The 68,488-nt window shown below is 53.9% G+C and overlaps 6 protein-coding genes and 2 gene segments (V, D, J or C); 2 read left to right on the top strand and 6 right to left on the bottom strand.

Annotated features, from left to right (window-relative positions):
• LOC128140731 (feather keratin Cos2-3-like) overlaps positions 1 to 3,875 on the bottom strand; it is a 22,821-nt gene extending 18,946 nt beyond the window's left edge. Inside the window, exon 1 of the mRNA XM_052784934.1 lies at positions 3,825 to 3,875. Coding sequence (XP_052640894.1) covers positions 3,825 to 3,872 — 48 coding nt within the window. The 5' untranslated portion in view covers positions 3,873 to 3,875. The remainder of the gene's footprint in view (positions 1 to 3,824) is intronic.
• Positions 3,876 to 16,066: 12,191 nt separating this feature from the next.
• On the top strand, positions 16,067 to 18,396 carry LOC128140718 (T cell receptor alpha variable 1-1-like). The segment is given in 2 exon segments: positions 16,067 to 16,180; positions 17,132 to 18,396. Coding segments are annotated over 2 exon segments (543 nt in total).
• A 78-nt stretch (positions 18,397 to 18,474) lies between these two features.
• On the bottom strand, positions 18,475 to 19,557 carry LOC128140734 (feather keratin Cos2-3). The gene has a single exon (XM_052784938.1). It carries the CDS (start codon positions 19,555 to 19,557, stop codon positions 19,252 to 19,254), a length of 306 nt encoding a protein of 101 aa, XP_052640898.1. The 3' UTR covers positions 18,475 to 19,251.
• A 9,515-nt stretch (positions 19,558 to 29,072) lies between these two features.
• Positions 29,073 to 30,405, bottom strand: LOC128140728 (feather keratin Cos1-1/Cos1-3/Cos2-1-like). The gene is made up of 2 exons (XM_052784931.1): positions 30,208 to 30,405; positions 29,073 to 29,826 (listed from the first exon to the last, which is right to left on the bottom strand). Exons 1-2 carry the CDS (start codon positions 30,274 to 30,276, stop codon positions 29,500 to 29,502), a joined length of 396 nt encoding a protein of 131 aa, XP_052640891.1. The 5' UTR covers positions 30,277 to 30,405; the 3' UTR covers positions 29,073 to 29,499.
• Positions 30,406 to 37,424: 7,019 nt separating this feature from the next.
• Positions 37,425 to 42,640, bottom strand: LOC128140730 (feather keratin Cos2-3-like). The gene is made up of 2 exons (XM_052784933.1): positions 42,485 to 42,640; positions 37,425 to 37,931 (listed from the first exon to the last, which is right to left on the bottom strand). The coding sequence occupies exons 1-2, from the start codon at positions 42,530 to 42,532 to the stop codon at positions 37,629 to 37,631; spliced, it is 351 nt and encodes a 116-aa protein (XP_052640893.1). The 5' UTR covers positions 42,533 to 42,640; the 3' UTR covers positions 37,425 to 37,628.
• Positions 42,641 to 44,749: 2,109 nt separating this feature from the next.
• Positions 44,750 to 46,358, top strand: LOC128141229 (T cell receptor alpha variable 12-1-like). The segment is given in 2 exon segments: positions 44,750 to 45,095; positions 45,892 to 46,358. Coding segments are annotated over 2 exon segments (531 nt in total).
• A 2,379-nt stretch (positions 46,359 to 48,737) lies between these two features.
• Positions 48,738 to 51,080, bottom strand: LOC128140716 (olfactory receptor 6F1-like). The gene is given in 2 exon segments (XM_052784927.1): positions 48,738 to 49,679; positions 50,991 to 51,080. Coding segments are annotated over 2 exon segments (1,032 nt in total).
• Positions 51,081 to 58,640: 7,560 nt separating this feature from the next.
• LOC128140732 (feather keratin Cos2-3-like) lies at positions 58,641 to 63,787 on the bottom strand. The gene is made up of 2 exons (XM_052784935.1): positions 63,740 to 63,787; positions 58,641 to 59,155 (listed from the first exon to the last, which is right to left on the bottom strand). Exons 1-2 carry the CDS (start codon positions 63,785 to 63,787, stop codon positions 58,853 to 58,855), a joined length of 351 nt encoding a protein of 116 aa, XP_052640895.1. The 3' UTR covers positions 58,641 to 58,852.
• Between the last annotated feature and the right edge of the window lie 4,701 nt (positions 63,788 to 68,488).

The raw sequence follows: 68,488 nt of genomic DNA, 5'->3' as shown, positions 1-68,488 counted from the left end.
CTTTATGGACAGGGAGAAGGGCTGAGAGATCCTGCTCACCATGTGCTGTCCATCCCTGAGTGGACCTGTTTCCAATGCAGTGTTGATGGTGTCTGGGGTGGGACACACACCCACCTCATGTCCATGCCAATGCCAAATGTACTCATCAACCTGGTGCTGTGTCAGGCAGGGGCTGAGACGTTGGACTGAACAGGTACTGAATAAAAGGAACATGGAGCCAATGAGTTCTGGTGCTCTGCTGCACCTCATACTCACCAAGAAAGAAGAGCTCATTGAGGATGTGAAAAGCAAAAGCAGCCTTGGCTGCAATGACCATGAGCTGTGGTGTTCAGGATCCTGAGGGCAGCGAGGAGGGTGAATAGCAAGCTCACAACCCTGGACTTCAGGAGAGCAGACTTTGGCTTCTTCAAAGATCTGCTCAGAAGAGTCCCCTGGGATAAGGCCCTAGAGGGAACAGGGGCCCAAGAAAGCTGGTTAATATTCAAGGATCACCTCCTCCAAGCTGAAGAGCAGCCCATCCCAGTGAGGACAAATTCCAGAAGGCATGCCAGGAGGCCTACGTGAATGAACAAGGAGCTCCTGATCAAACTCAAACACAAAAAGGAAGCATACAGAAGGTGGAAGCAAGGACAAGTAACCTGAGAGGAATACAGAGACAATGTCCAATGAGGTTAGGAAAGATAAAGCCCAGCTGGAAATAAGTCTAGTGAGGGATGTCAAAGGCAGTTAAGAAGGGCTTCTATAAGGACACAGGTAACAAAAGGAAGAATACAGAAAATGTAGGACCACTGCTGAGTGAGATTGGGGCCCTGGTGGCACAGGATACAGAAAAAACTGAGATGCTGAAGGCCTTCTTTGCCTCAGTCCTTACTAGCAAGACTGGCCTTCAGAAATCGCAACTGCAGACCAGGGGGAAAGTCAGAAGCAAGGGAGATCTACCTTTGGTGGAAGGAGATCAGGTCAGGGAATCCTTAAATAAACTGCACATACATAAGTCCATGGGCCCTGGTGGAATGCACCCACAAGTGCTGAGGGAACTGGCTCATGTCATTGCCAGGTCACTCATGATTATCTTCAGTTGATCATGGTGATTGAGAGGGGTACCTGAGGACTGGAGGAAAGCAGATGTCACTCCTGTCTTCAAGAAGGGCAAGAAGGAGAACCCAGGGAACTACAGGCCTTTCAGCATCACCTTGATCCCTGGGAAGGAGATGGAGCATCTAATCATAGAAAGCCTGCCTAATCCAGGCATGTTAAGGATAAGAAAGTCATCAGGAGTAGTCAGTATGGCTTCACCAAGGGGAAGTCATGCCTGATCAACTTGATAAGCTTCTGTGATGAAGTGACTGGACTGGGAGATGAGGGGACAGCAGTAGAGCTTGTCTACCTGGACAAGCCTTTGACACTGTAGCCCATAAGATCCTCATAGAGAAGCTGTTCATGTAAGGGCTAGATGAGCAGACAGTGAGGTAGATTGAAAACCGTCTGAATGGCCTGGCCCAGAGGGTGGTGACCAGTAGTGCAAAACCTAGTTGGAGGCCAATGACTAGTGGTGTACTCCATGGATCAATACTGGGTCCTGTTGAACATCTTCCTTAATGATCTGGATGATGGGACAGAGTGTACCCTCAGCAAGTTTGCAGATGATAGCAAACCGTGAGGAGTGGCTGATAGGCCAGAGGGTCACGCCGCCATCTAGGGGGACTTCGCCAAGATGGAGAAATGGGCTGATAGGAACCTCGTGCAGCTCAAGAAGGGGAAGTGCAAATTCCTGCCCCTGGGGAAGAACAATTTCATGCACTAGGGCAGCTTGGGATCACCCAGATAGAAAGCAGCTTTGCAGAAAAAAACCTGGGGGTTCTGGTAGACACCAACTTGGCCATGAGCCAGCAATGTGCCCTTGTGTCAAAGAAGTCCAGTGGTACCCTCAGCTGCATTAGACAAAAGTATTGCCAACAGGTCAAGAGAGGGGATTGCTACCCCTTATTCAGCACTGGTGGGCCACAACTGGAGTGGCATATTCTCCCATACTTCCTTTATGACCAAATTGGTGACAAATGGGTTCAGAAGGAGGATGATAAGGTGAGTGGAAAATTGGCTGGACTACTGGGGTGAAAGAGTTGTGATCCGTGGAGCAAAGCCCATCTGACAGACACTTACTACTGGAGTCTCTCAGGGATCAGCAGTAGGAACAACACTGTTTACTGTTTTCACGAATGCCACAACTAGTGGGAATGAGGACACTCTCTGCAAGTTTGGGGATGACAGCCAACCACAGGGAACAGGCGGTACACTGATCTCTGTTAGCCAGATTGTTCCCAGCAGGTCCGGGAACTACCTGTTCAAAGGCAACAGAGAAGATGGACTAGACTGTGGAAGTACTCCGCCACAGGAGTAGAGGCAATGAACAGCTGCTGGAACATGAGTTCTAGTTAAGCATGCGCTTCCCTGGGAGCCGCTGCAATCCTCATCTAATAGTAGCTGGATCTAATGCGACCTGTTCCAAGAGGGAGTTGATGTAGATGCCCTCTGGAGGTCCTGGATTCTGACTCAGTGATTCCCCCTCTCCCCTGCCCTGCCCTGAACCCTGCACTCCCATGGGCACAGGTGTCCTCACAGCCCCTTGGCCACAGCACAACTTTTAGGCATTGTGCCGGGAGTGCAGAGAGGCAGCTGAAGGGAGGGAGGCTCTCAGCCTCCTCCCTGCCATCCGCAGGAAATCAGTGGCTGCTGTCGGCAGCCCCTGAGCTCGGAGACAGCTCTGGGAAGCTGGTCCATCTCCTGGGTCAGGGCCCTGCTGCCGTGCCAGGCTGCCGCTGGCGCTGCGCAGGCTGCTTCTTGCTGGGGAGGTGTCCTTGCTGGAGGAGCGGGAGAGGGCATTTCCCAGGAGACGAAGCGGTGCCCGTGCAGAGCCCCTGCGCCCTCTCAGCCCGGGCGGCGCCGGCGCAGGGCTCAGCCCCGGGGCGGAGCTGGCGGAGGCGGCGGAGAGGAGGCGCCGCGGCCGGAGCAGAGAGCCGGGGCTGGCGGGGGGCAGCGAGGCGCGGGCGGCGGAGCGGCGGGATGCGGCGGTGCCGGGGCGCGGGGCTGGCGGCGCTGGCCGCGGTGCTCCTGGGTGCGCGGGGCTGGCGGGGGTGGACGGGGGCGGGGGCTGTGCCCGGGCTGTTCCGCGGGGAGCCCAGCGCCGAGCCTTCCCTCTCCTTCTTCAGCGTGTCTTTCCCCCTCCCTGCCTCTCTGCCATCCCTCGTCCCCCTTCCAAACCCTCCGAGTCCTCGCTTCCTATCCTCCCTATTTTGCCATCAGCTCTGGTGGCACAAGCCTGCTTGCATGTACGCCTGCCTTTCCATGCACCTACTCTTTCCCCTGTGCATTCGGCAGTTCTTACTGCCCTGACTATAGCCCTCCGCCCTTCACTCTAACAACCCATCTCCCCGTCTGCTCCTCCTCTCTTCATCCAGCCATCCACGCACCCAGCTTTTGACCCATCTCTCCACGCATCTAGCATCCTTAAGCCCTCTTCCCACCCTGAGACCCCTCTCACATCTCTCCGTTTCCTTCATGTCTGTAGGCACGAGGTTGCTTTCCTGCACCACACCGTTATTGCATACATCCTCTCATCCCCCTGTGCATTCAGCATTTATTCTTCTTCTGAATTCAACCCTTCATCCTTCGCTGCAACACACCCAACTCTCCTGTCTCCTCTCCCTCTCGCCGTCCATCCATCCATCCATCCATCCATCCCTCCATCCATGCACCTGACTTTCATTGTAACTCGGCATGCATCAATTTCACATTCCCTCCCAGACTTCTCCCCTTGCTCCACACACCTGCCCCAGGACCACTCTCCATCCCTGTTGATGGGCACACGTCGCCATCCGTTCCAGTCCAGTTTTGTCTCACTGCCACTGCTCCTGACTGTTTCTCTGGGAAAAGAGCCACCAGAGTTGAGCGATCTTTGGTCTTTCCTTCTCCTTTCTCGGCAGTGGCTGTGGTCAGAGCCCAGGTGCAGCAGGAGGCGTCGGCAGAGACCACCGAGGGCACCGGCATCAGCATCAACTGCTCACACCCCAACATACAGACCGGCGACTACATCCTCTGGTACCGCCAGCTCCCGGGCCGAGGCCCCGCATTCCTCGTGAGCACTCTTAAGGGCTCCAAAGAGCTGCCGGACCCACCGGGGCGGCTGTCGGTGGCGGCAGACCGCCGGTCCAGCGCCCTGTGGCTCGCCCGGCCCCGGCGCGGGGACGCGGCGGTGTATTACTGCGCCCTGAGAGACACGGGGAGAGGAGCCGGGGCTGCGGCCGGGCACGAACCGCCGCGGGCGGGGCCGGGCCTGTGGGGCGGGGGCGGGGGGACAGCCCCGGGCGGGCCCGCCAGGGGGCGCTGCCGCTCCGCCCGCCGGCGCCGCCTCGCCCCGCCCGGCCCCGCCCGGCCCCGCCCAGCCCCGCCCGGCCTCGGGCCCCGGGGCGGTTCCCCCGCCCGCCCCGCCCGGCACCGGCACCGGCACCCCCGCCCTCCCACCGGGACGCAGACAGACATCCCCCGCGACAGCGGGGAGGAATCGCGACCGGAGCGGTGGCGGTGGCCGGCGGTGCCCGGGAAGGAGCGATTGCAGCCGCCGGCCCAGCTGGCTCCCGGCGAGGAGCAGCGCCTTTCTGCTGTGCCCAGGGAGGCGGGCAGCAGAGATCCTCCTGCCCACGGGCAGCCCTCGGTCCTGCCGCAGGGACCGGCCACTGCTGACACGGGACATACAGGGCCTCTTCTCGGGCGTCTGACTTTCCCCGCTGGGATAGCCAAGGGAGCCCTGAGCAGGTGTTCCCCTCTGCTCTGTAACCACAGGGACTCCCCTGCGAAGCTGCTAATGCAAAACTTGACTTAGAAAAGAACGCCCAGAAGGGGTTCCACGTTTTGTTTCTTTTTCCTCTGCCCAACAGAAAACTGCTGGAGGCTGCATTTCTCGGGTGTGCATTTCTGGGATCTAGTTTGTCCCTCTGTGCACATGCCTCTTGTTATGCTAATCCTGTTTTGGAAAGCAAAGAGCTGGTCCTGGAGAGGAGAAGCTGTGGGGAAAGCTGAGAAAAGCAGCCATGATGGCAGGCCAACATATTCCGATTAATGGAGTGATGTCACCTCAGTAGGCCATGACAGTTGGCAGCGAGGCCTTCTGATGTGACAAAGAAAGTTCAAGCTTAGTGGAAGAGAGGGGAATATGTCCAACGCAGAGATGTGCCAGGGGGAATGAGAAGGAGGCAAAGAGTTTGAGGCACCTGGAGAAAAGTGTCTCTGTGAGGTACTGGAAGGTGGATGAGAAGTCCCATTCCCACCTGGATGGGAAAGAAAGCTGTGGTTTGGATCCTACCTGGAGGTTGAGTTCAGGTCTGTCCTCATCCACAGCTATACTCAAACTTCTCTGGGGGTGGATTCAGGATCTTGCAGGAAATGCAGGACATCTTGGGAGGGCAAACAAGAAATATGCTGGAATACAGGGCCACAAACTAACTCCTTCCAGAATGGCATTTCAAGTGAGCTGAGTGCTTTTTCACACCCACCTTACATCTGAAACCGCTTGCTCCTTTGTCCAATCTTTCCCTTTTCCTTCATGTTTGTAACTTCTCAGGCATCCTGAAAAGTGCATCCCGTGGCTTAACATTGCTGCAGGTGTTGCAGGGAGACACTTCAAAGACTGATCTCAACATGGGATTTTCCCCCAGAGCCTTCACTCAAGAGGCCCGATTTTCTCTGGGGACAGGAGCCTTTCAGCACCCTGAGGACGTCGCACACCTGAGGAACTTCACCAGAGGATACTGTCAGGGCATGTGGAAGGTGAGAGCTGCTGGTTCACTAAGGCTGTCAGCTCAAGCCCCTTTTTCCTTTCAAAGGGAAGAACAAGTAAAAGGGAAAGTGATAAACAAAGCACACAATGACAGCGATCCCTCAGTAAGTAATAAGGGAGACCAGAGCTCTTCAGCCGCTAATTGATGGGTCATTAGGAAACTGCAGGCGTGGCTCTGCAGTGGGTCATCCTGAGTTTATAACGATTATGGATGTTTGAGGGGGGTCCTGCAGGATTAGGCTACGCTTATTAAGGAATGCTTAGGAGAAGGGTCAGATGTGGGGGGAAAGAGAGTGCTGGAGAGGTGTAAGAAGAGGCAGAAGGGAGGAGGAAGGATAAAAGGAGGTACCTGCACCTAAGCAGGGGCTTGTCAGTGCACTTGCTGGGATGGGCCCTGTGCCTGCTCAGTAAAGCCAGAAACTGGAGGGACCGCATTGCACGTGTATGTCTGAGAGGTGAAAGGCCCAGTGACTGGAGGGACCTCAGTGTGTTTCTCCTTTTAATTTGTGAATTGAACCTGATGTGCATGGGTGTGTATTGGCATTTGGTAGGGTATTTCAAGCTGGCCTGGGCAGTGAGTTGGAGGAAAATCTGTATCTAAAGTGTGAGCCAGAGGTAGGTAAGGGAGCCCAAGGCCAGCACATGGATGATAGGCTGATATTAGCAAGACATGTTAATGTTTGCGGGATCCAGGAATGTGGGGGTGATTGTGAGAGGAGTGGGTGCTTGCATGCATCTGTTTGCTAGTGAACATCAGGCTGCCCTATCTAGAGAGAAGAAGGAGACCCAGGTGCTGGATGAGAGGGCCCAGGCTCCAGGCAGGGCTACTAGATGGGCTGAAGGCCCATGCTGATATTTGAGGGATGCAGGACTGTGGGCGTGCTTGTGACTGCAGAGGGCGAGGGGGGGTGTGTTTTCAGTAGGGAACTGTGTGTCACAGGCATACTGGGGACAGTCAAGCGAGAGTCCACTTAGATGATGAATACACTGGAACATCTCCTATATGGAGAAAGGCTGAGCGAGCTGGGGGTGTTCAGCAGAGAGAAGTCTCAGGGGAGATGTCATCAATGTGCACAAATACCTGAAGGGAGGCTGTGAAGATGGAGCCAGGCTCTTCTCCAGGGTGTCCAGTGACGGGACAAGAGGCATTTGGCACAAGCTGAAAGGAGGCTCTGTCTGAACACCAGGAAACCCTTTTTCACTGTGAGGGTGAGGGAGCACTGACACAGGATGCGCAGAGAGGTTATGGAGTCTCCAGCCGTGGAGGTTCTCAAAATCCGTCTGGACATAGTCCTTCGCAACCAGCTCTAGGTCACCCTTCCTGAGGTGGGGTTTGGGCCCAATGACCTCCAGTGGCCTCTTCCAAATATAACAATTCTGTGTTTCTCTAACACAAGACATGAGGAGGGTCTGAGAGAACTGGACTTCTTCAGCCTTCAAAAGAGAAGCTTAAGAGAGAGCTTTTGGATGCTTCTAACACTTGACTGGAGGATGAAGGGCCAGATGGAACCAAACTCTTCTTGAGCACAGTGATAGAGCAAAAGGCAAGGGGCACGTTCTGGAAGGGGGGCAACTGCTACTAGAAATTTGGAATTGTGGGTTTTTGTAATGATGAGGGTGGAGCGTGATTGTAGATAGATCCCAGTAAGAATGGTACTCCACAGAGTGTTGATTAAAATACCATTAATTGGAGATAACACCAGAAGGTAGAAGGGGATAGCATGGGTGACGTTATGCCCCTTCAGATGCTGGAAACCCTGAGTTATGGAGCATGAGGTGGAGCTCGAGTTGGGGTTTAGCACATAGTGCAAATCCTGCCCATGCTGAGACTGGCTGGCATTGTTGTCTTTTAAGTTTTCATGGGATTTTCTTAGAAATAGACCACTCCTAATTTCTACTGTTGAGCAAAAGGACATTTATAAGAAAGCATGGTTTTTCACTCTTAGATGAAGACAAGGACATGCTCATGGCAATGTTGCCAAGTTTGCCAAGTGCTATATACAGCTCAGCACAGCACAAGCCTGTGCCTACTCAGGTTAGGTTAATTTAATGATAAGGAACAGTTTGTTATCTCTGCCATGACTGGTGCGTGGGGTGGCTTTGGAGTTAATGTGGAAAGGGGGTGGGAGTAGGGGTCCCCACCTGCCCATCCGCCACCCCTTCACATGCCCTTTCAGCTCTGGGGTGCAGAGCTACCCTATCCTCACCCCTCGCAGTGCAGCAATCCAATGGGTGCCCCATGAGCTCCCTGGGAGTAGGAGGTGACCCACTGATCCCTCGTCCTGTTCCCTGCTGACCCCTCACCCTTTCCCCTAGAGCTGGAGAAGCTTGTCCTTGTCAACTGTGGGTTTGTGGCATCTAACAGCCCCAATGGAGCCAGGTTGCTCTCCCACACTGTGGGTTATCCCACCAGACTAAGACACAGCCAGAACCCCTGGGCTGCTGCACAGCAGGGTTCATCTCCTAGTTCTGGGGACTTGGAGGAGGGGCATTGTTCCCAGGCAGCTGAGGAAGGAAAGTGAAGAAGTGGCAGATACAGAGGAGACTTCTGTTTCCAGAAGAAATAGCAGTGTCCCCAGTGAGCTGAGGACCCCAGGGGAAGATGTGAAACTTAGTGGGGAAGAAACCCCTGTCCTCCCAAGTGGTCCAGCACTGGGTGTGCAGAAGAGCAGGTGATTCTAGCTGGGGAGGTGAGGACTCCACTGTGAGCTGCCCAGGAACAGCCTCTTCCCATGACTGGGGACCACAGGGACCCCCATGGTGGAAATGTTCAGAATGCCATTGGCTGAGGGAGCCACAGGTGTTGCTGCTGGAGGAGGGAGACACCCAGGAGGAGCATTTCAGGCACAGGAAGAAGAGATCACTTCTCTTTCCCGCTTCTTCCTTTGCTCCCCCAACAGAGTCGTTTCTGGCAGCTCTGTTATCTCGGGGCTGCGAGGTGGTTTTCTGACTCTCTCACTCAGCAAACAGGCAGGTTGGTCTCAGCATGCACCTCGGATATCTCGTCCTCACTGTCTTCCTGGGGCAACTGCTGGGTAAGTCCTGGCTTTCTGTAAACACGTACTACTTCTTCTCCCAAGGAAACCCTTGCCAGCCTTATCAGGATCATGCAGAGAACTACACTTGACTAACAGGAAAACGCTGGGAAATACCCGCTCACATTTGTGGTTTTGCAATAGTTCTCTCAAGATGCTGCTACTGTTGGAAACAAAAATTGAACAGAAAGGAGAGAGACCTCAGAGCCCTTCTCCTGCTTTTCCCTCCCCTGCAATCCCTCTCTCTCTGCCTCTCTCTTCTGATCCAACTGCTGTCACTGTAGGAGATCTCAGCTCTCTCTGCACTCCCATATTTCTCCCTTTCCACCACAAATTAGCAGATCCTGTCAAAGCTGTGACAGGGACTTCAAAGGTCTCATCTCACTGACATTAACTGGGTGTCCCATTCTGCCTCCTGGCTGGCACTTGACTGTCATGGCTGCCAGTTTTCTCCTGGTTGCCAACACAGCCAGCGCTCCCTTTTTCAAGCTCAGCATTGTGTGTACTCAGGGAGCTAGGAGCCCTCAGAGATGACAGGGATGGGGAAGTAGGATGAGTCTTTTTGCCACAGCTCCGTGGACCCCTCAACCTGCGGGAGGGATGCTGGTCCCAGCACATGGTGCTCAGGCATGACAGGCTGGTCCTCTGGGCAGTAGGAGAAGGAGCAGGGACAGAGCACAGCTCTCCTCAGGATCCATGCTGTGCTGAGAGCTCCAAGCTCCTGCCCAAAACTACTCTCCAGCTGGCTGTGCCCAGGCCTCAGGATTTTCCTGCAGGGCAAGGGAGAGGGAGCCTTCTCCAGCAGGGTTTTGCATGCACTCCTGGTTTGCTTCCCAGAGCTTCTCCCTGCACAGTCACTGTCACATGTGTTCTTCCAGACACCGTGGGGCAGACTAGTGTCATCCAGTGGGTCCCAGTGAAGGAGAGAGGCTCCTTCCAAACAACCTGCACATAGCAGACCTCCAACTTTTGGTGCTTGCTCTGGTACCAACAGAGGAAAGGCCAAGCTCCCCAGCTGGTCTCGTTTCAGGCAGCAGATGGCCCCAAGTAGAGTGGCCATCTCACCACATTGCTGAACAGCACAGGGAAATACAGCATCCTGCAGGTAGAGGCAGTCAAGGTCTCTGGCAGTGCCTTGTACCTCTGCGCTGTGAGTGACACCCTGGTGCAGAGATCTTTGACTGTGCAACAACCCAGGGTAGGGAGGGCATCTGTCTTTCAAGGCTGAGCTTGGGGAAGGGGCTCTCAGCTCTCCCCTTGCATCACGGCTTTCTCTGTACACCCAGGGATCTGCAGGCCAAGATCCTGCTTCCCACCACAAAGAAGACAAGCTGCCTGCTGCATGGTCAGGTAGAGGCTGTGCAGGGAGACACCAGGGCTTCTTCCGCTTGGACCCAAGGGCTCGTAAAAGAGCAGCCGTGCCTAGAGAGGTTTCTGCCAAGCCTGTTGCGCAGGAGCCACCTCAGCCAGTCCGTCACATCTCTCCAAGCCAAACACTCTTCCCCTTTCAATGTCCCATAAGAAGGAGCTCATAGAGCAGAGTGGGTATGAGCTGAGATGGCCATTGAGGCAAGACCTCACCCTGGAGGAGGAGGAGAAAGAGCTTCCCTCACCTAGTTCTCAATGCAGAAGGAGGCAAGAGATGTGAATGAAGGAGAGAGGAGTTATACATGATTTCATAAGGGCCTTGCACTTGCCAAGGTCCACAGGCACCCTTTGTGGAGGTAATAGTCTTCTGACCTGACACGCTCGTCCCTTAATCCAAATGTCCCAGCTAATGATGAAGGCTGTGTTTTGATTTCCTGCAGTGCTACCTTTTCATTTTCTCATTTCTACCATGCCCATTCATTCACAGAGTGCCGGGATGATGAGCCCAAGGCTTTCCAGAGCTGAAATGCATCAGTGCAGACAGCAGATGCAGACCGTGAGCCGGAGGGTTCCTGTGCAGGCAGTTAATGTAAGGCTGTGGCACTCTGGTGGGGTGGTTTGTGTCTCTGTTTGCAGGGAGGGCCTTGGCTGCTTCCAGCCCTGCAGTCCTCAGCCCCACACCCCCAGGTTCACATCCATGAGGACATTTCACACCTTTCTCCCTCCCAACTTCCCAACCTCCTTCCCTCCCAGCTCACTCTAGCTGTATGTGGTTATCACTTTCTCAGGTGGATGGGTCGTGCTGCTGGGATTTGGCTCTCTTCCTCCTAATGCTGCCCTCAGGAGAAAGCTGGTGGCCTATTTGGCCTCCTGCCCTGTCTGCAAAGCCTCTGGGAGTCCTCAGCGGACACTAAGGGTGTGCTTGGGGCCTTATTTGAAGGTGTTGCAGCCCTTCCCTGCCAGGGTGATCCCCCGTGTTGCCTCTCCTGAGCCCACAGTTGCTTGCGTGGATGCATGTCTGCTTGCCTGTGTGGACATTTGTGCATGTGGATCCCTGCACTGAGCAGGTATTGAACCGGAGGGACTGGAGTCCTTATGTTGCTGTGCGCAGGAAAGCCAAAGAGCTGGTGAACCCTTTGGTCTTCAGCCCCTTGGACCTTTGTGTCCTGAGACTGAGCAGCCAGCAACTGGCCCTGGGGGAAAGGGATGTCTGATTCAAGGTCACACATCCCAATGCCTGCTGCTCTTCCCTGACTGGGTCAGGGCAAGACCCTCTTTCTCCCAGGGGCTGCTGGTGGTGGAAGGGAGGGCGCTGCATGAGAGGTGGAAACACTCTCTTGGAAGCTGTTTCCCTGAGGAATTCTTCCTCGAGGTGACTTCTGGCTTCTTCCTGTCAATGACCTTCTTTCTCCTATTCCAGCCAGGCTTTCTTTGTCCATGGTCATTGCTCACTGGTAGCCTGATGGTGCAAAATGGGGCTACAACAGCAGAGAGAGTTTCCTTCCCTGTCTGCAGGTGAGCCCTGAGCCCGTTTTACTTCTTCCCTCCCTGGCCCCCACACACTCTACTAGTCCATTTCTCCCCACACCCCCTTCACCTCTGCAAAGGTCTCGGGCATTGGCTTTGGACTGCAGAGAGGCGCCCGGAGGGAGGCCCTCATCCTGATCTTTCTCGTCCCCAGCAGCTCCAGGTGCTTAGCGGTCCCAGGCTAGGGATGGAGCTGCGCACACTGACTCTTGCTGGGGACTCTCCAGGTCGGCTTCCGCTTTCTCCTCCTCTGCTGACAAAGGAGTTTTAGCCTTTTCCCACCTCTCCGTCTTTTGCTCCTGTCTCCTGGGTTGGGCTGGAGGAAGGGGAGGGTCCAATTCCCAAGTGTCAGCACTCCTGCTTCTTAGCAAACAGGACTGCAAGCACTGGGGCTGTTTCTCAGAAAACATCCAGCAGGGACGGTGCAGCGGTCCGGGGCAAATGTGGGCAGTCACCGCAACTTGCACCCATAGGATGTGTGAGTCAGGCCAGAGACTGACTGCAGGTTTCAGCTGGACTCTTGTTCTCATTTAGATCTCACCCATTGACATCACAAGTGAATGGAAGGAATTGCACAGCCACGTACACACAGGTGCACGTGAAAAAGTGCTCACATCCACACACGCAGGGTGCACACACGTCCCCATCCCTAGGGTCACAGAGGTGTGTGCGATCACAAGCATGTATGTACACAAATGCACATGGTCCTTGTACACATATGGAAGTGGAAGCACACACATGTGCCTGCACAAACACAAACATTTCCTCACGTGGGAGCACACATGAAAAGACATGTGCATGCACATCCATATGTAGATGCACATACCTTAACCCTCCAGGACATGTCATCACATAAATGTTCACATGTGCTTATACGCACCTGCACCCTCACACTTGCATGTAGATATATATGCAAGTGCCGGTACGAACACAGATATAGATGTGCTCATCTGCACACAGTATGCCCACCCACATACACTCACATGCACACTCAAAACACACACTTACTTTCTCACCTGCAAAAAATGTGCACGTACACAAACACAGGCACAGACACACACAGAAATGCACTTGTTCACACACACGTTGGCAGACACTCACTCTCACATGTGCAGTTGCAAATGCAAACACGTAGGCACAAATACGCCCACAAGAACAGACAGATGCACAGACACATGAGGAAGCACAGCCTCCCCCAACATTCTGATAACCAGGACTCCACCAGCCAGCTCTCTGCCTCTGTGCCCCTCACCTTTAGGCAAGCCCTTGAAAGCCCAGTGTTAAGAAGTTAAATCAGGCACCAGCCATCCCTGGTGGATTAATGACAGCAAAGGGCTTTTGTGGGTTGGGCAGAAGTGGTTCACCTGATTGTGTTCTCATTAGAGGAAAGAGAAAAGGTGGATTGGGGTCCAAGCTGCAGGGTCCTTTTTGGACATTCAGCCTGTTCACATGTGAGTCCATTCATGAGAGACAAAGTCAAAGCTAGAGACAATCCCTATTGCTGCAGCTCCAGGAGTTGCCCACCTAACAAGGCAAAGAAATCCCAAAGTCTGACAAGGTCCAGCCAATCCCTGGTGATCGCTGTAGGGCAGTTGTGGAGGTCTGGGACCAGTTCCATCTTCAAAGCAGGGAGAGGTGCTGCCCTGACATGCTCACACATCAGCAAAGGGTTGTGTGTCTGGGCTGAGCCAGATGGCCTGCAGCTGCAAATGCTGAGGCTGGGACTCCAGAAAGGAAGCTGGCCTGATGAAGTTGCCTTAAGATAAGTATCCTCTTTTCAAAAGCCAAACTAGTATTAATCAGCAGGTGGCATCCGGAGGAGATTTCAGACTGCCTGAGCCAAGCCCTAACATCTGTCAGTTAACCTGGCTCATTAGAGCTGATGGAGCTGCACTGCTGGAGAAGTCTGTCTCTGCATCGCCTTTTAGCACTGGAGCAGTCCCCAGAGCCACGGGCGTGGGGACAGGAGGCTGTGCCCAGCGCTGCACAGGCGCCAGGAGAAAAAGCCTTGTGCCCTGAGAGTCTCCTAGAAAGGCTGTTTTTTTCCAAGGGTCCTCACCTGGTCTGGAAGGCTCCTATGCAGGTCCCCCTCCAACCGTGACACGCCTCCCTTGGAAGGAGTTCAGCTCCTAACTATGCTCTGCAAGTGCAGCATCAGGAAGGAAGGTGCCAGCCACATGGGTTTGTTAGCAATCTTCTCAGAAAGCAGCTGCAACATTGCTTAGGCTAGTCAGCTGCTGCTGTTGTAAGGAAGAAATTTTTTACGATAATGGTGGTGAGGCACTGGAATGGGTTGCCCAGAGAAGTTGTGGATTCCCGTCATTGGAAGTGTTCGTGGTCAGGCTGGACGGGGCTCTGAGCAACCGGATCGAGTGAGAGATGTCCCCGCCATGGCGGGGGGTCGGCCTAGATGGTCTTTCAAGGTCCCTTCCAACCCAACCCATTCTAGGAGTCTCTGACAGCCCGAGCCATGCCCGCCAGGGGGGGCTGCTGCTCTGCTCGCCGGGGCCACCTTGCCCCACCCAGCCCCTCCGGGCCACGGGCCCCGGGGCGCTTCCCCTGCCGCCAGGCATTGTCGTCAGCATCAGCACTGCCACCGCCATCGAGCATCGCCATCGCAATCGGCATCCAGCTTCTTCCGAGCTTCTCCATCGTTTCCCACCACGGGATCTCTTCCGGTCCTCGGAAGCCATCCCGCAGAGGCAGGAGTTTGAGCCCAACACAGACACGAGACAATGACGTAGAGGTGACCGAAATCCTCAGGCTTTCTCCATAGGTCCCAGACCATGAGGCTGTTGTAGAGGATTTGGCTCCACACCAAATGCAGAGCTTTTTGGGGTGCAGGTGAAGTCCCAGAGATGGGATGAAAGCTTGGGCGTGCCTAGGGTCCGAGACACAAAGGGGGCTCAAGGGGTGCCAAGGTCATGTCTCAGAGGCAGTCAGAAAGAGAAGTGCTATGTTTCCCAAAGGGGTCGAAGGTCTGAGGTTTGCTGAAGCTGAAAGCCGTCCACTGACCAGAAAGATTTCTGTACAGCTGGTCCCCAGGGAAGCCCGCATGGCTCTAGTAGCTCACTCAGCTGTTCAAGGTCCATGCTCCCGGGCTGCAGAAGCAGAGGGGAAAACCTGGTTTCTGCAACGGCAGAGGCCCCTGTCCTGAACTGGCAAAGGACGCCTTCTCCAGGCATTCCTTGGATGGGCTTCCAACAGGCCAGGTTGCATGCTAGCCTCAGTGGTGGTGTCTGGGAGCCCAGGGCAGCACAAGCAGCTGTGCCCTTGTAGGAAATCAGACCAACTGCACTCTGAGATGTCTTTTTAAAAGGGTAGCCAGCCAGGGAAGTGATCCTTCTCCTCTGTCACTCCTGAGACCATGCCTGGGGTCTTCTTATTTCTCACTCTGTTTTGACCCTGAAAATTCTCAAGTACTGGAATGCACTGTTCACAGATATTGTACAGGCTCTGGCCTTGGAAATTTTCCAGGCATGACAGGCACAGCCCTGAGCAGCCTGATCTAATGAGACCTGCTCTGAGCAGGGACTTGGAGTGGGTGATCTGCAGAGGACCTATCCAACCTAAATTGTGCTATGGTAAGAGTAAAAATAGTGTGGCTACAAGGATTTGTTAAAGGCTACAAGGAAGGAGAGGTCAAATGCAGATCCTACTTGTTTTGAGGAAACCGAGAATGGAAGGGTTATGGTCAAGTGAAAGGACTGTTTAGTTGCATTTGAGTGGTTTGTTTTTTTTTTTCCCCCAACAAGCTTTTCAGAAGCTGATTTATGAGATTTATGAGATGGGATGGGCAGTGTGGCTAGAAACGTCCTTTATCGGTTCCTGAGATATCTTCTCCTGAATAGAGGGAGAAAGTCCACAGTGCCTGGAGGGGCTGAGTGGGACAGTTGGTGTCTGCAGGGTTTGGGGTTGTTGACCATTGTGTTTGTGAGAGCTGCAGCCTTGGGGTGTGCTGAGAGGAGCTTGGGGCACCATACAGGAGCCAGGAGAGGCCAACTCAACCGTGGTCTTGAGGTTGGTGAAACAAGAGGCACGAGGCATGAAGGAAAGAGAGACTCCCAAGACATTGCAGAGGAGGATGTGTCAGAGAGCTTGGTCACCAGGTGCATGTCTATCCCCCTTTAACCCCTCACCTTGGAAAAGCAAAGGCGTTGTCTGCAGGAGCAACACGTGTCCCTGCTGGAGGAGGGAGGACCACAGCACGGGCAATTCAAGCATGCTAAGGAGAAGCATTTTGTCTTCCCTGTTTCATTCTTTGTTGCCCTCGCCGAGTCATTTCCGGCAGCTGTGCTCTCTCAGGGCTCTTGGTGGGGACGTGTGGCTTTTTTGAGTCTCTCTCACACATGCAGGAGGATTGGTCTCAGCATGCACCTCGGGTATCTCATCCTCGCTGCTTTCCTGAGGCAACCACTAGGTAAGCACTGGCTTTGACTGGAGGCTTGATTCCTCTTCCCCCCAGGAGACCCTCACCCCCTCAACAGTTCTCTGCAGGGAGCTGCTCTTGAATTATGGGCAAATGTTGGGAAACATCAGATCACACGGGTGGATTTGCACCTGCTTTCTCAAGATGCAGATACCGATGGAAAAGAAAAATGAGACCAAGAGGAAGCACCTCCTCTGCTGATCATCTTAGACCCCTGCCCTTCCTTGTCTCTTGCCAACCATCCACCTCTCTCTGCCTCTCTCTGCTGATCTGTCTGGGCCCAGCGTTTCACAGACATATGACTGCAGAAGCTCTTTGCTCTCTCAGCAGTACCTATTTTCTGACGCACAGCACTTCTGAAAGATGATGCAGGGACATGAAAGCTCTCTCATCCCACTCTCATTCTTAGGGTGTGCCAGTATCTCTCCTGGCTGGCACATGTCATGCAGCATGCCCTGGCTATCCATTGCTCCTGTGTGATTGCAATGCCAGGGCTTCCTTTTCCCTCCCCGCTCTTGACCTTGGAGCCTTTTGAGAGCACAGGGAATGGGGAGCAGGATGAAACTTCTCACAGGAGTTCCCGGGTCCCTCACCCTGCTGCAGGTGTCCTGGAGCCAGCACAGGAAGGCCAGGCACTACAGGCTCTTCCCTGGAGCCTCCAGGCAGTAGGAGAGTGAGGATGGAAGACCTGGGTGAAAGCACAGCTCTCTCTGGGGGTATCCCTGTGGGAGGTTATTGGCATTACTGTGCTATGGGATCCACGCTGAGCTGAGGTCTCAGACCTCCTGCCCAAAGACACTCACCACCTTGCTGTTCCCACCCATGGGGGTCTTGCTGCAGAGCAGGACACAGGGAACTTTCTCCTCTGGCACTTTGCATCCCCTCTTGTTTTGCATCTTGGAGCCTTTCCCTGCACAGCCGCTGACCCTTGCTTTCTTCCAGGCACCATGGGGCAGACCACCGTCACCCAGCAAGAAGGACAAGTCACAGTCAAGGAGAGAGACACCTTCCAGACCACCTGCACCTACCAGGTCACTAACTTTTATGGATTGTTCTGGTACCAGCAGAGGAAAGGCCAAGCCCCACAGCTTATCTCATATCAGGCAGCAGCTGGCCCCAGGCGGAGTGGCCGTCTCACCACGTTGCTGAACACCACAGGGAGAAACAGCCTTCTCCGGCTGGAGGAAGTCGAGGTCTCTGACGCTGCCTTGTACCTCTGTGCTGTGCAAGACACGCTGGTGCAGGAAGCTTCTTTGGCTGTGCAAGAAGCCAGGGGAGAGAGGGCATTGGTTTGTGTGAGGCTGAGCTTGGGGGAAGGGGCCCTCAGCTCTCCCCTGGCAGTGTTGCTTGCCCTGTACACCCAGAGCTCTGCAGGTCAAAATCCTCTTCCAGGAGAGGACAGTGTCAGTGGCTTGAGAGGAAGAAGAAGGTGGTGAACGAGTCTCAGGTTCCCTCGTTTTCACCGTGGGTTATGTGGTTATCCTGCCCATGGCTTTGGAGAAGTGATGGGCAATGTAGGAGGTTGGGACCGCTTCTGCAATGGTTCCCTGCTGCTCTTAACTTTCTGGTTTTGTCTACTGCACATTGCTGCTTCAGGTATTCCTGCAAGCCTGTTCCTTAGAGTACCTGCTCCGGGATGTGTCCCTCAGAGGTCAGAGTTCAAAGTAAGACGAAAAATGTAAATAACATGCCACAGGACAATGCTCCTTCCAGGAATTACATGCTTACAACAATTTTGGAAAATACTCAGAACTACTCTGTGGCTCCTCCAGTTGCTGCATGCCTATGTGCTGTGATCCAGAGGACCTGCTGTCCCCCAGTGCACTGTGCCGGTCCTTGGAGGCCTCCTCATGCCCTGCCTCGTGGGCTTTCCCCAGCCCTGCCTCATTTCTTCTGCAGTGGGACCAGGCTGTACAACTCTGTACAAGAGCACAATGGGGGAAGAGACCTCCAGGCAGAGGTGGGCAACAGGCCCTGCCAGGAGAAGAGCCAGCTTTGAGGAAAGCTCCTTCATGCTCGGCAGAAGGCCAGGCACCACAGAGCAGCCATGGGGGCTTGGGCACTGGCTGCTGTCCTTGGGCTCCCTGTCTGGTGGGAGCTGGGGCTGTGTGAGAAGCATGAGGCCCCTGGTGTGTGGCCTGGCCAGGCTGATTTCAACATCAGCCTGTGAGTCACCTTAGCCCTGCACACCTGTGTAACTGCTGGGCTGTGCAGGGCACTGTTTGGGGGGTGGAGGGTGTAGAGGGTGTGTAGGTAGCATTCCCTTCTGCACAGGTTTGTCAGCTGTTGACCTCTCAGAGCCTCCAGCACCACGGGGCTCCTCACTGGGGGATAGCAGTGGTTGGGCTCCCCATCTGCAGGACCTGCTCTGAGGCCAAGGGGCCATACCTGAGCAGAGATGCCAGAATGCAGGGCCTGATCTCCACTGGCTGTGGAGCAGCTGAGTATGTCTTCCTCGGCTTCAAGAGGCAGTGACTGCAAGGGACCCATTGCCCTGTCTCCCACCCTCCCCTTCCTCTGCAAATGATGAAAAGTTCCCTTGCGTCCTCACCTTCTCCCCCCACAACCAAAGGCAATGCCTTTCGTCCTTGGCACCACGAGACAATGTCCACCAAGAAAAGGATTACGTGGAGGCAGAGGCTGTGATGCGGAAAACTTTAATGACTCTGAAGAGGGAAGGGAGTTCAATTCTAGAGGAGGCTGCCGGTGCAGGGAGAGCAATAGCAGCTGCTGAAAGTCTGCGCCCATTGCCCATGGTGGAGATCCTGCAGGACATCCATTTGCTTGCACCGCAGAGAGAGCGGGGTCAGCAGATGCCCCAGGTTGGGTCTGGGGATCTTACGGCCCAGAAGAACAAAAGAAGGCAAGAAAGAGATCGGAGGTAGTGGAAGGCAGGGGATTTAGACTTTGGCCATGTTTTCAGAGGGCCTCCGCTGCCCTCCTTTGGAAGGGCAGCACTGGATGTTCAGCCTCTCTGAAATGAATGGCCGGGAGCTCTGTCCTCAGTTCAGCATCCGCTGCTGGTTTTGGGGTGGTCCTTGCCCGGGCTGTCACCAGGGGCTTTAGCAGGGGGGGCACCTTCTGCCACAGTAGCGGCTGGTGATGCAGGAGAGGTCACAGCACCCGGAGTTGATGGGGACTCCGTCACAGCTGAGGATGCTGCCAACAGCAGCGGAGGTGGAGGAGCCCACAACGGTGTTCTGCGGGAAGGAGCTGAGGATGGGGCCAGGCAGGGTCACCACCACGGGGGAGGGCTGGATGACAACGGTGGAGTTCTGGCACTGCCTGACGCAGGGCTCGTTGCAGCTGTTGGCCAGTGGAGTCGGGCCGCAGGGCTGGCAGGGCTGGCACTGGTTGTAGCAGGACATCTCTCAGGTCCAGAAGTTTACCTGGGAGAGAGGGCACAGAGGAATCACAGCACTGGTACATGCGAGAAGCCGTCTGCCATGAGTCCATCAGCAAAGTCAAAGGCACCTGCTGAGCTGGGAGGTAGAAGCTGGGCAGTGAGGCAAGAGGGTTTCTCAGCCTTATCCAGGCACGGTACTGCAAAGTGTCACCAGGCCCAAAGAGGCTGCTGACTATCTCTTAAAAGAAGAGCCTCCTCAGCCAAGTCCCAGACACTCTCTGAGTGAGACCTTCACCTTTCTCTCCCCTCCCATGACAAGCAGCACCATGACCCAGCATAGGATTGAGGAGCATGCATCTGCATGAGCAGAAAATAACATGAGGAAAGGCCTTCAGACTCACCTGGTTCCCAAGGAGAAGGACGTGAGAGAGGTGGATGAGAGAGCAAGGAGCTGGGCTGGCTTTTATGGTGGCCCTGACCTGCCCCAGGCCCAGCTGGAGCTTCTACGGAAGTGACAATTTTCCAAGGTGCTCATGATGAACGGAAAACATCCCAGCTAATGACATGGGCTGGGTGGTTGTTTTCCCCGATGACACCTCTTCATTTCCTGGCTTATGCCGTACCCATTCCCTCATGGAGGCTTCTTCTGAGTGCTGGGATTGAGAGGCCCCAGGATTTCCAGGACAGGAACGCAACGTTGCTGGCAGAAGACTCAGTTCAGGTACTGGATGGGTGCAGTGCAGGCAAATGATGTTGGCCTGGGGCACACTGGTGGGGTTGCCTGTGGCCACGTTGACAGGAATGGCCCAGCTGCTCCCAGCCCTGCAATCCTTGACTGGTCACCCAAGGGCTTCCCTGTGTGAGGACGTGCCGTGTCTTTCTTTTTCCCTCCCTCCCTCCTTCCCAACTTGCTCCAATGTTCACTTGTGGTCAGCTTCCCAGGCAGGTGGGCTGCGCTGCTGGGTTTCAATCCTCTTCCTCCTAAACCTGCCCTCCGGAGAAATTTGTTGACCTCTTTTGGCATCTTACCGGCAGGGGATTACAGGGATCACAAGGGCCCTTAATGCAAACTGTTTTTCTGAGCATGCTGGGCCAGTGAACACATCTTCCACAAGGGTAGAAGATGACCACCTGGAAGGCACTTCTCGCTTACTGCAGCCCCCCACAGGGCAAGAGGCGGTTGAACACAACAAGGTTGTTTCCCTGCAGAGGCTGCCTGCTGCACTCCCAGGTCCTGAAGGAGCATTTGAGAGTCCATTCTGGTCCCCACTCAGAAATGCAGCAGGAGTTGAAGGAGGCAGAAGTTCGCCCCATGGCTTCCATGGAGCATGTCAGGCACTCACCATAACCCTAACCCTAACCTCTGGCCGAGGCTCCAGAGATCTGGAGCTAGACCGATATATTGATTTACATCAGACATCACTCACTACATGAAGCTTATGACACATTTGTTCGGGGTGTAGAGCAAGTTTTTCATCATTTGCACCAGCTATTTGAACCTGGTGGTTATGCTCATCTCCATCTTGAAGCGGTCAGCAGGCATGACTCTATATTCTCCTGCTGTGACTTTAAACACTGTGAACATTGTGGCATTTTTAGGCTGGGTCAGAACTCACCAACCAAGTAAAAGAGAGCCGTGTTTTGGTCAGACTTTCCACCTGGCTGTCATTATTGTAAAAGCCTTTGGGCGTGGGGTACGCAAAACCTGCAGTCTATCCCCCATTCCAAAATTAGAGACAAAAAGCGGTGCTATTTCTTTGATCTAAATAGCAGCAACAATTATCTCTGTTTTGCGGGGAGTGACATGGCACTTAGAGCCACAAGGGACCTGAGAGGTAGAGAATTGTTATGCAGAACAAAAGAGCTACAAGCCAAACTGGGGTGGTCTGTGCGGAGGAAAGTCATGCTGAATGACATCCCCTTGTTTGAGGGCATGTTAACATACGCACCATCCTCCTGTCAGAGGGGAAAAAGGATTGGGGGAGTTTTAAACCAAGCGACAACCTCAGATACGCCAAGACCTCCTTTTACATCTTTATTATGGTGTGAAGGGTGTCAGGAAGGTGTTTGGAGTGAGAAACTCTTGTCAGCTTTATCATACATTGTATAACCATGGCCATAGCTATAAATACCGTTGATGGCACTGCCTTCTCGTGACTGTGCATTTGACCTGGGGACAATGAAAAGGTGCCCCAGCTGCTGGCTGTTGTGCAGGTCTGGAGAACGCTTACAGAGGCGCAAAGCCACAGCTGTTAAAAAGACGTTGATTGTTTGGCTATGATTTTCTGTGAGAAGTTTAAGGCTGAGGCAGAAGAAGAGCACGAACGTAAAGTTGGAAGTGCGGGGTGTGCTATAAACAGATCTGTAATGTAAACCCGCACCAGTGTTTCACACCCGTGAACAAAAATCCAGAAGAAGGGCGGGGCTATATTATCTATGACAGGGAGTGTGTGCAGGAAATGGGATACATGACCTGAACTCCATTTTTTCCTGTGGAGATAGCACTGGATGCATGTACCTATGTGTAGTTTGCTGGAGTATTCCCTGACCTGATCCTCTTCCACCAAGGGTACATCTTTCTCTTGTTCCAGACTTTCCCACTGGTCTCAGGGACCTGGGATTCTGAAGGCTGGTCTTGCTAGTAAAGATTGAGGCAAAGGCGGCATTCAGCACCTCAGCTTTTTCCACGTCACCTGTGTCCTTACAGAAGCCTAGTTGCATTGACATCCGTGGCCAGATTCAGTTCCAGTTGGGCTTTGACTTTCCTAATCTCATCCTTGCACGCTTAGGTAGTGACCCTTAATTCCTCCTAGGTTACCTGTCCTTGCTTCCACCTCCTGTATGCTTCCGTCTTGTGTTTTGGTTTTGCCAGGATCAACTTGTTCATGCACGCTGGCCTCCAGGCATGCTTGCCTGACTTCCTCCTCATTGGGATGGTCTGCTCTCGAGCTTGGAGGAGGTGATCCTTGAATATTAACCAGCTTTCCGGGGACCCTCTGGCTTCCAGGGCCTTATATTAGGGGACGTGTCCAAGCAGCTCTTTAAAGAGCCAGAAGTCTGCTCCCCTGAAGTCCAAGGCTGTGAGTTTGCTTTTTACTCTCCTCCCCTCCCCTCAGGATCCTGAACTCCAGCCTTTCGTGGTCAATGCAGCCCCGGCTGCCCTTGAGCTTCACATCCCTAACAAGCCCTTCCTGCTTGGTGCATAGGAGGTCCAGCAGACCTCATTGGTCTCGCTGGATCCTCTATCACTTGGGTGACGAAGGTGTCTGGGGAGGTCCCTGCTGACTGGCAGGTGGCCAATATTATTGCGATTTACAAGAAGGGCATGGGGGAAGGCCCAGGAAACTGCAGACCTGTTAGTCTAACCTCAGTCCCTGGAAAAGTTGTGGAGAAGATCGTGCTGAGTGCTATTGAAAGGCTTTTTAAAGAACAATGCGCTCATCTGGAACAGTCAACATGGGTCCATAAAGGGAAAGTCCTGTTTAACTACTTTGATATCCTGCTATGAGAAGGTCACCTGCCTCGTGGATGAAGGGAAGGTGGTGGATGGAGTTCTTCCGCCTTTCAGTAAGGCTTTCGATAGTGTCCCTCGCAGCATCCTTCTGGACAAGTTGTCCAACTGTGGGATGAGCAGGTACACGGTGTGCTGAGTGAAGAACTGGCTGAAAGGCAGGGCTCAAAGGGTTGTAGTGAATGAGGCTACATCTGGCTGGCGACCGGTCACCAGAGGTGTTCCTCAGGGCTCGCTTCTAGGGCCAGTTCTCTTCAGTATTTTTATCAGTGGTCTGGATGCAGGAGTTGAATGCACCATTAGCAATTTTGCCGACAATACCAAAGTGGGAGGTGCCGTTGACTCTCTTGAGGGAGAAGAGGCCTTGCAGAGGGATCTAGATAGATTGCAGCATTGCACAATCATTAATGGCATGCAATTTAACAAGTCCAAATGCCGGATTCTGCACCTAGGGTGGAGTAATGCCAGGCACAAGTATAAACTGGGAGAGGAGTGGCTGAAGAGCAGCCCTGCAGAAAGGCATTTGGGGGTGCTGGTTGGCAGCAGGCTCAATATGAGTCAGCAGTGTGCCCTGGCAGCCAAGGGGACAAACCGCATCCCGGGGTGCATGGAACACAGTACAAGCAGCCGGGCAAGAGAGGTGATCATCCCACTGTATTTAGCGTTGGTGTGGCCTCCTCGTGAGTACTGTGTGTAGTTCTGGGCCCCAGAATTGAAAAAGGATGTGAAGGTACCTGAATGTGTCCAGAGGAGGGCAACAAAGCCGGTGAAAGGGCTGGAAGGTGTGTCCTATGAGGAGTGGCTAAGGACTCTGGGTTTGTCTAGTTTGGAGGAAATGAGGGTGAGGGGCAACCTCATTGCTCTCTACAGCTTCCTGAGGAGGGGAAGTGGAGAGGGAGGTGCTGATCTCTTCTCCCTGGCATCCAGTGATAGGACACGTGGCAACAATTCCAAGCTGCTCCAGGGGAGGTTCTAACTTGACATTAGGAAGCATTTCTTTACTGAGAGAATGGTCAGACACTGGAACAGGCTTCCTAGAGAGGTGGTCAATGCCCCAAGCCTGTCAGTGTTTAAGAGGCATTTGGACAATGCCCTTAATAACATGCTTTAACTTTTGTTCAGCCTTGAAGTGGTCAGGCAGTTGGACAAGATGACCGTTGTAGGTCCCTTCTAACCGTAATATTCTAGTCTAGTCTAGTCTAGTCTAGTCTATTCTTTTCTATTCTATTCCATTCTATTCTATCCTTCACCTTGCTCAGAGGTGGCACTTACCTTAACACTAGGTGGAGACACTGCCTGCTTCTCCACTGCAGTTGGGGTCTGGGGCTCATCAAGCTGCCAGAGAAAATCCTGTCTATCTCCCTGTCACCTGCTCTGATGCTGTGCAGTCAGCTTACTTGCACCTGCTTGCTGACTGACGAATGCTGACCACTTGCTGTCTGTTACGCCTGAGCATATTCTGTGTTGTTACAGTTCTGGCAACTGCAGTATCAGGGAGCGCTCTGGAAATATGCTTTTATCAAGTTTGTGGAGAACTTAAGTTTTGCTCTTCTACTGATTGACAGGGCTTTTGGTAAAGCAGGGAGGGACTGTGTGGAAAAAAGTGTATCTGGTGCCTGCAAATGAACTGGAGCTGCTATGGGTGCTGCCATGACCCAAGGAAGACGTGAGGGCTGATACAGTCTCCTCTTTGGCTGCTGAAATGAGGAACATCCTCCAGAAACCCGGTTTTCATGGCCTATGAGAAAGCTAAGGGTTCTATGGCCACTCTTCAAAAGTACTAGTCCCACGAGAAGCAGAGCGATCAGAAAAGGGGGAAAATAACTCCTGCTTTTCCAGAAGAAATCAAGACAGAGGTGGAAAAGCCCCTGGAGACTCCTGAGGATGCCAGCCCTGTTGTTCAGGAAGTGCCTGATAATATGCATCCATGGTATTGGAAGAATGCACAAGTGCTCCTAGGTACAGTAGGGCAGCAGAAGCTGGGTTATAAGTTTTATTTGCAGAATCCATTTATGAAAATTCCTGCAAGAGATGCTGCTCTGGGTCTTCTGAAACATATTTTGAGTAGCTGTGGCCAGGAGGAAAGCTTCATCTTCCTAGTTTACAAAACGCATCAGTATCTGATCATTTTGTACTAGATTGTTAGAATACAATTTTGAAATCTATTCAAAAGGCAATCCCTTGTTACGGTGATGTAGGAAAAAGACACAGTGGTATCCGCAGCCCATGGAGGGAGGATGCTGCAGTTGCTTCCTCTGCAAAGCACTGTCCATAGCATTGTTTTTTAAAAAGGCCATGATGCCTTCAGGAAAGAGAGCACTCTTTGGAGGGTAAGCACATGAGTCAAAAAACTCTGTGTGGTTCTGATGCGCCAAGAAAAGTGCTAGCCGGTGCTCTCCAGGCTGGTTATGAGGATGTGTATTCACCACCATGCTCATGAGTCTTGGATAAACATGGACCCGAGAGAGACGGTTGCTTGGGTAAACACCTGGAAATGTTTCCCTGGTGTAGGGCTCTGCTGAGAAAAAACAAAAGAGCTTGGTCCACCTCAGACTTCTGTCTGAGACAGGAGATAATTCTACCCCCAAAGTATCTACCGATTACTGCCGTAATTTAGGCAACAGATGTGTAGGAGGTCTCAGTCCCAGGGTCAGAGCTGGTGCTGGGGCTCAGACCAAGGCCAGACTCAAGAGAGGACAAGGTGAAGGCTCCCCCCAGCGACTGCCGTGGACTAGCTAGGAGCCTGGCCAGGCCAGGAGGATAACAGTAGCCCAAGCCAGACACAGGCACAGATAGGGCAGAGCTGGGGCAGACCTGCGCTAGGCCAGAGCTCTCATAGAGACCGTGGGCCAGGAACCGAGCCAGAGCTGGGACCCATGGTTGCACTGGGTCTAGGTAGGCTTGGTCCTGATGCTCATTTTCCCTGTGTTACCACCTGACTCAGCACTGCCTCCCACAGAACCCGGCCTGGGGAGAGCTGCCCCCAGTCCTCACCCCACGTAGGAATCACTCTGTCCCCTATCCTGGTCCTGTGGTGTTGGTGGTGTGTGAGGTCTGTGCGAGGGCAAACCCCCACACCACAGGGTCCCAGAGTCTGCAGCTGTGGGAAGGCATTCGCCTGCGTGTAGGGAGCAGTGGTGCTGCACAGAGCACAAGGGCCACTTCAGCCTCAGGGCTCTGGGAATTCGGTGCCTGGGGGAAGGCACTCCAACATGTGTCCTACGGTTGCACTGGTGCGTGCCCCGTGCCATTCAGGGACAGGTCACCGATCCTGCTGATTGCAGAATCAGGTCCCGCTGTCACTGCTATGTCTTCACAGAGCTGGAGATATTTCCTCTCACATGGCACCTTTCCGGACCAGAGTTGAGTTGTGGCACTTGTGAGGCTGTACTGTTCCAGGGCCTCAGGAAAACTGTGCTTGAGGAACACAAGGCAGCACAGAGCAACATTGCATATTTGGGCACCATTCATTGTCCTGGGCCTGCCTTCACCCAAGGGGGTGGTTGGTTCACAGGGACAGGGAACTCCAGTGTGTGACCTGCTGTAGCTGATACCAATACTAACTTGTGAACACCTCAGCCCTACACATGTAGGCAAGAGGTGGGCCATGCCAGATGCTGTGCTGAAGGGTGATAGGGCTGCACGGGGAAGCTGTCCCTGCTGCCCATGCCCAGGCGTGCTGGCCATGGCCCCTAGATTGGCTGATGGAGAGAAGGAGCAGGCAGAGTAGAGACTGTGGGCCATCCCCAAGGCTATTTACCCCTTCCCAATTCCTGCCATCCTTTGGCAACATTGTCTTCTGAGCCTCCTTGCCCAGCACAGCTCCAGCCAAAGCAAGAGGAGCTCTCTTCCCCAAGAGCTTGTGGGACTGCTGACCTCCTCGGGGACTCCCACATGCCCACAGTTCCTCTCTGGAGAACAGCAGTTGTCAGGATTCCTTTGTATATTTCTTTTTCTGTACAGGGGCAACTGATACTGGTGCAGGTTGGTCCGCTGGTTCAGTTGCAGTACTGCTCGCCGGGTCTTGGATAACCGCAGTGTCTGTTGCCAAGGTTTGGGTAGCTGCTGTGCTCATTGCTGGGGCTGGAGGGACCTCAGTGCCCATTGCCGAGGTTTGGGTAGCTGCCGTGCTCATTGCCGAGGCTGGAGGGGCTGCAGTGCCTGTTGCTGAGGTTTGGGTAGCCACAGTGCTCATCGCCAGGGCTGGAGGGGCCTCAGTGCCAGTTGCCGAGGTTTGAGTGACCACAGTGCTCATCGTTTTGTTGTTAGGTCCAGAGACCTTCTCTTCTCCTTGAGGGTACTGAGTGGTGTCGAACAGGGCTCGATAGGCATGGGCCAGGCCCCAGCACGTTGCAGTAATTTGTATCTCTCTGGAGCTGCCGGGGTGACAGCATACCTTTTCCAAATATTTTACTAGTTCTTCTGGATTCTGCACTTGTTCGGGGTGAATTTCCAAAACATTGGAGGTGCCCACTTTTCTAGGTACTTGCCCATACTACCCCACACACCCTGCCACTCATAATTATCCAGCCTTGGGGCAGATCTCTGGGTGATTCTCTTAAATAGTTGTTTAACCTTAAACAAGAGCTGAACCACATTCAGAAGCATGCTAATTCCTAGCAGTAGGGCTAGGACCGTGCTGGTCCCAACATCCCAAGTGTATTCAAATTTTTCAAAATTCTCAAACACCATTGTAACTGGACTGAAGGAGAAAGGAGAGGGGAAGAAAGGTATCCCACCCATAGGCTGGTTTTCCAAGGAGGAAAGGTAAATGGTATAATTATTAATAGTTTCCCACAGATGGCTCCCACAGTATAAAGGTGACAATGCTGAGTGCAAGTACCGGATTAATCCCACAGCCAACGACTTTATCATACCATAAACCAGTGTTATACAATACATCAAAGCGAAAACCTTAATCCACCTCCCACGGATGATAAGCAGCAGAAGAGGGACTACATACAGCAAGCGAGGTGATACATAACAGAACTTTAAAAAGCAGAGCAACAACTCTAAAAACACATAAATCAACATAATGACCAGCGACTATTAGATCGATATAATGAATGCTTATAACAAATTTGTTTTAACAAGCTCTGGTCAGGTTTGTCGTTATCTCAACCCTTCGTGCCCCACGTTGGGCGCCAAAAAGGACTGTCGTGGTTTAACCCCAGCCAGCAACTAAACACCACGCAGCCGCTCACTCAATCCCCCCCACCCAGTGGGATGGGGGAGAAAATCGGGAAAAGAAGCAAAATCCGTGGGTTGAGATAAGAATGGTTTAATAGAACAGAAAAGAAGAAACTAATAATGATAATGATAACACTAATGAAATGACAACAGCAATAATGAAAGGACTGGAATGTACAAATGATGCGCAGTGTAATTGCTCACCACCTGCCGACCGACACCCAGCCAGTCCCCGAGCGGCGATTCCCCGCCCCCACTTCCCAGTTCCTATACTAGATGGGACGTCACATGGTATGGAATACACCGTTGCCCAGTTTGGGTCAGGTGCCCTGGCTGTGTCCTGTGCCAACTTCTTGTGCCCCTCCAGCTTTCTCGCTGGCTGGGCATGAGAAGCTGAAAAATCCTTGACTTTAGTCTAAACACTACTGAGCAACAACTGAAAACATCAGTGTTATCGACATTCTTCGCATACTGAACTCAAAACATAGCACTGTACCAGCTACTAGGAAGACAGTTAACTCTGTCCCAGATGAAACCAGGACAACATGACATGCTCCAGGGCCAAGGGAGTATTTCTGAGCAGGGTCACAGCAAGGCAAGGCGTAATGGCCATTGGCTGTGGAGTAACTAGGGTTGTCTCCCTCAGCTTCAAGAGGCATTGTCTGAAAGAGGACTCGCTGCAGTGTGTCCCACCCTCCAATGCCTCTAGGAGTGATGAAGGGTCCACCTGTGCCCCCACCTAATTCCCCTCCAAAGCAGTGGCTTTGTCCCTCAGAGTCAGTATGCAGATGGAAAGACCACCTAAGGGACACAGGCAGCATTGCAGCAATTTTTTAATGACTAAAGAGGGAAATGAGGTCACTCCGAGGGGAGGCCCCCAGTGCAGGAAGGCGCAGGAGCAGCCAAGAATCTGTTCCCCTTTTTTCCTGTGGCAGAGTTGCCACCGGCCATCTGTTGACCTGCCTGGCAAAAGGGAGACAGCCTAGCAGGTCACTCCAGGCTGGTTTCTGGGGTCCTCAGAGCAGGCTTTGAGGGGAGCACAAGACAACAAAGAAAAAAGAGAAAAAGGGTGAGTGGAAGAGAGGAAAGGTAGACATTGGCCCTGTTTTCAGAGAGCCCAGGCTGGTCCCTTCCATGCTGCCCTTGCAGCGCAAGCCAGAGGTGACCAGCTAGTCTGAAAACAACAGCATGAATTTTGATCCTCTGTCCAGCAGCATCTTCTGGGTTCCTAGGAGTCCTTATCAGAGGCCGTTGCCAGCATCTTTAGCAGGGGGGGCACCTTCTGCCACAGTAGCGGCTGGTGATGCAGGAGAGGTCACAGCACCCAGAGTTGATTGGCACTCCGTCACAGCTGAGGATGCTGCCAACAGCAGCAGAGGTGGAGGAGCCCACAACAGTGTTCTGCGGGAAGGAGCTGAGGATGGGGCCAGGCAGGGTCACCACCACGGGGGAGGGCTGGATGACGACAGTGGAGTTCTGGCACTGCCTGACACAGGGCTCATTGCAGCTGTTGGCCAGCGGGGTCGGGCCGCAGGGCCGGCAGGGCTGGCACTGATCACAGCAGGACATGACTTGGGGCTGGAGGTGTACCTGGGAGAGAGGGCAGGGAGGAAGCAAAACATGGGGAGGCGTGAGGAGCATTCTGTCACCACACCACGAGGGAGCCAAAGAATATGCAGGGCCAGGAGGTGGAGGCTGTGCAGAGATGCCTGAGGGCTTCTTGGCCTCATCCTGCCAGGGCCCAGAAAGAGCCACCAGGTGTTAAGTGGCTACTGCCTAGCCCCTGAGTCCAGAAGACACCTGAGTACAGTCTCAGCCTCCCTCCATGTCTAACCTTCTCCCCACTTCCCTCTCCCATAACAAGCAGCCCCATGATGTGGCATAGAACCAAGCTGGTGTCAGCTGAGAGGCCCATTGAGGTGAGACCTGCCTTTAGAGAAAGCAGAGAAGCAGAAGGGCTTTGAGACTCACCTGACTCCCAAGGAGATGGAGGCAAGAGAAGTGGATGAGAGAGTGAGGAGCTGGGCTGGCTTTTATCATGGACCTTTACTGCCCCAGGCTGCCAGAGGCATCCCTTGTAGAGGTGATTATTTTCTGACAAGCTCATCTTGAATGCAGAACATCTCACCTAATGCTATGGGCTGTGTTTTGGCTCCCTGAATTGCTGCTGTTTCATTTCCTGCTTTATGCCAGGCACATTCCCCAGTGAAGGCATCTTTTGTGTGACAGGATGAGAGGCCCAAGCATTTCCGGAGCAAAACACGTCAGCGTGGGCAGAGGACTCAGCTCACATGGTGGAGGAGTCCAGTAAAGGACACTCAAGATACAGACTAAACAGCTGGCTTAGACAACACCCATACACACACACACGTCCAGACCTCTGGTCCTCTAGAGCTAATTGAGAAGGCTCAAGACACCCCAAGAGAGGCTGTCTACACTATCCAGGGCCACCACGCAAGTCTTGGACTTGACAGAGTCGGGGGGAAGACTGATCTGCAGTCGGTGAGAGCGGGAGGTGCAGCTGATGAGAGTAATGTGCCCAGCTTGAAAGCATTTCACCCCCACAAAAGCCCTTTCCCTGCTCTCTGTCTGTCCCTGAGTAGCGTGGACATGGCTATGGGGTTTAGCCATGGGATGGAGGTGCTTCTAGGCTCTGGTAGGACAGCCTGTGGGTTCACTTCTGATCGCATGATGAAGCAAGCCATGCGCACGTGACCAGGCATGCAGGCCTTGCTGTGAGCTTATGCTAGCTGGGCAGTTCAGAGGCCACGACTGGTCAATTACAGGATCAGTGTCTCCAGAAAGGTGACTTGTCTCGTTTACCATGGATGTCTGCTTTGGGATGGCAGAAGTCCCGTGTGTGAGCTGATGTCTCTTCACTGACTATGGGAAGAGTCTGTAGAATCTTTTAGAGCAGGTCCAGAGGAGGGCCATGAAAAGGATCAGCGGGATGGAACACCTCTGCTATGAAGGAAAGCTGAGAGAAGTGCGGTTGTTCAGCCTGGAGAGGAGAAGGCTCTGGGGAGACCTTCTTGCGGCCTTTCAATACTTAAAGGAGGCTTATAAGGAAGAGAGAGAAAGACTGTTTACCAGGGCCTGTAGTGACAAGATAAGGGGCAATGGCTTTAAACTGAAAGAGGATAGGTTTAGGTTGGACATAAGGAAGAAGTTTTTTCCAGTGAGGGTGGTGAGACACTGGAAAAGGTTGCCTAGAGACATTGTAGATACTCCATCACTGGAGGTGTTCAAGGTCAGGTTAGATGGGGCTCTGAACAACCTGATCTAATGAGAGATGTCCCTGCCCGTGAGAGGGGGATTGGACTAGATGGTCTATCAACATCCCTTCCAACCCAGGCCATTCTATGACTCTATGGATTATGCGGGTAACAAAGCTGAGTCTGTGAGGTCCTTCCCTCAGGGCAGTGAGTTTGGGCTGAAAGAGCCTCTACACAAGGATGTCTTTGGAATCTGCGTTGGTCCCACAGGCCTGGAAGGACATATGCCCTGAAGGGGTCTTGATCCATTTCACTCCCAACCCCTTAATTACCTCTCTTTACTAAGACTGAGATGCAAAGCATGGCACAGAAGTCAGAAAAGAATCCCTCTCCCTTGAGAGCTCATTTGGGCAGTGTGCATGGCAGGAGTGGGGAGCAGCAGCACTCAGCAGCCTTGCCTTCTGTCCCCAGAGGACCCTTTTGGACTGGTCAGGCATGGAAGGTGTTTGACAAGGTGAGGCAAGAGTGCTTTTGCAAACACCTGCTAAAGTGGGCAGGAGGAGTTTCAAGTAGGTGTGGAGGGGGAGGTCTGCCATAGACTGAAGAGCAGGGACAGCACAAGGGGTAGAAGAAGTATGCGTGGGGGACAGCATGCCAGGGGAGGCTCTCACACTTGCCCTGTGGCACAGGTGGTGGTGTAGTGATATGTCTGTGTCATGGTTTAAACCCAGCCAGCAACTAAGCACCACACAGCTGCTCACTCACTCCCCCCCCCCCCCCGCCCCCCGCTGGAATGGGTGAGAGAATGAGAAGAGTAAAAGTGAGAAAACTCATGGGCTGAGATAAAGACAGTTTAATAAATAAAGCAAAAGCCACGTGTGCAAGCATAGCAAAACAAGGACTTCATTCACCACTTCCCATCGGCAGGCAGGTGTTCAGCCATCTCCAGGAAAGCAAGGCTCCATCACCCGTAAGTGTTACTTGGGAAGACAAGTGCCAGAACTCTGAACGTTCCCCCATTCCTTCTTCTTCCCCCAGTTTTAAATGCTGCACATGACATCATATGGTATGGAAAATCCCTTGGGTCAGCTGGGGTCAGCCGTCCCGGCTGTGTCCTCTCCCAACTTCTTGTGCACCCCCAGCCTCCTCACTGGAGGGGTGGTGTGAGAGGCAGAAAAGGCCTTGATGCTGTGTAAGCACTGCTCAGCAATAATGAAAACATCCCTGAATTATCAACACTGATTCCAGCACAAATCCAAAGCATAGCCCCATACCAGCTACTATGAAGAAAATTAACTCTGTCCAGGCCAAAACCAGCACAGCCTGCTGCACACCTCCTGCTCAGGAAGAGGAGGCAGATGACGCCACCTTCAGGCAGTTGGGGAAAGCCTCACCATCATAGGCCCTGGTAACCATGGGTGGTTTTTAGCAGCTCAGCATCTGCCTCAGGGGCAAAATGGCCGGGCACAAGCAAACCAGGAAATGTCCTGCTCCTCCACACAGCTGTACACACACAAAAGCACACCCATACACACACCTGTGCCCACACAATTATGTACATGCAGACCAGTCACACACATTCATACTCTCCCGCCCCCTCGCAAAGAATTCCCATATTACAAGGAAAAGAAAACAAATCCTCCAGTGCTAGAAGCTCCCACCTGACCTTGGTGATCTCCTCAAGGGTCTGGGACCAGCCCCTGCCCTTGCAAAGGCAGCAGTGCCACAGTGACACACTCATGTGGCAGCAGAAGGGTGTGTGTCTGGGACAAGGCAGACTCCCCTCTGGCTACAGACACTCAGGCTGGCACATCAGAAGTGATGTAGTAGTGAACCTGTCTCTAGACTCACTTTAAGGTAAATACCCTCTCTTCCAAAGGCAGAGAAATGCAAAAGCAACCTTAAATTACAGAGCAGCGGAAAAACCGGTTTGGCTACCCTGTGAATGTTCATGGGTTCTTTTTCTTTTTCCCCAGTTTGAATTGATGTGCTGGCCTTGTTTCTTCCTGTCTTTTGCATGCAGGTGCAGGTGGTGTAGTTGCCTGTAGTGAGAGGGAGCTGCCTGCAGCCTCCCCTGTTAACCTTGAGCTGGCTGAGTTTATCCTGCAGCCAAGATATGCAAAAGAGTTTCTGCACAAAATAATAATACAAGAGTCATGACAGTGTATTTGCTTTGCCTGGCAAGGTTTCGGTACTGAAGGGCTCAAGGATGGCTTCTGTGATAAGATGCCAGAAGCTGCCCCCATGTCAGAAAGAGCCAGTAACAGCCGCCTCCAGGATGGACCTGCTGCTGGCCAAAGCTGAGCCCATCAGCAACGTTGGTAATGCCTCTGTGATAATATATTTAAGAAAGGGGAAAAAACAGTGTGCAGCAGCCAGAGGAGAAGAGTGAGAAAAGTGACAGCAACAACTCTGCAGACACCAAGGCTAGTGAAGGAGGAGGGGGAGGAGGTGCTGCAGGAGCCACAGCAGAGATACCCCTGCAGCCCTGGAGAAGACAATGGTGACACAGCTTGTCCCCTGGCAACCCATGGAGGACCACAATGGAGCAGATATCCACTCTGCAGCCCACAGAGGACCTCATGCCAAAGCAGGTGGGGACGGCCTGAAGGAAGTTGAAGCCTGTGGAGAACCCCCACTGGAGCAGGCTCCTGGTAGAAACTGTGGCCCATGGAGAGGAGCCCACACAGGAGCAGGTTTTCTAGCAGGACTTGTGGCCCCACGGGGGACCCACGCTGGAGAAGTCCATTCCTGAAGGACTGCAGCCTGTGGAAAGGACCCATGCTGGAGCAGTTCATGAAGAACGGCAGCCCACAGGAAGACCCCATGTTGGAGAAGTTTGAGAAGGACTGTGTCTTGTGGGTGGGACCCCAGCCTGGAGCAGGGGAAGGGCATGAGGAGGAAGGAGCAGCAGAAATGAAGCAGTATCAACTGACCTCAACCCCCATTCTCCATCACTCTGTGCTGTTTGGGGGGAGGAAGTAGAAAAGTTAGGTAGGAGTGAAGTTGAGCCTGGCCAGAAGGGACGGGTGGGGGCAATTTGTTTCTAGTTTTGTTTCATTTTTTGCTATCCTACTCTCTTGCAGTTAATTGGCAATAAATCAAATTAATTTCCCCAAGTCGAGTCTGGTTTTCCCATGACAGCAATTGGTAAGTAATCTCCCTGTCCTTATCTTGACCCACAAGCCTTTCATCGTATTTTTCTCCCCCTGTCCTCTTGATGGAGGGGAGTGATAGAGCGGCTTGGTGGGCACCTGGCAGCCAGCCAAGGTCAATCTGCCACAGACAGATAAAGCAAAGAGAGGAAGTATAGAATAGCAGTGATGTTATGGCTGGAAGTAGCAGAGATGTCCTGTCCCCCTTGTCCCATGCCCTGTAAAACAGCGGTGGCACAGAGATCACTAAACAGCCCAGTTCCTTGTGTGGTGTAGAAGACAAGGAGGAGCTCTGGTGTGGCTGGAGGGCAGGGGCATCCAGCACTTCATGCTTGAGGCTGCATGGCATGCGGTGAGGGGCAGCAGTCATGTGAGGCTCCATCCACATAATGGTTCTGCATGAGATAAAAGAAAGGAATGATTTTCACGGACAACTTGGAAGTGGGGGTGTCTCCTCTAGTACCCTGAACACAGCCATTAGCTCTGCATGCTGACTGCTGTCCGCACCCATCTTGCTGAGCTGGATGAAAGCTTGCAGCCTTCCACCACCTCCCTCCCTTCACATATCTGCCTGATCTAGGTCTGTGAACTAGGCACAGTGTGGCTGCTCAGGGCTGGGATGTTTGTGCGGTGGGCCTTTCTGAGCCCAGGCAGTGCTTAACAGTTCCAGGGGAGGGTTGGTCGTGTCCATCAGTCCTATTTGAGCTGGATTTTCCTGCACTGGTTTTGTGGGGACATGGCTTTGCCTGCATGGAAAGATACCATTCCCATTTTGCAGTGCTGGATTGTTGTGCTTTCTGTGGACTCGTTTCCCAGCTGTGCTCTCTCACAGTGTCCACAACGTTTCCCCAGGGCCTCCTCTCATCCTGCTGGGTAGGTGCAGTCAGCAGCATAAGGGGCCAGCTCACATCCTGGGGACAGGCTGCACTTCTCCTAGAGCTGGGCCACAGTCCCCTGGGAAGGCAGAGGGCTGTGCCCGTACCCCTGAGGCAGCACAGCAAATGCACATCAGCGGCCTCTGGCTGCTCTGGCAGGGTGAGCTATGGGGAGCAACCGCAGCCCCAGGGGGACGGCCGTGCCCAAAAGCCAGTAACCTACAGTGCTACACCAGGACCCAGCCGCTTGCTTTACAGGCCAGACAGGGTTCTGGAAAGGCAAATGCATCTGCTGGACAACCCCAGCTTCTAACAATGTTCTACTAGTTGCAGAGGTGACAGCATGCCCCGGGGCAGCCAGTCCTGCTCTGAGGGTACAGTCCTGGAGGGAGGGGTCCTCAAAATATAGGGGGGCACCATCCTTCCCACTGTGAGCTGAGTAGATATGGAAAGAATATTTTCCCCCACTGGATATTAAAAGTCTTTCCTGCTGACAGATCATGGCCTGTGATATATGTTGAGGAACTCTTGGAGCCCACCCCAAGCTGTAAGTAGTAGGTTCCCTGCAGGCTGCAAGGTTAGAAAGCCTTTTCCAGATAATTCTTCCGCCCTGCCCTCACCCCGATTTTGTTAACATTCAACACTTGATTCTTGCGGTAATGGGGCAGATTTCCATGAATTAGGGTTACTTCTGCCCTGGTATCTAGCAGAGCCACAACCTGTTGGTTGTTATTCTGGCTCCACAGTGTTACAAGAAGAACACAAGGGCTCTGTTCATTCCTCCCCATGCCTGTCCCTATCCCTGTCCTGGTCCCTTTCCCCATGCTGATGAGGGAACGTCCCTAAACTGGGCTTGTTTGCAGGGAAGGGGAGATGCCAGCCTGTGTGCCCCATGCCCACACCCCACCATTTCCTGCCCAGACCCCTTTGAGCTGCTGCGCCTGCATCTCATGTGGGGCCGCTCCTTCAGCTCCAAACATCCTCATGTCCCCTTCAAGCATGGTAGTAACATCAAACGCAGCACTAGTTTTCCTTCTCTTTTCCTTGCCCTACCCTCTGTTTCCTTAAACAAGCTCCTAGTTCAGGTGGGCTGGGACCTTCAGCTAATTCCTCCTCACTTTCCCAATTCACCAAGAAAACCATTGAGGACAGGTCTCTTGTGACTGTTTCACTCTCCCCTTCTCTGTGCTGATTGCCCTCAGCTCTCACATGCTTAGCTCTACTTTCCAGCCTCAACGCATACAGCAGCATGGGTGACTATTCCCTGCTAGTCCCATCCATGCATGCTGGCCATGGCCCCTAGACTGAGTGGTGGAGGGGAGAGGAAGGTGGAGTAGCAGCTATGGGCCATCCCAAGGGCTGTTCCCTCTCTAGCCCTCTTCCCATTCCGCAAAGCAAATCAACTTTTGGAACCCAACACCACCCCCTGTCACCCCAGTGCAGCTCCAACCATAGCAAGAGGAACACTCTTCCTCAAGAGATCATGTGGCTGCTGACCCCTGAGGGCCTCCTGCCTTTCTAGATGTTTGTGGGCAGAGACACAGCAGGGCAAGGCCTGATCGTCACAGGCAGCAGAGCAGCCAGGGATGGCTTCCTCAGCTCCATGAGAGAGTGCCCAAAAGAGGATCCACTGCAGGGTGTGGAGCCTCTCATTCCTCTGTGGATGGAGAAGGGTCTCCTTGTGCCCTCACCTCCCCCATCCACCCCAGAGCAACATCTTTCTCGTTTGGCCGCTTGGCGAGTGTCCACAGGGGGAAGGACCACAGGGAGGCAAGGCTTGAATGCAGCAGAGCTTTAATGAGTCAAAAGAGGGCAACGAGTTCACTCCAAGCAGAGGACAGAAGTGCAGGGAGTGCTGGGGGCAGCCGAGAGTCTGCAGTCCTTGGTCTTGGGGAAGTTCCTGCATCATGCCTGCCCCATGGAGGGAGAGGAGACAGATGGTCCCTACCAGGTTGGTGTTGGGGAGATGGTGTGGGCAAGGGGATAGGCAGCAACAAAGAAAAGGGAAAGAAAGGCAAAACCATTTGGGTATACTGAAAACAGCATCCAAAAGACTGATCCTCTGCCCAGCACCATGTTCTGAGTTCCTCAAGGTGTCACCCTGGGGCTTTTCCAGCACCTTTATCTGGAGATGGGGCACCTGCTGCCTAGTAGCGTCTGGAAATGCCAGAGAGGTCACAGCACCCAGAGTTGATGGGCACTCCATCACAGCTGAGGATCCTGCCAACAGCAGCAGAGGTGGAGGAGCCCACAATGGTGTTCTGCGGGAAGGAGCTGAGGATGGGGCCGGGCAGGGTCACCACCACAGCAGAGGGCTCAATGACGACAGTGGAGTTCTGGCACTGCCTGACACAGGGCTCATTGCAGCTGTTGGCCAGCGGGGTCGGGCCACAGGGCCGGCATGGCAGGCACTGGTTGTAGCAGGACATGTCTTGGGGCTGGAGGTGCACCTGGGAGAGAAGCAGGGAGGAAGTAGAGCACAAGGGTGACTGAGGAGCAGCCTGGTTACCCTGTCACAAAGGAGCCAAGGCCAATAATGAATGGGAAGCTGGAGGCTCGGCCAGAAGACACGCAGTCTTCATTGCCCTACAAAGAACGGCCTGACCCAGGGAGGCTCTCTCCTAATTCCTAAACCAAAAAACCCCTCGACCATTTCCCAGCCTCTCTCTAAGCACTCCTTCTCCCTGCTTCGCCCTGTCAGGACAAGAAGATCCAAACCCCAGCACAGGCCAGAGCCAGTATCAACTGAGAGGTCCATCGAGGAGAGATCTCACTTTGGAAGAGAAGGAGAAGGGGCTTCAGACTCACCTGGTTCCCAAGGAGAAGGAGGCAAGAGCAGTGGATGAGAGAGCAGGGACTTGGGCTGCCTTTTATACCTGCCCTTCATTGCTGCAGGACCAGAGGCACCCTTTGCAGAGGTAACAATTTTCTGACAAGCTCATCTTCAATGCAAACCATCACAGCTAATGATATGGGCTGTGCTTTGGTTTCCTGCACTGCTGCCTTTTCATTTCCAGATTTGTTCCATGCCCATTCCCCAATGAAGGCTTCTTCTGAGCAGTGGGATGAAAGGCCCAGGATTTCTCAGGCAGGAATGCGGCAGTGCAGGCAGAAGGCACAGCTCAAGTGCTGGACAGGTCCAGAGCAGGCAAGTGACATCAGCCTAGGTCACTCTGTTGGGGCTGCTTGAAGTGTCATTCTCAGGAAGGAGCTCCAGCAATGCTCAGCTGGATGTCATGGGCTCCCGTGCATGAGGACGTGCCATGTCCTGGTCTTTCCTTCCCTCCTCAGCTCACCCCTTGTTCTTGCCTCCCCAGGGGTGTGCGTTGTGCTCCTAGGTTTTGACCCCCTCCTGCCTAACACTGCCCAGTCCCCAGGGGTCCTCAGCAGGGTCCATGGTTCGTGGTGTTCCTGTGTGTGTGTTCTTGTCTTGCGTGTACTTGTAAGCAACCAGGTTTGTCTGGGTGCACGTCAGAGCACATATATGTGTATAATCCAAGCTGGTATGCATGAGCCCATGTCTGTGTGTCCTTGTGTGTCCCTCATCACGAGGGAATATGCTGCTCATGGCAGGGACACTCTCCACTGCTCTCTCCATGAGCGTCACAGAGCAGCAGGTTCCCAGGGTCAGAAGGAGCCTGAGTGCAGCTGAGTGGTGATGGCACCAGACTGCTAGAGAACTGTCCAGGGAAGAGGCACTGAAATGCAGCCACTGTCTCCTGAGCCCTCCTTTCCCTGCCTCTCCAAAGCTCAAGCTCCGCTGCTGCTGATTTCAGGCCCCAACAAGGATGGTTTCACACCAGTTTTGATCCACAGTTTAATTCAGTGTAAACAATATTGGGAATACCTCAGCATGGCTGGCAGTCCTCCCTGCCTGCCCCTCCAGGCCAGGACACAGCGGATCTCCCCAGTGCAAGAGAGTTCAAAAGGATGGGGATTGCTCTCTGGGGAAGGAGAAAGGCTGAGGAATCCTGCTGACCTTGCGCTGGCCATCCCTGAGTGGATCTGCTTCCAGTGCAGGGTCAGTGGTGTCTGGGGTGGTGCACGACCCCTCTCATGTCAAGGCCAAATGTACTTCATCGGCCTGGTGCTGTGTCAGGCAGGGACTGAGACCTTGGATCAAACAGGTACTGAATGAAAGCAACACAGAGCGTGATACCACTGTGCTGTGAGTGGAAGGACAGACCCTGTGGCCTGCACAGGAAAGGCAAAGAACTGGTGACTGCTTTGGACTTCAGCCCACAAGGACCTTCCTGCCCCACACTGGAATCTCGGTCTGAGTGCCCAGCAACTGCCCCTGGGAGGGAAGGGGCATTGGATCCTAGACCGCATCTCCCAAAGCCAGCTGCTGTCCCACAGGGGTGTCCCGAACAGACCCTCTTTCTGACAAGGGCTGTGCACAGTGGGTAAATTTTCTAAGCCCATCTCCCTGCCTGAATGGCTGTCAGCCTGAGGTCAGGACCATCTTGGACTCAGTGCAGTCAAGGGCTTTCCCCCTTCCCTTTAGTGACCTCGGTGAGATCAGCGCCAGGCAGCTCTGCTGGGAGAGCTCAGCCAGGGCTGATTCCCCTCTTCGTGGGTCTGCTTTTGAGCTGAGGCTCTACTCCATCTGAGAGCCAACCTCATTGCTTCCTCGTGAGGTAACAGGCACCGTGGAAAAAGGGAAGGGCAGGGGAGGTGTGTACCTAGAGTTTAGCAAGACCTTTGACAGCCTCTCCTGTACTTCCTTGATGACCAAACTGGAGACGAATGGGTTCAGTTAGAGGATGACAAGGTGGGTGGAAAAATGGCTGTACTGCCAGGCTCAGAGAGTTGTGACCATGGTGCAAAGCCCAGCTGGCCAACACTTATTAGTGGGGTGTAGTAGTCGGGATCAGTAGTAGGACCAATACTCTTTAATGTAGTCAGGAATGTCATGAGTGGGAACTCCCAGCAAGTCTGTGGATAACACCCAGCAGGGGGAATGGGCCGTAACTTTCAGGCATGGCTCCTGTTTAGAGAACCTGGACAGGCTGGAGAAATGGGCTGACTGGAACTTCATGAAGGTCAGAAAGAGCAAGGGCAAAATTTTGCATCTGAGGGAGAAATCAGCCTAGGCAGTCATGCAGGCTGGCAGCTGGCTGCCTAGGAAGCAGATCCATAGAAAAGGATGTGGGGTTTTAGGAGAGACCCAGCTGAACATGAGACAGCAGCGTGCCTTTGCAGCAAACAGGACCAAGTGCATCCTGAGCTGTGTCAGCCAAAGTGTTGCCGGCAGGTCCAGGAAGGTGACCCTGCCCCTCTGGCCCTTGAGAGACCACAGCTGCAGTACTGCAGCCAGATTGGGGCTCCCTGGTCCAAGAAGGATATTGACATACTGAAGCGAGCCCAACAAAGGCCACCAAGTCAATTAGGGGGCTGACAAACATGACATGTGAGGAGAGGCTGGGAGAACTGAGCCTGCTCCTCTTGGAGAAGACATGTCTCAGGGGAGACCTTCTTGTGGTCTAAAACTAATTTTCAGAGGAAATGGAGAAAATGAACCTAGACTCTGGAAGTGCTCTGCAACAGGACTAGAGGCAATGACCAGCTGCTGGAACATGGGGAGTGCCAGTGAAGCAAGAGGCTAAAGGAAAAAATGAGAACAGGCATGGATTTCCCTGGGAGTTTCTGTAATCTTCATCATGGAGTAGCCTGATCTAACGTGAACTGTTCCAAGCCAGAGTTGAGCTAGGTGACCTCTGCAGGTCCCTTCTGACCTGCGTTCTGACTCAGTGATTCCCCCTCTCCCCTGCCCTGAACCCTGCACTCCCATGGGCACAGGTGTCCTCACAGCCCCTTGGCCACAGCACAACTTTTAGGCATTGTGCCGGGAGTGCAGAGAGGCAGCTGAAGGGAGGGAGGCTCTCAGCCTCCTCCCTGCCATCCGCAGGAAATCAGTGGCTGCTGTCGGCAGCCCCTGAGCTCGGAGACAGCTCTGGGAAGCTGGTCCATCTCCTGGGTCAGGGCCCTGCTGCCGTGCCAGGCTGCCGCTGGCGCTGCGCAGGCTGCTTCTTGCTGGGGAGGTGTCCTTGCTGGAGGAGCGGGAGAGGGCATTTCCCAGGAGACGAAGCGGTGCCCGTGCAGAGCCCCTGCGCCCTCTCAGCCCGGGCGGCGCCGGCGCAGGGCTCAGCCCCGGGGCGGAGCTGGCGGAGGCGGCGGAGAGGAGGCGCCGCGGCCGGAGCAGAGAGCCGGGGCTGGCGGGGGGCAGCGAGGCGCGGGCGGCGGAGCGGCGGGATGCGGCGGTGCCGGGGCGCGGGGCTGGCGGCGCTGGCCGCGGTGCTCCTGGGTGCGCGGGGCTGGCGGGGGTGGACGGGGGCGGGGGCTGTGCCCGGGCTGTTCCGCGGGGAGCCCAGCGCCGAGCCTTCCCTCTCCTTCTTCAGCGTGTCTTTCCCCCTCCCTGCCTCTCTGCCATCCCTCGTCCCCCTTCCAAACCCTCCGAGTCCTCGCTTCCTATCCTCCCTATTTTGCCATCAGCTCTGGTGGCACAAGCCTGCTTGCATGTACGCCTGCCTTTCCATGCACCTACTCTTTCCCCTGTGCATTCGGCAGTTCTTACTGCCCTGACTATAGCCCTCCGCCCTTCACTCTAACAACCCATCTCCCCGTCTGCTCCTCCTCTCTTCATCCAGCCATCCACGCACCCAGCTTTTGACCCATCTCTCCACGCATCTAGCATCCTTAAGCCCTCTTCCCACCCTGAGACCCCTCTCTCACCTCTCCGTTTCCTTCATGTCTGTAGGCACGAGGTTGCTTTCCTGCACCACACCGTTATTGCATACATCCTCTCATCCCCCTGTGCATTCAGCATTTATTCTTCTTCTGAATTCAACCCTTCATCCTTCGCTGCAACACACCCAACTCTCCTGTCTCCTCTCCCTCTCGCCGTCCGTCCATCCCTCCATCCATGCACCTGACTTTCATTGTAACTCTGCATGCATCAATTTCACATTCCCTCCCAGACTTCTCCCCTTGCTCCACACACCTGCCCCAGGACCACTCTCCATCCCTGTTGATGGGCACACGTCGCCATCCGTTCCAGTCCAGCTCTGTCTCACTGCCACTGTTCCTGACTGTTTCTCTGGGAAAAGAGCCACCAGAGCTGAGTGATCTTTGGTGATCTTTGGTCTTTCCTTCTCCTTTCTCGGCAGTGGCTGTGGTCAGAGCCCAGGTGCAGCAGGAGGCGTCGGCAGAGACCACCGAGGGCACCGGCATCAGCATCAACTGCTCACACCCCAACATACAGACCGGCGAGTACATCCACTGGTACCGCCAGCTCCCGGGCCGAGGCCCCGCATTCATCACACTTGCTCACAAAGGCTCCAAAGAGCTGCCGGACCCGCCGGGGCGGCTGTCGGTGGCGGCAGACCGCCGGTCCAGCGCCCTGTGGCTCGCCCGGCCCCGGCGCGGGGACGCGGCGGTGTATTACTGCGCCCTGAGAGACACGGGGAGAGGAGCCGGGGCTGCGGCCGGGCACGAACCGCCGCGGGCGGGGCCGGGCCTGTGGGGCGGGGGCGGGGGGACAGCCCCGGGCGGGCCCGCCAGGGGGCGCTGCCGCTCCGCCCGCCGGCGCCGCCTCGCCCCGCCCGGCCCCGCCCGGCCCCGCCCAGCCCCGCCCGGCCTCGGGCCCCGGGGCGGTTCCCCCGCCCGCCCGGCACCGGCACCGGCACCGGCACCCCCGCCCTCCCACCGGGACGCAGACAGACATCCCCCGCGACAGCGGGGAGGAATCGCGACCGGAGCGGTGGCGGTGGCCGGCGGTGCCCGGGAAGGAGCGATTGCAGCCGCCGGCCCCGCTGGCTCCCGGCGAGGAGCAGCGCCTTTCTGCTGTGCCCAGGGAGGCGGGCAGCAGAGATCCTCCTGCCCACGGGCAGCCCTCGGCCCTGCCGCGCGAAGCGGGCATTGCTGCGGCTCAACGGACAGGGCCCGGGATCTCTTTCCCACCACGAACATCACCAGGTCCTCTTGGAACAGAAAGACCTAACTGATACGGTGCCAATACAAGCCGTTTCTTTGAAACCACAACCAGAAGTGGTCTCTTGCTGTTAACTTTGTAAACAGGCTCAGACACACAATTACAAACTCAATCCCCCAGCTCCACAGGCCGCTTCTGTCGTGCTCCTGCTGGTGTTGGAAAGGCATCCTGTAGAGCCAGCAGTTCTGCCTCGGCACCAACACGAGAAGGAGATACTGGTTGTCCCAGACACCTTCAAGTGTATCGCACGGTGGCTAGTGTTCGGGCCATAGGGCTTGTTGCACAGGAGTCCCCTTAACCTCAGGTTGAGAGCCTTTGGTGTTGAAGCAAAGTCCAGGAGATAGGAGAGGAGCTTGAGCTGGGCACTTGTTGAAAGACACATCTGAGACTCAAGTTCAGACCTCAGGAGTGAGCCACAAAGAGGTCTGCTAAGTTGCCCTATGGGACTGAAGGTCTGAGGTGAGTGGGAGCTGGAAAGAGGCCTGTGGCCATGGGGTCCTGGGCCCAGCCAGTCCCCAGTGAGGCCTGTGTGGCTGCAGAAGCTGTGAAAGTCCATGTTCACAGGCTTCAGAAGCAGGGAGGAAAGGTTCAGCCCTCTTCCCTGCCTCAGCTGGGGACTGTTGTGGCAGCTATGGTTGTATTTCAAGGGGACTCCTGGCAGGTTTGCAGTCATTGGAGAGCAGAGGGCAGCCCACCGTCCTTCTGCCATGGCCTCGACTGAAAAACAGGACCCTGAAGGCCTTGTGGGAGCGGGGTTGTGAATGGGTGCTGCTACGCTAATCACCTGCTTCCTGCAGTCCCTGCCAACCGTGTGAGCAAAGAGCCCTGGGTGCAAGTGGCAGAGGAGCCTTGCTCCAGGCAGCAGACATCAGAAGACATGAAAATCAAGTAGCCCTTTTGCTTGCCTGGGTATTGGGGTTCTGGGGCCCAGGGTGGGAGAAGCAGCTGGAGATTGTGGGTAATGTGGGTAGGTGAAGGGACACAGAGGGACTGCCTGTACAGCAGAGAGCTGTGTTGCCACATCCTCCCCCTGCCAGAGTGCGGGAGCGCGTCCGTTCCTGTGCGGCTGGTTTCTGCAGCAGATGCTCTTTACCGAGAAGTTTCTCTTCAGGTTCCTCCTCTATGGCCAGAAGCAAAGGGAGGGAGTGTGCAACACCTGAGCCCAGGCACTTCAGTGTGTGCCTGGTCCTTTCTCCATGCAGACAGTGCCAGGGACAGGGTGGACGTGGGTGGGTGCAGGGGTGCCTTCTCCATCTCCTGCAGAGCCGGGTGCAGGTCTGTGCAGCTGGCTAGGTGGTTGATGTCGGGAGAATTTCACAAAGGATGCCTGTCCCTCTGATTGACAGGACTTAAACCATGAGTCTGCTATCTCTCTAGAGAGCCTTCTTGTGGTGGAGGTTGGAGGACAGACCCAAAGAGGCCTGCCTGGAGCAGCAGGGAGAGAGTTTTGCTCCACCCTCTGGGCTGTGGCTTGGAGGCCTCTCTGATCTGGCAGAGGCAGAAGAGGTGAAGCTGCAAGCATCGGTTGCCTCCTGCTGACAGGTCCCTGGGCACCCCATGAAGGGAGAGCGTGACATGGTCCTGCTTTTCCTGGCAGCACTGGTGGGACTGGCAGACTTTGGTGAGACGTGACTTTCAGGCTAGGGAGAACGAGGCAAGAGTTTGCGCAGTTGGTGGTGGAAGTGGGGAGACGTGAGTCCTGTTTCCCTGGGGGATCAGGGAGTGTTTCTGTAGGCAGAGCAGGGGCTGCAGGTGGGTACAGCAAATAACGTGGGAGATGTCATGAGTAATGGGCATCAGAGGAGGAATAAGGCCTCACCTTAAATTTGCAGGTACTGAACATTCTTGAATGTGCTGCTAATAAACATAAAGCCTGAAAGAGGGTAGGCGCTAGGGGATGGAGCGATGCGTTGTATAGGAGCTTCTCTCCTGGACATATTAGATAAAATGCTACTAATCTCTGTCAGGATGGTCATAAACCTTGGGGAACAAGGAAGGCTAACTCAATGCAAGAGCTGAAATGCCATACAAGGACAGGGCAAGGGCAGAGGATGTGGTGTGTCATATGGAGGAACTGTTCTAGCAAGAAGATAGCAAGAAGATATGGTCAGAGGTGGGAGAGGAACAGCTCATGTCCTCTGCTGCTGAAGGAGAGACCAGCAGTTAACATGGATCAGAGGCAGATATGGATAGAACCCCTGGACTGAAAAACCAGTGAGTATTGCTGAAAAGCAGGATGATCTGGGGGGTGAGTAGTGGCAAGAACCTGCAGAAAGAAGTGTGCAGGGGCAAACAGCTCACAGTTTCCGAGGCTAGGAAAAGTGAGCTGCAAAGTGGGGACAGTGAGCAAGCTGATGAAGTGATAGAGGGACAGGTAGACAAGCAAGCAAAGCCGAAAGCCCTGTCTGGATTTACAGGTCATGCCCAAAAGGACTCTGTGCTGCAGTTTCCAGCAGAAATGACCATCCAGGCAGGGGAGAGCACAGCTCTGCACTGCAATTTCTCCACCAGCTCTGCCAATCCCTCCATCTACTGGTACCAGCAGCGCCAGTCCCAGTCCCCTCAGAGGCTGCTGTGGGTGTACAAGTACAGAGCTCGTATAGATTCAGGGAGATTCTCCTCTGAACTGACTGCGGAGACCTCCCAGGTGCTTCTGAATGTGCGGGATGCCGAGCTCCAGGACAGCGCTGCCTATTTCTGTGCACTGAGCCCACACTGGTGCCCACAGCTTGCAGCACTGCACAGAAAGGTGGGGGGGTGCTCTGAGGAGCAGTTCCCTCCCTGCCACTGCTTGCATGTAGCTCTGAGCTCAGCCTGCCCAGCAGCAGCACCTGGGAACTGTGGTGAGGCTGGGCTTCTGCCTCCCCAGCCTGTGCCGCTGTGAAGCATATGCCAGCATGACTTTGACAGCTGCATCTAGATCCAGGGTCTTTGATGATGAAAAGAGTCCAAGAAACCTGACTTGGGGCAGGGTCATTGGAGGCTGCACCATCAACAAGCCAAGCCAGGCTTGTAAATGCCCTCTGCTTAAAATGGCTGGTACACTGGAGTGAGTGTTCAGGGCAAGTAACCTATCAGCTCGTCGTCCTGTTCCCTTTCCCTGTGCCTCTGCTGATGGCCATAGCTGGAGAACGAAGCTAGTGGTAGGAGGCACAACTGCTCTTATGGTTTTGCCATTTGGCCATAGTAGCCCAAGAAGGGAAGAGCCCTTCCTTGCCCTGCATCTGGGCGTCAGCAAGTGAAAAAGACCCATCAGCCAGGCGCTGGACAAGAGTCTCTGTTCAAACCCTTCCCACACTCATCCACTGCCAGAGAGTGGTCCCACCCTTTTTCATGTCTCTTCTTCTTCTCAGGGAAATCACCAGGCCTCAGCTGGGAAGGAAGCCCTATGTCCCTGAGTCCATGCTGGTTTCTCTGCCCAACAGCTAGCAATCACTTCTCAGTGAACTTGTTTCCACCCATAGGCAACAGGAATGGTTCTGGGGACCTATTCTCAGGCAATCCCACCCCAGCACTGCATGTGGAAGCTCAGCTGGAGGGTGCTGGCTTTCCAGCTGGATCCCACCCTATGAAGTGCAGACTGTTGCTCATGAAGTATCATCCAGTTCACCTGAGAAAGCCTAAGGTACTTGGTTGTTGACCTACTGCTGTTCCAGAATGGCCTGCCTCTTGCAAGTGACATGGGTCTGCTCTGCCAGCCCTGTTGGAGGCTTTGCATGCCCCTATTCATCTCAGAGGGCATTATCTCAGACAGCGTTGATGAGGAATGGACATCAGCCCTCAGTGTCCTGCACTCCACTGCGTCTAGGGTGCCTTGGACATTTCAGGTCCTGCTTTTGGTTGCTCTCCAGGGCTGCAGAGGGCTTCAACAATCCAGAGACACAATTCTTCCCCTAAAGCAACATCATCCCTAAGCAGGATTGACAAGCAGTGATGGCTACCTGAGGACAGATCCAGGCTCAGGCTCTTTCTCCAGCCTCAGTGGGCTGTCCCAAGGGTTTCCCAAATGCCACTGAGAAAGAGAGCACAGCTGAGAAGGGTGGGCATCAGCCTGTCCTTGGGTACTGGTGCCTGGGCCTGGCTGCAGGTCTAAGAGCCAAGTGGCCAAGGACAGGTGGATACGGGAGGTTGGTGAGTTGCCTCCAGAAGCACCATTGCTTCCAGAAGGGAGGAGAAGACGTTCAGTCCACACTCCATCATCTCCCTTGGAGAGCTCTACACTCAGATGAATTCAATCCCACACTGTTCATAAAGGTACATCTGCCATGTTGATGCCTCCTCCTTATGAAGTGGTCGCATGGACTGCCTTCACTGTCAGTGTGCAGAACGAAGAGCTTTGAGAACGTGATTCATCAGTTGTGAAATAAAAATCACAGGAAGGGGAAAAGTAAGAGCCCTTTGGAAGTGCTATATGTCCTGCCAATAAGGGCAAGGAGAGACTTGCGACCCAGCCAGCCTTTCACAGCTCTGCAGTTTGGGGACTTTGCCAATCACATTGAAGTGTTTCCACAGCAAAGCCCAAAATGGGTGGAATGATGGACTGCTAAAAACTGAGGTGGAGTTTTAGATGTGTAAATGTCCAGACTCGTCTAGCATGAAGCATAGCAATTTGCATATTTTTAATTACAATTTTAAAAGTATATTCGGATACTGGATAGAGGGAAGGAAGGAGAGTGTACTTTTTGTGGACTGTCTTATCCTAGGAATAATGGTAGAGATCCCAGATGATACCAAATTTTGTCTTGAACCAGAGCATGATTCTGTGAAACAGCCACAAGAATGGGGCATAGATGCATCCAGAAAATGTCAGACTAAACGGAGTAATACAAGCCCATTTCCTAAGGCAATGAGCCAGCTGCTGGGACTTCTTTAGGGGATTCAGACGGATCCCTGACAAAATGGAGCAGCTGGCAAACTGGAATACAAACCTGTGGGAGGACCACTCCTCCAGAGTTCTGCTGGAGAACTGTTTCTGGATGGGGTTTGTGACCCTTTCCAAGCGCTGGTCTTCGGAGCACTGTGAGGCATGCTGAGTTTACCCAGGAGTGAACAGAGGGAGGTGGGAGCATTAGAATCGAGGCTCAGCCCAGCCTAAGATGGCTGTAAGATGAGTGAGATGAGCTCCCTGGGAAACTGGTGGCTTCTCACTACCTGTGATGCCCAGGTGCGCTTCCACTTTGGTGAGGAACTTCTGCAGGGTAGAAGTCGTGGGAGGAAGAGGATGAATCTGTTTTCTCCCACTGAGGCCCTTTGAAAAGCCACTTCACTTTTTCTGGAAAGCCCACCCCAGAGCTTGCCTCACTTCTTTGTTCCTGAGTGTGTAAATGAAGGGGTTCAACAAAGGACTTACAACTGTATGAAAAGTAATCACAAATTTGTTCAGATCCGGGGGGTTCTCGGCTGATGGCTTGACATACAGGATCATGGTGGAGTCATACCAGATTGTGACGACACCAAGACAGGCAGAGTAAATGAAAAAGTCCTTTTTCTGGCCATGGGCTGACTGGATTCTCAGCATGGAAGAGGTGATGTACACATAGGCGACCAGCGTGACCACACAGGAGGCCACAACAATTATGGAGACAAGGAAGGTCATTAGCTCCACGGGCCACGTGTCACTGCAGGAGAGGGCAAGGCAGGAATCTATATCACAGCGGAAATGACTGATGGCATCTGGCTCACAGAACATCATCCTGGATGTCAGAAAGGCCAGCAGCAAGATGGCCAGAATGCCTCCCAGCCAGGAGCTGAGCGCTAGCCGAGCAGAGAGGACACTGTTCATGAGGGAGCTGCATCTCAAGGGGTAGCATATGGCTAAGTAGCAGTCATAGGCCATGACAGACAGGAGAAAACATTCAGTGGAGCCTAGGGAGAGAAGAAAGAATGACTGGAGGATGCAGACACTGAAGGCGGTGTTCTGGCTAGTCCCCAGCATGACTCGTATGGCTTTGGGAACAACACCTGTAGTGTACCAGATCTCCAGAAAGGAGAGATTACAGAGGAAGAAGTACATTGGGGTACATAGGTTGCTGTTCATCCACCGCAGGGCTAGGATGCATGTGTTGCTTATTACTGTCAAGGAGTGCATCAGTGCAAATACCACCACAAGGGAGACCTGAGAATTCCACATGCCTGGGAAGCCAAGAAGATCGAATTCTTCCACACCTGTCCCATTTGCAGTGTGCCCCCAAGTGTTGAAGTCCATCTGCAAAGACAGGAATGTTTCTGTGAGAATTTGCATGCCTGTGCTGGTCCTTCAGATACTACTAGTAGTGAAGCAAAGCCATCATCCCTGCAAAAGTAGGTGGTCCAGAGCATGGGAAAACAGCATCTACCCTAAGTTGAAATTGTCAGGGAAATCCTTCGCTGCAGAAACACCTTTGGACAACTCGAACTGACCCTGAAGGTCAGGCCTACACCATCAAATGAACCTGGAGAAGTATTTATTGGATCAAGCGCAGGCATCTCCTTTAGGACACGGTGAAGGCAATTGATTCCCTGAGATGAAAATCCCATTTAGGGAACTGTGGATGGCAGGCTGAGGGTCTCCAGCTATGTGAAAGGTCGTTGCAGAGGAAGGGAATAACATACCTGCACTCTTCAAGGCAGGCAATACTGAGTTCCCATCTCAGCAAATGAGACTGAGGGAACAGAAAGCTGTCATGACAATGTGGCACTGGAATAGATTTTTCTCACCTCTTCAGCTGATCACAGGGGTTTCCAGCTGAGATGTAGAATGCTGTGGCAGCAGCACAGGGCAGCAGGTTAGCATGACAGTCATTACCCCAGGACTCATGGTCTTGTGTAGTTGCTTTCTTCCAAGTCTCAGCACAGGAAGCTTTTGCAAATACCTCCATTTCCTACACTGATGTCTGCTTCTCAGCATTGGTACTGGGGGTAAGATTGACCTCTTTGTAATTTTGCCATCTCAGAGTCAGGGGAAGGACTTCCACTGACCAAGTTGAAAGATGTATCTCAGCTCCTCAGCTTAGCCGGCTTCTCTGGGCAGAGAAAAGGCACTTGGGAGAGAGACATGGCTCACCTTGCCTCATATACATGGCTAAAAGCCCTCTAGAAGTGCCAGGTTGTCTCTGAGGACTGAGGCAGGAGCCTAGCAAGCGGCTTAGATGAATGTTGGACATCTCAATTTGGGCAGAGATATCCATGCCTCCGTGGCTGAAGGCAAAATTCTCTGAGCTGAATCCCCACCAAGGTAGTTCTGCTGAGAAACCAGCTGAACCGAGGGGTTTCACCTGTGCCCTCCCTGCAGACAAGGGAGGATTCCTGATCAGTTCTCTAGGGGACAATGAATCTCATCCTCAGGTGGGTATCTGAGACAGGTGGAGCTGAACCACCACCTGAAGGATCCCTTTCTCTCCTTTCTTCCTCCTTAGGAATTTACATACCAGAAACCTCATGTGGCTGAAGGGCAGAGAAATCCCCCTTAATGTGGCTCTCCTTAAACGTGCAAGGCATTGGAAGTCTATGCTAGAGGTCTTGGGCAGGCTTCATTCACCAGCTCAGCCAATGGAAATGATCAAAATGACAACTCCTCAAGCACCATCCTCCAGATGAAGCCATGGTCCCCTTGGCTGAGGGAGAACATTGGAAAGATGTTGGTTTATTGGAGGAGCTCTGGATGCAGCGATGTCAGGAGAAGTGTGGATGAACAGCTCTCACCTTGCCAACACACTTCAAGCTGTACACTATTGCCTGACGTTGTTTCCTCTCCATCTACCTAGCAGGTATTGACAGCTTGGGCTCCCAAATTTCTTTCCCCCTCACAGCCACCACTGTACTTCCACAAAGGGGAGCCTTGTGTGCACACACACAGAGTGTAAAGTCTCTCCAGTTTAGCTCCACGTAGTGAGAGCATACATCAGACAGTCACCAGCATCGTTAGCTTAAGAACATCCCCACACCCACCTCATTAACACACTGAAGCTCAAACTGGCCACACCTAGGAGACAGGTTTCTGTTTTCCCTCTATGTGCCACAGGGAGTTTGATCTCTGGGGGATCTCATGGGCTTGTCAGAGGTGGATAATGCTCTCTCTTCACACAGGCCAATTAAAGAACAGCAACAGGGTTCTCTGAAGTGTGGCCAGTTGCTGGCACGCAGGAGGTGTCAGTGATAGTCATGTCCCAAGAGACTGGAAATGTCAAATATTTGGTGCTGAATACTAACGTGGTCTTGACACCTCCAAGGTGGGAGATACCTAAAGGCAACTATGGACATTTGAATACAGAGAGAGTAAGGTAAGGGATTCACCTACCTCATTTCTGAGCCTCTAACTGCAGTTAAGGCCTAAGTCTTCATTGAAGTGAAGATCTGAGTAAAGATCTAAGCACAAAGTCAGACAAGAGATGGGTAGGGGGGAATTGATCTCCCTTGCCTCGAGAGCAGGTGTCTCCAGGTGAGCTACTCATCTTTGCTCCATTGATCATGAGTGGAGAGAAATAGGCACTGCCGAGCCTCAGTTCACCCTGTCTCATACAGATCAGGCTATTCATGCCTCACAAGCACCTATTTTTCTTCTGTTGACACTCAAGATAGACTAGACAGCCAGCTTAGGCAACACACACACAAACAGTCACAAGTCTCAACCTCTAGGCATCTAGAGTTAGTTGAGAAGACTCACACCCAAAGAGAGGCTGTCTGCACTGTCCAGGGTGTTGGACTTGACAGAGTCATCTTCTGCAAGTCCTGCATCCAAGTCTTCCATGTGGTCAAGGGGAGATGTGATCTGCACTTTGTGTGAGGGGGAGATGCAGCTAACGAGAGTAATGTACCCAGCTTGAGCCCATTCGCCCCCACAAAAGCTTTCTCCCACCTATCCATCTGTCCTCAAGTACCTTGGACATGGATATGGGGTTTAGCCATGGGATGGAGGTGCTTGGAAGGCTAAGTAGATGGGGGCTTATTGCTCATTGAGGATGGGACCTGGTGACTAACGATAGGGAAAAGACTGAAGTACTCAATGCCTATTTCTCCACAGTTTTTACTGGTATGGCTTCTCCTCAGGCCTACCACATCCCTGAGCCTCCCTGCAGACTCTCTGGGAATGAAGCAGCACCCACAGCAGGAGAAGAAAGAACTAAGGAGCTCTTACTACCATTTGGACATGCACAAGTTCATGGGACCACTTGGGATGCATCCGAGGGTGATCAAGGAGCTGACTGGACAGTCTCTGCTCAGTCCCTGGAAGTAAGGTGGAGCAAATACTCTCAGAAGCCATTCCTAAACTCCTGAAAGGCAAGAAGGGTATTGGGAGCAGCTCACATGGGTTTACTGAGGGCAGACTATGCCTGACCAATCTCATTGCTTTCTATGAGGAGGTCACTGGCAGCGTGGGGAAGGGGAGGGGCACTGGCTGGGGTGTACCTTGACTTTGGCAAGACCTTTGACATACCCTCATGGATGGACACCCATGCACACTTACATGCACACAGAGGTATGCACACTCACAGCATGCACACACACATAAAAACGTGTGCTCTTGGGGAATTTGTATTGTACCCCTTGAGGCAAATTAAACACATGCTTTTGCTTAGATATGAAAAAAACCCAAACCCACCAAATGATCACTGTATTGGACAGAGTGCTGCCACCCTAAGCAGTTCTACAAGGAGTCTGCAAAGATGCGTCACAAGCCATTCCTTGTGTACACTGGCACCACCACCAATCCTGTGAGCGGTTGCATGGGGCACCTCAGCCTGGCACTGGGTCAGTCCCCCAGCACCAGCTCTGCTGCCCAAAGGTGGCCACTAAGCATTCACATTCCAGGATTGCTACAAGACAAAGCTGTGGCTGTTTCTTATCTCATCACCAAGGGAAACTGCACTGCCTTACAGGGAGCTCTTCTGTCTCTGGCATTCCTGCTGCCAGCCACTTCAACCCCTTCTGCATTTGGGCCTTCTTGCCCTCCGTGCCACATCATTCCTTGGTCACAGATTACCACTGCTGAGCAGTTACAATCTGAATTTCCCCGTCAGTCCACACACAAAGTCACACACACAACCATACACGTGAGCTTACAGGCACCCACAGAGCAACCTATACGTGTGCACTTCTAAAGAGGTGTGTACAAACATGTTTCCAAAGGAGCCCACGTGCATACCAAAATGCACAGCCACTCCCCATACCAACACGCACGCACAGATATTCAGACATGCTTACACGTATGCCTGCTCCTGCACGCATGCGTTTGCATACAGACGTACATGCATGCTGCTCTACACAGATGTACACACACAAAAGCACACATGTACCCGCACCTGTGCCCACACAATTACGTATATGCAGACCAGTCACACACATTCATGCTCTCCTGCATGAAGGCACGTGCGTGTGTTAAAACACATACACACTCGTGGACACAATTGCCCAAACACACACACACATGGAGAACATTTGTGCACTCTCATGCTTGTATGTGTGTTACCACAAGTACACAAATGTAAGTGCAAATGCACACATGAGCACAGCCAGAAGAACATGTATGTGAGCACCATCATACATACACACCAGCGAGAACCAGGACTCCCGACACCAGCTCTCAGCCCCTCTAGATGACTCTAGGCAAGTCCTTCAGACCCTACAGTGAAGGCAACAAATCAATCACTGGACAGCCCCATCCACTTTCCTGAGCTCAAGAGTTTGGCAGTGGTTCAGTCAGCTGTTTTCTCACTGTAAGACAGAGAGAAACCACAGCAGAGTCGAAGCTGTCATGGCCTTTCCAGACATTGAGCCTCTCCACATCTCAAGTCTGTGTGTGAAGAGCAATATAAAAACCAGTGGACATCCCCATTGCTGCAGCCCCCCAAAGAATTCCCATATTACAAGGAAAAGAAAACAAATCCTCCACGGCTAGAAGCTCCCACCTGACCTTGGTGATCTCCTCAAGGGTCTGGGACCAGCCCCTGCCCTTGCAAAGGCAGCGGTGCCACAGTGACACACTCATGTGGCAGCAGAAGGGTGTGTGTCTGGGACAAGGCAGACTCCCCTCTGGCTACAGACACTCAGGCTGGCACATCAGAAGTGATGTAGTAGTGAACCTGTCTCTAGACTCACTTTAAGGTAAATACCCTCTCTTCCAAAGGCAGAGAAATGCAAAAGCAACCTTAAATTACAGAGCAGCGGAAAAACCGGTTTGGCTACCCTGTGAATGTTCATGGGTTCTTTTTCTTTTTCCCCAGTTTGAATTGATGTGCTGGCCTTGTTTCTTCCTGTCTTTTGCATGCAGGTGCAGGTGGTGTAGTTGCCTGTAGTGAGAGGGAGCTGCCTGCAGCCTCCCCTGTTAACCTTGAGCTGGCTGAGTTTATCCTGCAGCCAAGATATGCAAAAGAGTTTCTGCACAAAATAATAATACAAGAGTCATGACAGTGTATTTGCTTTGCCTGGCAAGGTTTCGGTACTGAAGGGGCTGCAGGGATGGCTTCTGTGAGAAGATGCCAGAAGCTTCTCCCATGTCAGAAAGAGCCAGTAACAGCCACCTCCAAGATGGACCTGCTGCTGGCCAAACCTGAGCCCATCAGCAACATTGGTAGCACATCTGTGATAATATATTTAAGAAAGGGTAAAAAGCAGTGTGCAGCAGCCAGGAGAGAAGAGTGAGAAAAGTGACAGCAACAACTCTGCAGACACCAAGGTCAGTGAAGAAGGAGGGGGAGGAGGTGCTGCAGGAGCCACAGCAGAGATACCCCTGCAGCCCTGGAGAAGACAATGGTGACACAGCTTGTCCCCTGGCAACCCATGGAGGACCACGATGGAGCAGATATCCACTCTGCAGCCCGCAGAGAACCTTGTAGCAAAGCAGGTGGAGATGGCCTGAAGGAAGTTGCAGCCTGTGGAGAACCCCCACTGGAGCAGGCTCCTGGTAGAAACTGTGGCCCATGGAGAGGAGCCCACACAGGAGCAGGTTTTCTAGCAGGACTTGTGGCCCCACGGGGGACCCACGCTGGAGAAGTCCGTTCCTGAAGGACTGCAGCCCATGGATAGGACCCATGCTGGAGCAGTTCATGAAGAACGGCAGCCCACGGGAAGGCCCCATGTTGGAGAAGTTTGTGAAGGACTGTGTCTTGTGGGTGGGACCCCAGCCTGGAGCAGGGGAAGGGCATGAGGAGGAAGGAGAGGCAGAGATGAAGCAGTATGAACTGACTGCAACCCCCATTCCTGAGTGCGGTTTGTGGGGAGGAAGTAGAAGAGTTAGGGGGGAAGTTGAGCCTGGCCAGAAGGGAGGGGTGGGGGCAATTTGTTTCTAGTTTTGTTTCATTTTTCGCTATCCTACTCTCTTGCAGTTAATTGGCAATACATTAAATTAATTTCCCCAAGTCGAGTCTGGTTTTCCCATGACAGCAATTGGTAAGTAATCTCCCTGTCCTTATCTTGACCCACAAGCCTTTCATCGTATTTTTCTTCCCCTGTCCTCTTGATGGAGGCGAGTGATAGAGCGGCTTGGTGGGCACCTGGCAGCCAGCCAAGGTCAATCTGCCTCAGACAGATAAGGCAAAGAGAGGAAGCATAGAATAGCAGTGATGTTATGGCTGGAAGTAGCAGAGATGTCCTGTCCCCCTTGTCCCATGCCCTGTAAAACAGCGGTGGCACAGAGATCACTAAACAGCCCAGTTCCTTGTGTGGTGTAGAAGACAAGGAGGAGCTCTGGTGTGGCTGGAGGGCAGGGGCATCCAGCACTTCATGCTCGAGGCTGCATGGCATGCGGTGAGGGGCAGCAGTCATGTGAGGCTCCATCCACATAATGGTTCTGCATGAGATAAAAGAAAGGAATGATTTTCACGGACAACTTGGAAGTGGGGGTGTCTCCTCTAGTACCCTGAACACAGCCATTAGCTCTGCATGCTGACTGCTGTCCGCACCCATCTTGCTGAGCTGGATGAAAGCTTGCAGCCTTCCACCACCTCCCTCCCTTCACATATCTGCCTGATCTAGGTCTGTGAACTAGGCACAGTGTGGCTGCTCAGGGCTGGGATGTTTGTGCGGTGGGCCTTTCTGAGCCCAGGCAGTGCTTAACAGCTCCAGGGGAGGGTTGGTCGTGTCCATCAGTCCTATTTGAGCTGGATTTTCCTGCACTGATTTGGTGGGGACATGGCTTTGCCTGCATGGAAAGATACCATTCCCATTTTGCAGTGCTGGATTGTTGTGCTTTCTGTGGACTCGTTTCCCAGCTGTGTCCACAACGTTTCCCCAGGGCCTCCTCTCATCCTGCTGGGTAGGTGCAGTCAGCAGCATAAGGGGCCAGCTCACATCCTGGGGACAGGCTGCACTTCTCCTAGAGCTGGGCCACAGTCCCCTGGGAAGGCAGAGGGCTGTGCCCGTACCCCTGAGGCAGCACAGCAAATGCACATCAGCGGCCTCTGGCTGCTCTGGCAGGGTGAGCTATGGGGAGCAACCGCAGCCCCAGGGGGACGGCCGTGCCCAAAAGCCAGTAACCTACAGTGCTACACCAGGACCCAGCCGCTTGCTTTACAGGCCAGACAGGGTTCTGGAAAGGCAAATGCATCTGCTGGACAACCCCAGCTTCTAACAATGTTTTTCTAGTTGCAGAGGTGACAGCATGCCCCGGGGCAGCCAGTCCTGCTCTGAGGGTACAGTCCTGGAGGGAGGGGTCCTCAAAATATAGGGGGGCACCATCCTTCCCACTGTGAGCTGAGTAGATATGGAAAGAATATTTTCCCCCACTGGATATTAAAAGTCTTTCCTGCTGACAGATCATGGCTTGTGATATGTATCGGGGCACTCTTGGAGCCCACCCCAAGCTGTAAGTAGTAGGTTCCCTGTGGGCTGCAAGGTTAGAAAGCCTTTTCCAGATAATTCTTCCGCCCCTCCCTCACCCCGATTTTGTTAACATTCAACACTTGATTCTTGCGGTAATGGGGCAGATTTCCATGAATTAGGGTTACTTCTGCCCTGGTATCTAGCAGAGCCACAACCTGTTGGTTGTTATTCTGGCTCCACAGTGTTACAAGCAGAACACAAGGGCTCTGTTCATTCCTCCCCACGCTTGTCCCTATCCCTGTCCCTGTCCCTTTCCCCATGCTGATGAGGGAACGTCCCTAAACTGGGCTTGTTTGCAGGGAAGGGGAGATGCCAGCCTGTGTGCCCCATGCCCACACCCCACCATTTCCTGCCCAGACCCCTTTGAGCTGCTGCGCCTGCATCTCATGTGGGGCTGCTGCTTCAGCTCCAAACATCCTCATGTCCCCTTCAAGCATGGTAGTAACAACAAACGCAGCATTAGTGTTCCTTCTCTTTTCCTTGCCCTACCCTCTGTTTCCTGAAACAAGCTCCTAGTTCAGGTGGGCTGGGACCTTCACCTAATTCCTCCTCACTTTCCCAATTCACCAAGAAAACCATTGAGGACAGGTCTCTTGTGACTGTTTCACTCTCCCCTTCTCTGTGCTGATTGCCCTCAGCTCTCACATGCTTAGCTCTACTTTCCAGCCTCAATGCATACAGCAGCACGGGTGACTATTCCCTGCTGGCCCCATCCATGCATGCTGGCCATGGCCCCTAGACTGAGTGGTGGAGGGGAGAGGAAGGTGGAGTAGCAGCTATGGGCCATCCCAAGGGCTGTTCCCTTCTCTAGCCCTCTTCCCATTCCCCAAAGCAAATCAACTTTTGGAACCCAACACCACCCCCTGTCACCCCAGTGCAGCTCCAACCATAGCAAGAGGAACACTCTTCCTCAAGAGACCATGTGGCTGCTGACCCCTGAGGGCCTCCTGCCTTTCTGGATGTTTGTGGGCAGAGACACAGCAGGGCAAGGCCTGATCGTCACAGGCAGCAGAGCAGCCAGGGATGGCTTCCTCAGCTCCATGAGAGAGTGCCCAAAAGAGGATCCACTGCAGGGTGTGGAGCCTCTCATTCCTCTGTGGATGGAGAAGGGTCTCCTTGTGCCCTCACCTCCCCCATCCACACCAGAGCAACACCCTTCTGCTTTGGCCGCTTGGCGAGTGTCCACAGGGGGAAGGACCACAGGGAGGCAAGGCTTGAATGCAGCAGAGCTTTAATGAGTCAAAAGAGGGCAACGAGTTCACTCCAAGCAGAGGACAGAAGTGCAGGGAGTGCTGGGGGCAGCCGAGAGTCTGGAGTCCTTGGTCTTGGGGAAGTTCCTGCATCATGCCTGCCCCGTGGAGGGAGAGGAGATAGATGGTCCCTACCAGGTTGGTGTTGGGGAGATGGTGTGGGCAAGGGGATAGGCAGCAACAAAGAAAAGGGAAAGAAAGGCAAAACCATTCAGGTATACTGAAAACAGCATCCAAAAGACTGATCCTCTGCCCAGCACCATGTTCTGAGTTCCTCAAGGTGTTACCCTGGGGCTTTTCCAGCATCTTTATCTGGAGACGGGGCACCTGCTGCCTAGTAGCGTCTGGAAATGCCAGAGAGGTCACAGCACCCAGAGTTGATGGGCACTCCATCACAGCTGAGGATCCTGCCAACAGCAGCGGAGGTGGAGGAGCCCACAACGGTGTTCTGCGGGAAGGAGCTGAGGATGGGGCCGGGCAGGGTCACCACCACAGCAGAGGGCTCAATGGCGACAGTGGAGTTCTGGCACTGCCTGACACAGGGCTCATTGCAGCTGTTGGCCAGCGGGGTCGGGCCACAGGGCCGGCATGGCAGGCACTGGTTGTAGCAGGACATGTCGTGGGGCTGAAGGTGCACCTGGGAGAGAAGCAGGGAGGAAGTAGAGCACAAGGGTGACTGAGGAGCAGCCTGGTTACCCTGTCACAAAGGAGCCAAGGCCAATAATGAGTGGGGAGCTGGAGGCTCGGCCAGAAGACACGCAGTCTTCATTGCCCTACAAAGAACTGCCTGACCCAGGGAGGCTCTCTCCTAATTCCTAAACCAAAACGCCCCTCGACCATGTCCCAGCCTCTCTCTAAGCAGTCCTTCTCCCTGCTTCCCCCTCTCAGGACAAGAAGATCCAAACCCCAGCACAGGCCAGAGCCAGTATCAACTGAGAGGTCCATCGAGGAGAGATCTCACTTTGGAAGAGAAGGAGAAGGGGCTTCAGACTCACCTGGTTCCCAAGGAGAAGGAGGCAAGAGCAGTGGATGAGAGAGCAGGGACTTGGGCTGCCTTTTATACCTGCCCTTCATTGCTGCAGGACCAGAGGCACCCTTTGCAGAGGTAACAATTTTCTGACAAGCTCATCTTCAATGCAAACCATCGCAGCTAATGATATGGGCTGTGCTTTGGTTTCCTGCACTGCTGCCTTTTCATTTCCAGATTTGTTCCATGCCCATTCCCCAATGAAGGCTTCTTCTGAGCAGTGGGATGAAAGGCCCAGGATTTCTCAGGCAGGAATGCAGCAGTGCAGGCAGAAGACACAGCTCAAGTGCTGGACAGGTCCAGAGCAGGCAAGTGACATCAGCCTGGCTCACCCTGTTGGGGCTGCTTGAAGTGTCATTCTCAGGAAGGAGCTCCAGCAATGCTCAGCTGGATGTCATGGGCTCCCGTGCATGAGGACGTGCCGTGTCCTGGTCTTTCCTTCCCTCCTCAGCTCACCCTGATGGTCCCTTGTTCCTGCCTCCCCAGGGGTGTGCGTTGTGCTCCTAGGTTTTGACCCCCTCCTGCCTAACACTGCCCAGTCCCCAGGGGTCCTCAGCAGGGTCCATGGTTCGTGGTGTTCCTGTGTGTGTGTTCTTGTCTTGCGTGTACTTGTAAGCAACCAGGTTTGTCTGGGTGCACGTGGGAACACATATATGTGTATAATCCCAAGCTGGTATGCATGAGCCCATGTCTGTGTGTCCTTGTGTGTCCCTCATCACGAGGGAATATGCTGCTCATGGCAGGGACACTCTCCACTGCTCTCTCCATGAGCGCCACAGAGCAGCAGGTTCCCAGGGTCAGGAGGAGCCTGAGTGCAGCTGAGTGGTGATGGCACCAGACTGCTAGAGAACTGTCCAGGGAAGAGGCACTGAAATGCAGCCACTGTCTCCTGAGCCCTCCTTTCCCTGCCTCTCCAAAGCTCACGCTCCGCTGCTGCTGATTTCAGGCCCCAACAAGGATGGTTTCACACCAGTTTTGATCCACAGTTTAATTCAGTGTAAACAATATTGGGAATACCTCAGCATGGCTGGCAGTCCTCCCTGCCTGCCTCTCCAGGCCAGGACACAGCAGCTCTGCCCAGCGCAAGAGAGTTCAAAAGGATGGGGATTGCTTTCTAGGGAAGGAGAAAGGCTGAGGAATCCTGCCGACCTTGCGCTGGCCATCCCTTAGTGGATCTGCTTCCAGTGCAGGGTCAGTGGTGTCTGGAGCGGTGCACGACCCCTCTCATGTCAAGGCCAAATGTACTTCATCGGCCTGGTGCTATGTCAGGCAGGGACTGAGACCTTGGATCAAACAGGTACTGAATGAAAGCAACACAGAGCGTGATATCACTGTGCTGTGAGTGGAAGGACAGACCCTGTGGCCTGCACAGGAAAGGCAAAGAACTGGTGACTGCTTTGGACTTCAGCCCACAAGGACCTTCCTGCCCCACACTGGAATCTCGGTCTGAGTGCCCAGCAACTGCCCCTGGGAGGGAAGGGGCATTGGATTCGAGACCGCATCCCCCAAAGCCAGCTGCTGTCCCACAGGGGTGTCCCGAACAGACCCTCTTTCTGACAAGGGCTGTGCACAGTGGGTAAATTTTCTAAGCCCATCTCCCTGCCTGAATGGTTGTCAGCCTGAGGTCAGGACCATCTTGGACTCAGTGCAGTCAAGGGCTTTCCCCCTTCCCTTTACTGACCTCGGTGAGATCAGCGCCAGGCAGCTCTGCTGGGAGAGCTCAGCCAGGGCTGATTCCCCTCTTCGTGGGTCTGCTTTTGAGCTGAGGCTCTACTCCATCTGAGAGCCAACCTCATTGCTTCCTCGTGAGGTAACAGGCACCGTGGAAAAAGGGAAGGGCAGGGGAGGTGTGTACCTAGAGTTTAGCAAGACCTTTGAGAGCCTCTCCTGTAATTCCTTGATGACCAAATTGGAGACGAATGGGTTCAGTTAGAGGATGACAAGGTGGGTGGAAAAATGGCTGTACTGCCAGGCTCAGAGAGTTGTGACCATGGTGCAAAGCCCAGCTGGCCAACACTTATTAGTGGGGTGTAGTATTCAGGATCAGTAGTAGGACCAATACTCTTAATGTAGTCAGGAATGTCATGAGTGGGAACTCCCAGCAAGTCTGTGGATAACACCCAGCAGGGGGAATGGGTCGTAACTCTCAGAAATGGCTTCTGTTTAGAGGACCTGGACAGGCTGGAGAAATGGGCTGACTGGAACTTCATGAAAGCCAGAAAGAGCAAGGGCAAAATTTTGCATCTGAGGGAGAAACCAGCCTAGGCAGTCATGCAGGCTGGCAGCTGGTTGCCTAGGAAGCAGATCCATAGAAAAGGATGTGGGGTTTTAGGAGAGACCCAGCTGAACATGAGACAGCAGCGTGCCTTTGCAGCAAACAGGACCAAGTGCATCCTGAGCTGTGTCAGCCAAAGTGTTGCCGGCAGGTCCAGGAAGGTGACCCTGCCCCTCTGGCCCTTGAGAGACCACAGCTGGAGTACTGCAGCCAGATTGGGGCTCCCTGGTCCAAGAAGGATATTGACATACTGAAGCGAGCCCAACAAAGGCCACCAAGTCGATTAGGGGGCTGACAAACATGACATGTGAGGAGAGGCTGGGAGAACTGAGCCTGCTCCTCTTGGAGAAGACATGTCTCAGGGGAGACCTTCTTGCTTTCTACAACTACTTGCTGAGAGGAGACAGAGAAGATGGACCTGGTCTCTGGAAGTGCCCAGGAGATAGAACATGGGGAGTTCTGATTAAGCAATAGGCTAGAAGAAATAATGAGAAAAGGAACGTCTTTCACAGGCAGGTTGTGCAATCTCCATCCTGGGAGGTGTTCAAGGCTGGACAGAATGTGACCTTGAGCAACCTGATCTAATGGGATCTGTTCCAAGCAGAGGGGTGATCCATATGACCTCTGCAGGTCCCTTCTGACCTGCGTTCTGACTCAGTGATTCCCCCTCTCCCCTGCCCTGAACCCTGCACTCCCATGGGCACAGGTGTCCTCACAGCCCCTTGGCCACAGCACAACTTTTAGGCATTGTGCCGGGAGTGCAGAGAGGCAGCTGAAGGGAGGGAGGCTCTCAGCCTCCTCCCTGCCATCCGCAGGAAATCAGTGGCTGCTGTCGGCAGCCCCTGAGCTCGGAGACAGCTCTGGGAAGCTGGTCCATCTCCTGGGTCAGGGCCCTGCTGCCGTGCCAGGCTGCCGCTGGCGCTGCGCAGGCTGCTTCTTGCTGGGGAGGTGTCCTTGCTGGAGGAGCGGGAGAGGGCATTTCCCAGGAGACGAAGCGGTGCCCGTGCAGAGCCCCTGCGCCCTCTCAGCCCGGGCGGCGCCGGCGCAGGGCTCAGCCCCGGGGCGGAGCTGGCGGAGGCGGCGGAGAGGAGGCGCCGCGGCCGGAGCAGAGAGCCGGGGCTGGCGGGGGGCAGCGAGGCGCGGGCGGCGGAGCGGCGGGATGCGGCGGTGCCGGGGCGCGGGGCTGGCGGCGCTGGCCGCGGTGCTCCTGGGTGCGCGGGGCTGGCGGGGGTGGACGGGGGCGGGGGCTGTGCCCGGGCTGTTCCGCGGGGAGCCCAGCGCCGAGCCTTCCCTCTCCTTCTTCAGCGTGTCTTTCCCCCTCCCTGCCTCTCTGCCATCCCTCGTCCCCCTTCCAAACCCTCCGAGTCCTCGCTTCCTATCCTCCCTATTTTGCCATCAGCTCTGGTGGCACAAGCCTGCTTGCATGTACGCCTGCCTTTCCATGCACCTACTCTTTCCCCTGTGCATTCGGCAGTTCTTACTGCCCTGACTATAGCCCTCCGCCCTTCACTCTAACAACCCATCTCCCCGTCTGCTCCTCCTCTCTTCATCCAGCCATCCACGCACCCAGCTTTTGACCCATCTCTCCACGCATCTAGCATCCTTAAGCCCTCTTCCCACCCTGAGACCCCTCTCTCATCTCTCCGTTTCCTTCATGTCTGTAGGCACGAGGTTGCTTTCCTGCACCACACCGTTATTGCATACATCCTCTCATCCCCCTGTGCATTCAGCATTTATTCTTCTTCTGAATTCAACCCTTCATCCTTCGCTGCAACACACCCAACTCTCCTGTCTCCTCTCCCTCTCGCCGTCCATCCATCCATCCATCCATCCCTCCATCCATGCACCTGACTTTCATTGTAACTCTGCATGCATCAATTTCACGTTCCCTCCCAGACTTCTCCCCTTGCTCCACACACCTGCCCCAGGACCACTCTCCATCCTTGTTGATGGGCACACATCACCATCCGTTCCAGTCCAGTTTTGTCTCACTGCCACTGTTCCTGACTGTTTCTCTGGGAAAAGAGCCACCAGAGCTGAGTGATCTTTGGTGATCTTTGGTCTTTCCTTCTCCTTTCTCGGCAGTGGCTGTGGTCAGAGCCCAGGTGCAGCAGGAGGTGTCGGCAGAGACCACCGAGGGCACCGGCATCAGCATCAACTGCTCACACCCCAACATACAGACCGGCGACTACATCCTCTGGTACCGCCAGCTCCCGGGCCGAGGCCCCGCATTCCTCGTGAGCACTTTTAAAGAGTCCAAAGAGCTGCCGGACCCGCCGGGGCGGCTGTCGGTGGCGGCAGACCGCCGGTCCAGCGCCCTGTGGCTCGCCCGGCCCCGGCGCGGGGACGCGGCGGTGTATTACTGCGCCCTGAGAGACACGGGGAGAGGAGCCGGGGCTGCGGCCGGGCACGAACCGCCGCGGGCGGGGCCGGGCCTGTGGGGCGGGGGCGGGGGGACAGCCCCGGGCGGGCCCGCCAGGGGGCGCTGCCGCTCCGCCCGCCGGCGCCGCCTCGCCCCGCCCGGCCCCGCCCGGCCCCGCCCAGCCCCGCCCGGCCTCGGGCCCCGGGGCGGTTCCCCCGCCCGCCCCGCCCGGCACCGGCACCGGCACCCCCGCCCTCCCACGGGACGCAGACAGACATCCCCCGCGACAGCGGGGAGTAATCGCGACCGGAGCGGTGGCGGTGGCCGGCGGTGCCCGGGAAGGAGCGATTGCAGCCGCCGGCCCCGCTGGCTCCCGGCGAGGAGCAGCGCCTTTCTGCTGTGCCCAGGGAGGCGGGCAGCAGAGATCCTCCTGCCCACGGGCAGCCCTCGGTCCTGCCGCAGGGACCGGCCACTGCTGACGCGGGACATACAGGGCCTCTTCTCGGGCGTCTGACTTTCCCCGCTGGGATAGCCAAGGGAGCCCTGAGCAGGTGTTCCCTTCTGCTCTGTAACCACAGGGACTCCCCTGCGAAGCTGCTAATGTGAAACTTAACTTAGAAAAGAACGCCCAGAAGGGGTTCCGCATTTTGTTACTTTCTAAAAGCTCGAGTAGACAATTGAAAACAGAGTCCTCCCTCTACAGGCTTTCAGGGAGCGTTCAAAATGTTCCTGCTAGCATTACAAAGTCATCCCACAGTCAGGAGTTCAAGTTCCACAGGGACAGAAGGGGCTGTCAAGGTCCCAGGCACCTTCAAGCGCTTCCCACAGTGGCTCAGTGTTGAGACTATGAGCTTGTTTCAGAGGATCCAGAACCTTTGGAGTTGAGGCCGAGGAGACAGAGTAAAAGCATGGACTGGACATGCTGACCACAGCCTCAAGGGAGACAGACAGGTTCCTACTTGATGAGTGAATCAGAAAGAGATTTGCTGAGCTGCCCTAAGGGGCTGGAGGGCTGAGGTGAGTGGGAGCTGGCAGGAGGCCTCTGGGAAGAGACTGTGGGCTCCAGCCCGTCCCCAGAGTACTCTGTGCAGCTTGAGTAGCAGACAGAGCTGTTCAAAGCCCGTGGTCAGAGGCTTCTGAGGCACAGAGAGACACAGATCAGCCCTGCTCCCCGTCCCAGCCGGACTTTGTGTTTCCAGGGAACTACTGGCATGTGGTCAAACAAGGCAGAGCAGCAGGCATAGGCCAGGCCAGCACATGGATGAGACACATGTTCACATGGGATCGTCTCCTCTCATCCCTGTCTCCATCTGTCTTCCCATGCTTGCTGCAGGCCAAACTGCCTTGACTCTTCCCTTCCCCTGCCTCTGCTGCTTTTTCTAAGCATCCCATGTCTTGCACAATCCAGAGAAACTTTTCCACTGCATCCCATAAGGATTCTGATCCCATTGTATGCAGAAACACGCCTGAGTTTATAAGATGATCCTGTCTTCTCGCCCTTCTGGGAGGTGTCATCTGCAGACAAGGAGTCGATAGCAATATCTGAAAGGATGGGGAGAAGATATTTGTAAAGAGGGTTGTGTGCCCTCTTGCCTAAAAATTGTGTGTTTCACTCTGGGTGGGATATTTACAGCTGGAGCTATTTCCAGAGACATTTTGAATGGAGAGAAACGCTCTGTGAGTAGAGGGAGTAAGACTTCTGCTTCCAAGTACCTTTGGCTGTTGCTGGTTCTACGTCCTTTCAGATACTACCGAGGGACAAAGAGCATATTGGGGAGTTGCAAAGGGACATGTCTCCATCTCCATGAGAGGTGGGTGCAGGCCCCTGTCTCCGGCTGGCCACTGGATGGCAGGAGCAGTTCACCATGGACCCACCTTCCTTGCTGGCTGCTGCTTGGGCTGGCTGTGATCTCGATGCTGAACAACTTAGCTTTGTCCCATGCAAATCTGCAACACAGTAAGGGTTGCAGTTTGGGGTCTTTCCTTGGGCTGAGCATTTTAACAACTTCAGTTTCTCACCCTACAGAGCCTCCTCGTGGCAGAGGTGTGGAGTCCCAAGCACGCCTGACTCAGAAGACTCTCTTCTTCATTCCCTTCCATCGGCTATTTACACACACTGCCAAGATCCCCCCGGAGCCTTCTCTTCCCCAGGCTGAGCACTGCCAGCCCTTTCAGCCTGTCCTCATAGGAAAGATGCTCCTGTCCCTGCACCATTTTGCTGAGCTTGCTCCAACATCTTTCTTGCACTGGGGAGCCCAGGACAGGACCCAGCACTCCAGAGGTGGCCTCGCCAGGGCTGAGTAGAGAGGAAGGGTCAGGTCCCTTGTCCTGCTGGCGATGCTCTTCCTACTGCAGCCCAGGATGCTGTTGGCCTTCCTTGCCATGAGGGTGCATTGCCACAGCAGACTCAGGAAGACGCCTGAGCTGCTGAAACTGAGCAGGACTCAGCAGTGAGTATTCAGGAGAAGTATCCTAGCTGCTTGCCCAGCTCTTGCTTTTCCCTCAGCAACCATTAGTGTTGGAGAAGGGGGCTCTTGGTAGGAGACATGACTGCTCGTGTGGTTTAACCTCCTAGCCAAAGAAGCCCAAGGAGGGAAAATGTCTTCCTAGCCCTGCATCTGGGGACCAGCAAAAGCCTCAACATGTGAGCAAGACCCATCAGCCAGGCACTGGGCAAGATTCTCTGTTCAACCCCTTGAGATGTCCCTCTGCTTTTCACATCTCTCCTCCAGCTCTGGGGACTCACCAGTGCTTGGCTGGGGGCAGACCCCGTGTCCTTGAGTCCCTGTGGATTCTCTGCCCAACAGAAAACTGCTGGAGGCTGCATTTCGGGGGTGTGCATTTCTGGGATCTAGTTTGTCCCTCTGTGCACATGTCTCTTGTTATGCTAAGTCTGTTTTGGAAAGCAAAGAGCTGTCCCTGGAGATGATCTGTGGTGGAAGCTGACAAAAGCAGCCATGGTAGCAGGCCAACATGGTCTAATTAAAGGATTGATGTCAGCTCGGCAGGCCCTGGCATCAGGGCCTTTTGCTGTGAGGCCTTCTGAGGTGACAAAGAAAGCTCAGTCTCTGCCCCTGGAGAAAAATGTCTCTGTGAGGTACTGGAAGGTGGATGAGAAGCCCCATTCCCACCTGGATGGGAAAGAAAGCTGTGGTTTGGATCCTACCTGGAGGTTGAGTTCAGGTCTGTCCTCATCCGCAGCTATACTCAAACTTCTCTGGGGGTGGATTCAGGATCTTGCAGGAAATGCAGGACATCTTGGGAGGGCAAACAAGAAATATGCTGGAATACAGGGCCACAAACTAACTCCTTCCAGAATGGCATTTCAAGTGAGCTGAGTGCTTTTTCACACCCACCTTACATCTGAAACCGCTTGCTCCTTTGTCCAATCTTTCCCTTTTCCTTCATGTTTGTAACTTCTCAGGCATCCTGAAAAGTGCATCCCGTGGCTTAACATTGCTGCAGGTGTTGCAGGGAGACACTTCAAAGACTGATCTCAACATGGGATTTTCCCCCAGAGCCTTCACTCAAGAGGCCCGATTTTCTCTGGGGACAGGAGCCTTTCAGCTCCCTGAGGACCTCGCACACCTGAGGAACTTCACCAGAGGATACTGTCAGGGCATGTGGAAGGTGAGAGCTGCTGGTTCACTAAGGCTGTCAGCTCAAGCCCCTTTTTCCTTTCAAAGGGAAGAACAAGTAAAAGGGAAAGTGATAAACAAAGCACACAATGACAGCGATCTCTCAGTAAGTGATAAGGGAGACCAGAGCTCTTCAGCCGCTAATTGATGGGTCATTAGGAAACTGCAGGCGTGGCTCTGCAGTGGGTCATCCTGAGTTTATAACGATTATGGATGTTTGAGGGGGGTCCTGCAGGATTAGGCTACGCTTATTAAGGAATGCTTAGGAGAGGGGTCAGATGTGGGGGGAAAGAGAGTGCTGGAGAGGTGTGAGAAGAGGCAGAAGGGAGGAGGAAGGATAAAAGGAGGTACCTGCACCTAAGCAGGGGCTTGTCAGTGCACTTGCTGGGATGAGCCCTGTGCCTGCTCAGTAAAGCCAGAAACTGGAGGGACCGCATTGCACATGTATATCTGAGAGGTGAAAGGCCCAGTGACTGGAGGGACCTCAGTGTGTTTCTCCTTTTAATTTGTGAATTGAACCTGATGTGCATGGGTGTGTATTGGCATTTGGTAGGGTATTTCAAGCTGGCCTGGGCAGTGAGTTGGAGGAAAATCTTTATCTAAAGTGTGAGCCAGAGGTGGGTAAGGGAGCCCAAAGCCAGCACATGGATGATAGGCTGATATTAGCA

This window comes from Harpia harpyja, chromosome 4 (assembly GCF_026419915.1).
Source record: "Harpia harpyja isolate bHarHar1 chromosome 4, bHarHar1 primary haplotype, whole genome shotgun sequence".
NCBI lineage: Eukaryota > Metazoa > Chordata > Aves > Accipitriformes > Accipitridae > Harpia > Harpia harpyja.
This window is presented reverse-complemented; position numbering and strand designations above follow the sequence as displayed.

Coding starts and splice junctions, on each gene's coding strand:
- LOC128140732 (XM_052784935.1), bottom strand. CDS start 63,787: ATGGTGATGTGTGCCCATCAACAAGGATGGAGAGTGGTCCTGGGGCAG. Junction 59,156..63,739: donor GGAGAGTGGTCCTGGGGCAG/GTGTGTGGAGCA, acceptor CTTCTCTCCCAG/GTGCACCTTCAGCCCCACGA.
- LOC128140734 (XM_052784938.1), bottom strand. CDS start 19,557: ATGTCCTGCTACAACCAGTGCCAGCCCTGCCAGCCCTGCGGCCCGACT.
- LOC128140728 (XM_052784931.1), bottom strand. CDS start 30,276: ATGATAAAAGCCAGCCCAGCTCCTCACTCTCTCATCCACTTCTCTTGC. Junction 29,827..30,207: donor TCCATCTCCTTGGGAGTCAG/GTGAGTCTCAAA, acceptor CCTCTCTCCCAG/GTACACCTCCAGCCCCAAGT.
- LOC128140730 (XM_052784933.1), bottom strand. CDS start 42,532: ATGGCGACGTGTGCCCATCAACAGGGATGGAGAGTGGTCCTGGGGCAG. Junction 37,932..42,484: donor GGAGAGTGGTCCTGGGGCAG/GTGTGTGGAGCA, acceptor CTTCTCTCCCAG/GTGCACCTCCAGCCCCAAGA.